The 60,590-nt window shown below is 39.1% G+C and overlaps 6 protein-coding genes across 8 annotated transcripts; 1 reads left to right on the plus strand and 5 right to left on the minus strand.

The window, feature by feature from the left end:
- Positions 1 to 19,941: 19,941 nt before the first annotated feature.
- LOC114556249 (zinc finger protein 260-like) lies at positions 19,942 to 23,743 on the minus strand. Its single transcript, XM_028579160.1, has 3 exons — positions 23,659 to 23,743; positions 21,144 to 21,641; positions 19,942 to 20,864 (listed from the first exon to the last, which is right to left on the minus strand). The coding sequence occupies exons 1-3, from the start codon at positions 23,741 to 23,743 to the stop codon at positions 19,942 to 19,944; spliced, it is 1,506 nt and encodes a 501-aa protein (XP_028434961.1).
- A 384-nt stretch (positions 23,744 to 24,127) lies between these two features.
- Positions 24,128 to 31,358, minus strand: LOC114555145 (zinc finger protein 37). The gene is made up of 2 exons (XM_028577319.1): positions 31,060 to 31,358; positions 24,128 to 29,162 (listed from the first exon to the last, which is right to left on the minus strand). Exons 1-2 carry the CDS (start codon positions 31,229 to 31,231, stop codon positions 26,362 to 26,364), a joined length of 2,973 nt encoding a protein of 990 aa, XP_028433120.1. The 5' UTR covers positions 31,232 to 31,358; the 3' UTR covers positions 24,128 to 26,361.
- Positions 31,359 to 32,153: 795 nt separating this feature from the next.
- On the minus strand, positions 32,154 to 34,698 carry LOC114555146 (zinc finger protein 664-like). 2 transcript variants are annotated; one of them, XM_028577322.1, is made up of 3 exons: positions 34,426 to 34,698; positions 33,289 to 34,293; positions 32,154 to 32,308 (listed from the first exon to the last, which is right to left on the minus strand). In XM_028577322.1, the coding sequence occupies exons 1-3, from the start codon at positions 34,595 to 34,597 to the stop codon at positions 32,241 to 32,243; spliced, it is 1,245 nt and encodes a 414-aa protein (XP_028433123.1). In that variant the 5' UTR covers positions 34,598 to 34,698; the 3' UTR covers positions 32,154 to 32,240. The 2 variants fall into 2 exon arrangements, with proteins under 2 accessions (XP_028433123.1, XP_028433122.1); XM_028577321.1 differs by lacking the exon at positions 32,154 to 32,308 and having other exon boundaries at positions 32,367 to 34,293.
- Positions 34,699 to 38,849: 4,151 nt separating this feature from the next.
- LOC114555147 (zinc finger protein 239-like) lies at positions 38,850 to 41,650 on the minus strand. The gene is made up of 2 exons (XM_028577323.1): positions 41,350 to 41,650; positions 38,850 to 41,181 (listed from the first exon to the last, which is right to left on the minus strand). Exons 1-2 carry the CDS (start codon positions 41,519 to 41,521, stop codon positions 40,178 to 40,180), a joined length of 1,176 nt encoding a protein of 391 aa, XP_028433124.1. The 5' UTR covers positions 41,522 to 41,650; the 3' UTR covers positions 38,850 to 40,177.
- A 448-nt stretch (positions 41,651 to 42,098) lies between these two features.
- Positions 42,099 to 51,581, minus strand: LOC114555745 (uncharacterized). 2 transcript variants are annotated; one of them, XM_028578371.1, is made up of 7 exons: positions 51,315 to 51,581; positions 51,000 to 51,152; positions 46,941 to 47,929; positions 46,511 to 46,580; positions 45,018 to 45,183; positions 44,602 to 44,657; positions 42,099 to 42,419 (listed from the first exon to the last, which is right to left on the minus strand). In XM_028578371.1, exons 1-7 carry the CDS (start codon positions 51,484 to 51,486, stop codon positions 42,370 to 42,372), a joined length of 1,656 nt encoding a protein of 551 aa, XP_028434172.1. In that variant the 5' UTR covers positions 51,487 to 51,581; the 3' UTR covers positions 42,099 to 42,369. The 2 variants fall into 2 exon arrangements, with proteins under 2 accessions (XP_028434172.1, XP_028434171.1); XM_028578370.1 differs by having other exon boundaries at positions 42,099 to 44,657.
- An 895-nt stretch (positions 51,582 to 52,476) lies between these two features.
- Positions 52,477 to 60,164, plus strand: cenatac (centrosomal AT-AC splicing factor). Its single transcript, XM_028578484.1, has 11 exons — positions 52,477 to 52,922; positions 53,213 to 53,379; positions 54,514 to 54,612; positions 54,708 to 54,774; positions 55,462 to 55,524; positions 56,003 to 56,070; positions 56,177 to 56,291; positions 56,396 to 56,426; positions 57,811 to 57,912; positions 58,806 to 58,938; positions 59,747 to 60,164. The coding sequence occupies exons 1-11, from the start codon at positions 52,806 to 52,808 to the stop codon at positions 59,865 to 59,867; spliced, it is 1,083 nt and encodes a 360-aa protein (XP_028434285.1). The 5' UTR covers positions 52,477 to 52,805; the 3' UTR covers positions 59,868 to 60,164.
- Positions 60,165 to 60,590: the final 426 nt, after the last annotated feature.

The raw sequence follows: 60,590 nt of genomic DNA on the forward strand, positions 1-60,590 counted from the left end.
CACAATGCAGCCATTCAGAGTTGTTGACTAAATGAATTCAATAACGCATCAAGCTGAGATTTGTCTCGGATTACTTTAAATCCACCCTATTTTCATTTGGGAAGGGCTGTCAGAGATACAATCACGTAAGAGATGAGGGACAGCAAACTGTTGTTTATTCTTTAGTTTTTCTCCAGGGCACTAAGAAAATGCCAACAAGGTTTCCATTGTGAAAGAATAGACGTCCTTTGTGTGCCCTGCCACTGAGTCCTGTGTTTCCATAGCCCTGTGCTCTCCACGCTCTAAATCATATAATATTCCTGAATTGCAACGACATGTGCAGGATAGGGTTTCTCCTCTCTCAGACGTTTCTGTCAGAGCGTCTTAAAGTTTTGTCTTGGCTACGAAATCTGAGCCTCCCTCCACGGGCAGCACAACACACGGAGTAATACATTACTGAAGACAATGGTCTTCAGTAATGTATTAGTTTAAAGAGGTCTGGGGTAAAAGCTATAAAAACTTGAAGTCTTATGGAAGAGGAACAGGTAGCATTTTATTTTTATTTTTGAATTTGGCTAACATGTTCACATTAACATTTTATATTTTTAACGCATGTGCATACAGTGGTGTGAAAAAGTGTTTGCTGGCAAGCAAGCATCCAACATGGCTTCAATCAGTCAAGCAAATTAACAAGACTAAAAGAATCAGCCATGCTAGTCCTGGAGTGTTGCCCACTCATCTTTGAATTGCTAAATACATTATCTTCACGGCCTTTTTGCTAACATGTTCACATTAATCCAAAGGCAATTTTGCTTAACATGCTGATGTTTAGGATCATTGTCCTGCTGCAGAACCCAAGTTCGTTTCAGCTTTTACCATGTTCACCATGTTAGTTTGTTGTAAGCATGTTGAGGCATGCCACTAGCATGATTAAAAATGAGAGTAAGAATGAATGTCTACAATTTAGGAGTTGCTAGAACACTGTATATTTTTAACGCATGTGCATATGTAAGTGTGTGCTTCTGGGTTTGACCTGCACATTAAGATCTTGACAGAAATACTGTCCATTGCAACTTCCCCTCTCCTTGTACTTTGTCCCTCCTTCATTCTCGCTGCAGCTCTCCTTTCATGCCCTCCTCTGGTTTTTTTTCTCCTTTAATAATAAACACCTTCATTTACAAATTGCCTCCTTTGGCCGTGGAAGACATGTCTGTGGTTCTGTGGGATCCTCCCATGTAAACAAGCATGCATTTTGTGTTTACTTGTGTTGTTTCACCGCCAGCAGAACAGGAATGAGGAAGGGGGCAAAAACACCCTCAATTTGTCACTTCCCAGAAAAGTCCAGTTACTTTGTGTTTTGCGGCTTGCAAGGTGTTATTGGCCGTGGAAAATGTCTGTGGGTGGGATCCTCCCATTCAAGGTTTCACCGCCCTCAGGCAAAGCCAGAGATGGAAGAGATGTTGGTCTTCAAGGGGAAACCTCAGGCCAGAGATTGCGCTGTCGGTGGCTTGCGCTGTTTTGTAGGTGTGCTGAAAGTACAAACCACCAAACAGCCTCCAAAAGAAACCAATACAACCTTCATCTGTTTACACTTCAGACTATGTTTTAGCTTGACAGATGTTACTTCTTAGCGAATTAGACCAGCAGGTCGTCATATTTCTCCCAGCGCAGTTAAAATGTGTAACGGATGGTCACTGGCAGGCTCTGCACATCCAGAACTTGGCATCTGCCTGGTCTGAACCACAAACCCACCATTCATTAGCAGCACATGGCCGTGGAAGGTTGATATGCGAAGTACAGACGTTGAACTCTTTTGCAACCTAGCACTTCATATGCTTCAGTTGAAAAGTGTCAAGAGTTCTACAAAAAAAAAGTGTCAAATAAATCACACAATATCAATTCCACACACTCACACTACACTCTACTACACAAGAAGGAATTTATTTCAACGGGTCCCTTTAGAAACACAATTGCTTTCCAAATGTCATCTGAAAATACTTTAGTTGACATGCTCCCTGATACTTAATTAATGTTTGGGGTCTCATCCCCCCAAACTTGATTGAACTCAAAAACTTGTTGATCAGTCATGGGGTCACAACATATCATCTATTTACCCATAATGCTCTTAATACAAGAGGTCATTTTGCCATATGAGTTGTCCAGCCAGGTCTCATGGCAGGTCGTTATATAGTTACGTTATGTAATCTATTAAGTCGTGGACAGGACACGTAAGTGGCGCTTTTTTCGTGTGGCGATTACGAAATTGAAAGCAATGCATTAATGGGAAGCATATTTCGTGATCCCAGAACGCTGTCGGTAGCGAGTAGTATTGATAAGGCGAAAGGCCGCGCAAGGAGGTTGGTTGGGATGGTGGATGGGTCAGAAAACACAGGACTTTCACCCCGGAGACCGGGGATCGCGTCCCGCGTGTCGCAGTTCCTTTGTCGGCGTGTCCCGCGTGTGACGGTTCCTTTCCCCGTTCTTCTTTTTTCCTAACCATAATTGTCCCGTTATTGTGGCGTTTCATTTCCCCGTTGTTGTGTGCCCCTGCGCCCGTTGTTGCGTCCCGCGATTAGGCGGCCCTATCCCGTTGTTGTGGCCGGCGTGCGGCGCCTCATTTCCCCGCGAGTAGGCGGCCCCGTCCCGTTGTTGTGGCCGGCGTGTGGCGCCTCATTTCCCCGTTGTTGCGTCCCCCAGAGCAGGTTCGAAAAGCGTGACCTATAGGCCTACACGTTCAAAAGTCGTTGCATGTACACGAAAAAAACGTCAAAATCATAACCTGTACACGAATTGTGTGGACTCCAGGAAGAATAGCTGTGGCTAAGGCCCCAGCTAATGGAGATCCCAATAAATCAAATCAAATCAAATCAAATTAATAAATCAAAATAACGTAACTATATAACGACCTGGCGTGAGACCGGGTTGGAGTTGTCAGGGTTTTAAAATGGAGTAGAGTTTTAAGAATTGTGACTAGAGCTGAAACAATTAGTCTATCAATCAATAAGTTGATTGGCAGAAAAGGAATCTGCAACAACTGTAGTCAACTAAACATTTAACTCTTTCTCTCATTAACTCATCAGCAATGCTTTTTTATAATCTGATAAGACATTCGTTAGCGTCGGAGCTAATCAATTTAGGGTACTTTGCTGACCGGGAACCACATCCAAAATGGGACTGACTATTGAAACCCACCCCTAATTGTACCTGATAAACTTAAGTAACAAAACATACAAAAAGTTATCTAAGCCAAACATAATCTACGCAGACTAACTACTGCAATAGCTGCAATATAGACGTTTTTACAGCCCATGGCAAATCAACCAGTGTACTTATTCCTGTATGATTCTTTCCAAGTTGTTATCGAGACAGATGGATACACTTGCTGTCAGGGGATCAAATCTGTGATCACAGCATTACAGAACTGACTCTCCAACCACAAGGCTTCTTTGCCAACTTTTGAAACGCAGAGTATGCTCATGATATTGTGATATATTGGCGCACATTAAGAGATTTCAGCAGTCCTTGTTGGACAGCTTAGCGACTCAAGTGTCAGTGGTGTTGTGGGTGTCAGTACAGAACCAAGAACTCGTATGAAAATACTTGCAGATGGGATTTAGTTGACAAAGACGCACAGTTGCCTTTGTCATATGCGCACACACACACACACACACACACACATCCGCCCACACACTTCTCCCATTACTTGTCTGTTGTCTTTCCACAGCTCATGTTTGCCAGATGCAGCAAGAAACAGATGAGAGAGAGTGATAAAGACAGGGAGACAGAGAGAAAGAGAGAGAGAGAGAGAGAGAGAGAGAGAGAGAGAGAGAGACTGATTCTGAACAACTGAGGAGGCGATTGAAAAAGTAAAAGAAGATAGAGAGAAAAGGGAGGAGAGGGGAGAGAAGTGAGTAGGGGGAGGAGTGTGGATATGTGTGTGCGTGTCTGATGATTCACGCCTGCAAGGTGGAAGAGCAGAGGGGTCAAGGGGACTGCAAGTAGGGGAGGGGAAGGAAGGGGGAGGAGGAAAGAGAAGGGGGAGTGCAAACGTCCTTTGACCAAGCTGAAGAAAACACATTCTGGCCTCCCGTTGATATCTGTGTTAGCCATGAGACCGGCCTGGACAGGTCTGCTTACTTCTTTTTCACACACTCTTTTTCACACTCACACACACCATTTGCCCTCTGCCCTATCGCCTTGCATTTGCTTTCTTTTTCCTTTTTTTGTGAGCTCCAAACTGTTGCAACCACTCAGCCTCTCTCTCTCTCTCTCTCTCTCTCTCTCTCTCTCTCTCTCTCTCTCTCCACATATATATACACATTACAATATATATACATATTACAAAGAGTTTAACCTGAGCCAGACCGACAACAAAGATATAAATCATATCACATCCATACAGGGATAGTAGTATACATTTGTTAAAACATAATAAAATATATGACACACTGGTATCGGATCAGTACTCGGTATCGGCCAATACGCAAGTTCAGGTATCAGAATCGGTATCGGGAAACAAAAAAATGGTATCGGGCCATCTCTAATATACATATATATATATATATTTATGTATATATATATATATATATATATATATAATAATCTATATATATATGTATGTATATATATATATATATATATATTTAGATTATTTTACACAACGAGGAAAAGAATGGCATCTGCGTGTACAAAACTAAGCAGCAAGCGCACAGAGCAGTCAGTTTGGTGAGTGCTGCAGGGCATACACACTAGGGATGGGGGAAAAAAATCGATACAGCATAGTATCACGATATTTTTAGTGGCAATACTGTATCGCTACACAGATGTCAAGTATCAATCTTTTATGATATATGTGTTGGTCAGTCTGTCTGCTTGACAATCACATCTTGCAGCAATACAATTGAGGTGAGATGAACAGACAGAAAAATGTATATTTTTAGATAAAACAGATGTTGACAAAATTTTCCTTTGGACATCATTTGAAAGTGGGAAAAAGTTGAAGTTGGATAAAAGGTAATACATTGCAATATATCGCAGAATATTGCAATATGTTTAAAATCGCAATAATATCGCATCGTGACATAGGTATCGTGATGATATCGTATCGTGAGGCCTCTGGTGATTCCCACCCCTAATACACACTCTCACAGGTAACTCTGCTCTCCAAGGTGATTTCTGCTCGTGCAAATGGACCTGACTTTAGACAATTTGGGGGCGGATTCAAGGGAGGATTATTTGTCATTTTCAAGCAAAAATGCCCAATATGTACTTGTTTCACTTTTCAAATATGAAGATTTGATAGGTTTCGTATTTTGCTGTGGTGTTAAAATTAAATATCTCTTTAGGTTTTGGACTGTTGGTCAAACAAAAAAACATCTGAAGATGTCCCCTTGGCTTCTGGGAAACTGTGAAGGGCATTTCTTACTATTTTCTGGCATTTTATTGACCAAATAATAAACAGCAACAGATTAATTGTTGGTTAGTTGCAATTATAATCAGGGTACATGTGATTTTGCACATTTTTACCCTATTTTGACACAGCTGTCACAAGTTCATATTGGAAAAATATATTTGATTTCAACAATATCGCTCAGCCCTACCAAACGTTTTGGGTGGCATGTGTCTCATGTGTCTATCTACCTGGAAACTTTACCTGAAAATGTGTCCCACTTTGCCTCCCTTCCACCCAGCCTTTCACAGGGCACAAGGTCAAACCCGAACACAGAAAAACCCCAGGAGCCTCCTAGGGATATCTGGAGAATGCCGAATATGGCCGACAAATGAAGACACAGCTGCGCTAGTCTGAGAGCTCCCAGTCTCTCAGGAACGTGGAGTTATGAGGCCGCTCACACACGACTCTGTTTGCTTAGTCTCTGACACGGAAAGACAACCAACACGAGAGATGGGAAGAGAGAGAGAGAAAGGAGGGAAGGAGAGAAGAAAAGGGAGGAGAGGGGTCAGACGAGAGTGGGTGGGTGAAAGACTGATGGTAAAGTAGAGAGATCAAAGTTAGCACAGATCCCATAATACCAGACAGGTATTGGAAGGACATTGCTGTTACTGGAATGCTCAAACACCCTGCAGGCCCCCCAACACATGATCAGCCAGTACTGCTTTCACAACAAGTGGGAGTCAGAATGTACATTTGTTAAAGTGATATGTCCCTATAGGGAAACATTAACCAACACAAACATCAGATGCTTTTATTCATTCTTATCTGTGGCCACAGGGGTGTGGGGCTTTTTTTCTTGTTATTGTAAATAGCTTCATATGTTTCTTAAAAGAATGCAGGGCAGTCCTATTCCAAAAATTGCAATAGCATGCATTTTTAAAAGAAAAATCCCAAATTATTGTGTCATTATATTAAAACCAAAAGCAGACCATTTTATTCAGAAACTGTATCCTTTGGCAAAGCTGCCCATAATCTTTTGCAAAGTAGCTTTCCCCCCACAAATCTTCTTGAGAAAATGCCTGTTTCAAACATTTCTTTTCCAAAAGATTCAGCTTAGATTCTCAAATTAGACCAAACTCCTGTCTGTTTTACTAAAGCTTTTCTTCTTTCATGAGATGTCAGACCTCATGCTGCAGCCTTTTTTAAATGTTATTTTGTGTTTTTTTTTCCCAATGGGTGTGACTCACTTGGAGATGAAATGGTAAAAAGACATTTTATTTTATAGATTTTACTGTTCTGTGTTCTGCCATTCCAAACTTGGTTGCTGTCTGAGAACTGCACGATCAAGCAGTGTTTTGTCTGCTTTACTCATTTACTGCAAATCCCATGTACTTTTTACATTGCTGGTGACCTTTTGCCAAAGTATGCTGTAGTATTTTAGATATCCTTTTCTTTGAAAACATCAGCTTTTAAAATTGCATCAACAACAGAGATAAACTTTAACAATAAATGCACAAATGATAACAGTGATAATTACCTCTCAAGTAGGGCTGCGACTAAGGATTATTTTCATTAGCGAGTAATCAGCTGATTGTTATCTCAATTAATAGATAAATGTTTTGGTCTATAAAATGTACCAAAACGCCTATTACATTTTCCCACAGTCCAGAGTGGCATCTGACTAAAGATATTCTGTTTCCTATCATATATCACAATAAAAAGCAGTACACTACCATACTTGAGAAGCTGGAAAAAGCAATGTTTGGCATTTTTGCTGAAAAAATGACTAAAACAATTAATTAATAATCAAAAACAGTTGCCAAGGATTTTCCGCCATGGCCTAATCGACTCATTGTTGCAGCTTTACTCTGAAATAAGTTGATTTTCATATTGTAAAAGGACATGAAAGGAAAGTGTGGCTTCCTGGAAGGTAGAACACCTCATTTACAAATCTAAAACACTAGTAGGCTTTGGGAAATGACCAAAAGTCATCTAAAATATACATGATTTGTAGCAAATTGACTACAATGTGCAAAACTACTGGTATGTTCCTTTAAAACTAACATTTCAGAATGACACATACACACACCAAAACCTCACTACAAAGGTGTCAGTCATTTCTCCTGGTTGGTGGCCCACTGATGTCAATCTCAATCTCGAACACACACACACACACACACACACACACACACACACACACACACACACAACACACACACACACACACACACACACACACACACACACACACAGCTGAAACAGCTGGCCAAGCTAAACCTGTATCAGTAAAGGCAACAAGTTCATTTGAAGACAGGGGTCCTTCTCTTTGAAGTCACGTCACTTGGTCGGTGAGCCAACACTATTGTGAGTTGAGGAAGATTTACAACCTCTCCAGCTCTCGTCTGCCTTCCCACAGCTGCTTTAACACTATCTGCTGGTGACAGCGCAGCCAGGCAACTGATAACAACTCACATAACATGCCAAAGAATACCACTTTTTACCTTAAATGTGCATTTAGTAAGTGTATTGCATTATACAATCATTACAAATAGTGCATACAATTACTGACTCAAGCTTGGTTTGGCTTGCACATAGTAAAACTACAATCATTCTTTGTTTCTTTTTTTTTTAAAGCAGGTGTGGTTTGAATAAAAATCTGAATTTAAATGTGTGTCTGAGTTTAAATCCTGATCCTGTTGATAAACTTATGCTATGACCACCTCTCATCAGGTGGTGGAAGGAAACTTGAGATTCAGATTCAGGGTGAGGCAGTCACAGCCCAATAAGCCAGTGAACTGCCACCCCCTGCTGGCCATGGCCAGGTTGTCATTATTGGCAGCTAGAAATGTCTTGAGAATTGGGATTTTGATATTTTCTGGTAGGATTTTCAATTAATCAGATGATTTTTTTTTCTTGATTAATTGATTGGAATTGTTTGGTCTATAAAATGTAAAACAAATGAAAAAAAAAAAAATGGCCACCACAATTTCCTTAAGCCAAATGTAACTGCTTCAGATGTCTTGTTTTGTCAGAGCAACAGTCCAAAACTCTTAGATATTAATTTCATCGAACCTGAATTTTTATTTTCAAAAGGACTCGGCTTGATTATGAAAAATGTTGCCGATTTTTTTTTCTACAATGGACACAAAAATGTATTGACTAATCTTTGCAGCTCTACTGTACACATACTACATGCAATAATGTAAAGACATGCACCCTTTCTGACATGATGTGCATTAAAGGAGAATTCCGGCCAATTTTTACGTTAATCTTGATCGCTATAGCTACGCGAGTACTTTCGATAGAAAAAACCCCGACCCGAATCAGTGTAGGTAACACTGAGAAGCTGCAGCTACGTACTACAAGCGTCCCCTGAGCTAAAAAGGCAGTGCTCGGGGCAAGTTTTAGAGTGCCTTTGTGCCTCTTAACAGACACAAAATGCAATTAATATGTCTGTGCCACAAGAACAGGGCCCTTACGTGTCAACAAGATGCGTTTTCAACTCAGACATTGTTTAAATTCACCTACCCTGGTCCCTGTCTCGATCCTGCCAGTAGCTAGCTTGCCCTGCTAGCTGATAGCCGTTAGCTGCTAGCTGCCGTCCGGAGAGTGTATTCAGACAGGCTTCTGTGATAATCATCCCAAAAACAATCCACGGAGCGCCCGGTGGGTTGGTGGATATCCTGCATAGGACAGATCATGCCTTTGCAGCGAAAGGTTTAGATTATTTCCCCCTCAAAATAGGTAATTGAGCACTGTAGTGGTTATGACCATATCAGTGACTATGTAACTACATGGAAACGGGATAAACGATGTCTGTGGCTTGCACAGTAATAGCGTTACTGAAGCCTAGCTGTTGCATTGCGCGGTCTCCTGGGAATTCAGTTGTAGCAGAAAAAGGTAAACAGTAATTTGCAGATTGGAGCGTAGTGTGTGTGAAGAGTGAAAAGCGGAGTTGTTTATAACGGAAGAAGCTTGGAGTATGAAGAATATAGCAGATATGCAACACACGGAAGAGCCTTTTGCGTTTGATGGTCATCCTTATTTATTCGAACCAGAGTATACAGACGAAGAACCAGCCTCAAGAGTTGGAAAGAACGAGACTGACAGACAGAGGGGAAACAGGCAGATAAACTTGCTGCTCCAAGCACAAGCTAAAGGTAGCCTTCAGTAACTGGGGGACATAGCCACACCACCGGGCGCTCCGTGGATTTTTATTGGGATGATTATCACAGATGCCTGGCTGAATACACTCACCGGACGGCAGCTAGCAGCTAGCAGCTAACAGCTATCTGGCTGTACACACTCACCGGAGGGCAGCTAGCAGCTAACAGCAGACGTGACATGACCTGTCCTCTGGAGGACATAACCACACCACCACCGCTCCGTGGATTGTTATTGGGATGATTATCACAGAAGCCTGTCTGAATACACTCACCAAACGGCAGCTAACGGCTATCAGCTAGCAGGGCAAGCTAGCTACTGGCAGGATCGAGACAGGGACCAGGGTAGGTGAATTTAAACAATGTCTGAGTTGAAAACGCATCTTGTTGACACGTAAGGGCCCTGTTCATGTGGCACAGACATATTAATTGCATATTGTGTCTGTTAAGAGGCACAAAGGCACTCTAAAACTTGCCCCGCGCACTGCCGTTTTAGCTCAGGGGACGCTTGTAGTACGTAGCTGCAGCTTCTCCGTGTTACCTGCACTGATTTGGGTCGGGGTTTTTTCTATCGAAAGTACTCGCATAGCTATAGCGATCAAGATTAACGTAAGAATTGGCCGGAATTCTCCTTTAACATGTATGGATACAATCATTGCTTATCTCAAACTATGCCAGGCTGTGACGCAGCGGGCCCGGGTTCGACTCTGACCTGCAGCCCTTTGCTGCATGTCACTCCCCCCTCTCTCTCCCCTTTCATGTCTTCAGCTGTCCTGTCAAAAATAAAGGCTGAAAAAGCCCTAAAAAATAATCTTAAAAAAAACAACAAGAGTAGCTTGAGTGAAGATAAGAAAATAAGACTCTTTAAAACAAACCGATCTCCTCTCTCCTCTCTGCTTTTGACTCTAAAGTTTCCATAAAAATCCCCTCTCAGAGCACTTAAAATCATTCTAGGGTCAAGGGGAATATTATAAGAAAAATATTGCCCTTTTAATCGTTTGGCTGTACATTTTGGAAAGTAGGAAGAAAAGCTTGTTGTGCTGATTGCGTGGTGCTTTGGACAACTGCATCAGTTTAAAACCTAAAGCATAAAAGCACTGGAAGTCTTTGTAAAGCAGACAGAGGAATAGACTGAATTCAAACTTCTGTAAGCAGTTTGGAGGAAATTACATCCAAACAAAACCACACTAACTGAAGCAGAATAACAGACAGAAAGGGCCTTTGATATTTAAAAAGGGGACTGCTAAGAAAGTCACAAAGATTCTGGTAGAAGATGTAAGGTAAGAAATAGAGAAAATAAAAAAGTAATGGTCGTTTTCCTTCACGTTTTCAGTAACCGCTATGTTTAAGAAAATGTGCCTGCACCATTTGAAAACAACTGCCACACTACATGAGTCATCCTCTTGCTCATAAGCGTTTTTCTTTTCATCTGTTGGAGAAAATTAACTTTCACATAAGTTTGGACATATTCAAAGTTTCTTTAGAACATCTCAGTTTGACATAAACTCATATAATACCATAAAACGTAGCAGGCTACAGACATACACTATCATGAAATTATACTCAGGCTGCAACTAATGTTTATTTTCATTATCAATCAACCTGTCAATGATTTCTTAATTAAATTGTCTAGTCTATAAAAACAGAAAATAGTGAAAGATTTCAGTTTCCCAGTCCAAGATGATGTCTTCAAACAGTCCAAACATATTCAGTTAACATTGAAATGAAACAGACAAAAGCAGAAATCCTCACATTGGAGAAGCTGGAATCAGAGAATGTTGCTTTTTCTTTTAATGACTCAAAATGATTTACCAATCATGAAAATAGTTCACACAGTTATTGATTGTTAATTAACAAGTCATTTGTCAAACAAAAATTTAGTGGTTCTAGCTTATGAGAAAATGACATGTCAGGTATTCTGATAATCGATTAATTATTTAAGTCTATTTTCATGCAAAAATAGAGTATATTGGATAGTTCCTGCTTTTCTAATGTGAAATGTTTTTCCTTGTCCTACATCCACAAAGTGCATTAGATTATAAATGGTACCTAATAAAAGTGGCCACTGAGTGTACATCATTATACTGCCAAATAATAACTCTCTACAGCATGTTTATTCAACAATATAAAAAAATACTCAACCATTCAGCCACAGCAGGCCTTAGTCAGAGCATGAAGAGCGGTGATATTATGGCTCTGTGACTCAAGATCAACTAGAGCACATTTTCTACCTCAAACAATGGGGCATGCATATATGTAGCTAAAAACAGTGCTACATCAGAATAACAAGCAGCCAGCAGTGTATAATATAGTTTCAGGATTATGAGTCATCAAACCTCCTGCCAACATCCACTGCACACCTGTTGCTCCAGATTCATGCACTTTTTTGACCCAAATGTAACATCTACAAAAAAATCCCACATCCTGTGAGAATTAGAGCTCAGCTATTTTATTTTTTTTTTTAAACACGCATAACTTCTGACACAAAAACGCAAACAAACAAACCCAAAGCAAATCTGGGGTCTCGAAATTGCTACGTTTCTAACCCTGAAATTACAAGGTAACATTATGGTTTATACAGCTATAAAAACATAATTATGCACTGTGGCTTTATGAATACTGCGGTTTTCAAAATTAGGTCTCTTAGAAAAGCTAAATACCTTTCTGTTAATTTGTTCCCTTTTCCCAGGCCTTTTATTTGGCCACTGTGGTGGGATAAACGTTTATAAATCACGGGGTTAGCAACTGAGACACTTTCTGCGAGCACACAGGCGTGTCGGGCCAGACTGAATATGGATTTGATTTGCAGTGCACGCCAACGCTCCAGCCAATGCTAATCGCCAGGGAAAGCTTGTGAAAACCAGAATGGATTCCGCAGACATGGTTTTTGAGCTCAGGGTTTCATCACAAATCCATTTAAGCTTTTATTTAATTTGGTTAAATATACAGAATCCTTTTTATCTTTTTATGTGTTCATGTTTTGACCCACTAGCTTTGTTGGAAAGTATGGTGTAGAGGGGGAAATTCCCCTTCAAACTGACCTCTTATGAAACTTCAACTCTGCAGTGAGTGTGTGCGTGTGCGTCAGAAGGTAAAGCCTGACAATGCCTGAGTTTAGTGCTATGGTGTGTTTGGTTTAAGAGCTCTGCTGGCACCACAGCAACTCTACTTCCAGTATTGACCGCTGTCCAATTCACTTTCCACAGTGTAAACTACATAAAAGTCAGTAGTATATCAAAATATAGATACTAGGCAGTGACAAGCTGCGCCAATCTGCTGACATTAATGAGAAAGAAGACAGAGAGACTGATGTTGTTAATGAGACAAATGTGTCAGGTTTTTTGGCCTGGGATGATTCCTGAGTATTTTGGAGACTAATCCAGGAATCCACATACCTCTTTATGATTACATTCAAACCACACGAGCAATCCAAGTTTGTTGCTCATGTCTTAAAATTTGGAATTTGAAAAGTTTCATTCAGTTTTGTATTCGTTTTGCTTTTTTCAAATACATCTCAGTAACCAGACACTGACTTATTGAGTAAACTAAAGCATTTCCTCTATGCTACAAAAAACATTATCACCATCCATCAGCCTTTTAGGATGGAAATAATCTGCCTTCTGCTGGGATTATAATCTCAGCCTTTCATATCAGCCATCACAGTGAATCCTGTTCATCAGGAACTGCCAGACAGACTCAAACTGGTTAGATTGTTAATTTGATTATGTACTTCACTGTAAAACGTTTGCAGCTTTCTAGCATTTCCTTCGTTCGGGTCCGGGTTCCCTCTCCGCCATCACCAGTGTCTAGGCTTCATCTGGGGGAATATGTAAACCCCTTTTAATGATGGAGTCTAATCCCCAAAGACTCTGTACATTTCATATTATGCTTATTTTTAATAAACATTTGCATTTCTGCAACAAAGTCTCTCCTGATTGAATTGTTTTTGGGAACATTTGTTATATTACTCCCAAACAATACTCAAATGTCATCTTTTCCACCATGGACAAAAAGCAAAGATGTAAAACGACGACTAGATGCTGGCTCTAAAACTCCTCTTACTCCAGAGTTCAAACTTCTCTTGTAAAATGTGAATTTGATGATTCTTTGCTACAACATGTTTTATTTTTAATACCTAATTTCACTTCATCTAAGATGTTCTTAATGCTAAAATAGTCCCACCCTATCAATGTTTTTGCCACTTTTTATCTGCAGATATGGCTCCAGTTACTGCCAAGATGGCTGCAGGCCAAAAAACCAAACTTAGCCTTAAACATGACTTCAGAAACATTTGGGTGACATCACAGATGCTTTCACTTTGTTATAGTTCAGTAGGCCAAGCCTCATGAATTTATTACATTAATGCCGAATATGTGCACAGATGTTATTTGTCATCTATAGGCTCTGACCTCATCACTCCCCACAAGCAAACACCTATCTCAGCACATCAGATAATACAAGATATTAATTTCCTCCATATGAAAACTAAGACACAGAGACTGTAAGGGTTTGCTGATGATATGTTATCTGAGCAGCAGTGTGCAGATGAGCAGTGCAGTAGCAAAGCTGGACATAAAGTGCTCATATTATGCCTTTTGGCTTTTTCCTTATCCTTTATTGATTTTTTCTTTTTTGTGCATGTTATAGGTTTACAAAGTGAAAAAGCCCAAAGTCCACCCCAAAGGGACTTACCATTTCCAACAGAAAACACTGTTCACAAACTGCTCCAAACAGCTCTATTGTAGTCCAGCCTTTACTTCAGAGACAAACGTGCGTCACTTTGTAACACACATTATAATGCTCGCCTAGCTGCTAGCATGGCACGCCCTCATACTCTGCTTCTGACTGGCTGGTTGTCCTTTCCTAGGTCCTGCGCATGTGCGACTCCCAACAAAGATGGAACAGAAGTGAGATGCCTCACTCTGTAGCTAAAACGGAGAGTTCAACACACAGGGTGAAAAGAGGAGCTGCAGGAATGTGCAGTACAACAAATATATGGTGTTTTTTGAAAATTAAACCATGTAAACCTATTCTGGTACAACCTCTAAATACAATTATGAACCTAAAAATTAACATAATATGAGCACTTCAATACAATTAAGGTGAAGGTGCAGCAGCAGGCCAAAATATATCCTGTATGCAACAAATATAAACATGCACATTTAAACTTGCATGGAATCATGGCATGTAGCATGCTATATTCTCTACTTTAGAGACTTGTAGCATGGTAAGCAGCAAATTACCATAAGTGCATGAATATGGAGATAGAGTGTGGTTGAATGTGTAAACCATTCAGCAGAAGATCAGCAGTTTAGATGTTATCTACAAAAGTAAAGCAAGCTGACACATAAACCCACTGTCATGAGTTAAAATATTTTTCTAATGCTTAGCTGAATATATGAAGTGTGTTAACTTGACACAATGTGCCTATCTACCCATCCGGTGTGTGATAAATGCCATGTTCAGTTTCATTTGAAGACAATATTACTGGGAAATAATTATCTGAATTGATTGTTTGCAACAACAATTATTTTCTCATTCATAAAACCAAAATAAGAGACCCAAAAGACTATAGAGACAAAGGTTTGCTGCGACAGACAGTGGGTAAAAACAAATTGGGAGGAAACATGCGACAACACCAAGCCAAATTCAAACATCCATCAAACAACACACAATTTATCCTAATTAGAGCTTATAGCCCTACGAGCTCTTACATGTGGATTCATCACTATGCATATCAATAGCAGGAAAGCATCAAACAGTTGCCAAAGTAAAAACAATTTTAGCCCCAAGAATAATTTAGCATAAATAAAGAAATGGCCAATGAAAATGCAGCACACAGTCGGCAGCGTAAAAGCAGAAAATAGCAGTCAGGAGAGGCCAAAAAACTGAAGACAAGCAAATCTGCACAGAGCATTAACAGCCAAGAGCATCAGCAGCCACACGGCTTACAATTATTTTCATGTTGCAAAAACTGACTGAGCAAAGCCAAGAAAAGGACCCGCATTCTGCATATTGATACACAATCAGCTAATTATTACCTTGGAGAAGTAACGTTATAACGCAGATCTTTCGCATCCCAACAGGAAGGGAAGAGTGTGTTCCAGAAGCTGTTGCAGGATTTTCTGATTGAAATCTGCACCTGTGCTGTGCGGCTGACACGATGCAAAGCTACCAAACAGGGCAGGAAACATTGTGCCAACACGTTATTTCTCCACAAATCGTTCCATAATCAACAGGATCGGATTGTTGACAGGATAACCTGCTAATAAAATGCTGCTTACTGCCACTTGTTTCTAGCACAACAAAGTTTGCAAACGTGTAATGCAGCAATGCAAAGGGTCGCCATTCAAAGGTGAAAGGGTGCGTTGAATATGTTTGAATTTGTCATGTATGTAGTAACCATAGAAAGTAACGCAAGGGAGTTATCTGTGCTGCTAGCACGTGTTCTAACAGCTAATGTTATCCTGTACATTTGAATAAAAGCTAAATGTTAACTATCAGTAAAGTAAGTAAAAAGATAAATAAGAAAAATACATAGCTAAGTCTACATACCAGTGGTGGAAAGCAGGACTGTACTTTAGTCACTTTTCTGTAGTCTCGGACTTGTCTCGGACTCGGCCATTGGACTCACCAAATATTCTAGTTGGTCTCGACCGAGTCCAGCACTGTTTGCTTTTGTTCTAAAGTGACTTCCTCCTTTAAAACAAAACCTTTGATGAAGCGCGCTCGTTCAGAAAACAGGTATTAATTTAATTGAAAATCCATCTAGAACAGGCATCGAGATTGGTCGCCTGTTGTATACCTGGCTGCATCATCATGGTTGCAGCCTGTCGCCGTGGTCGCGCGCCCTGCTATGCGTGCCCTGCTATGCGTGCCCTGCTATGCGTGCCCTGCTATGCGTGCCCTGCTATGCGTGCCCTGCTATGCCCTGTTACACCTGCTACACTCTGCAGTGCCCTGCTACGTCCTGCTGCGTCCTACTTCGCCCTGCTACGCCCTGTGACGCCCTGCTATACCCTGCTACATCCTGTGACACCCTGCAGTGCCCTGCTATGCCATGAACTACTACAACTACTATTTCTAGTCATTGATCCATTATCTTTATGTGACTATTATTGCCACTGTTCCTCACACCCCCAACCGGCACCGTCAGACACCGCCTACCAAGAGCCTGGGTCTGTCCGAGGTTTCTTCCTGAGAGGGAGTTTTTCCTTGTCACTGTCGCACTGAATGCTTGCTCTTGGGGAATTACTGGAATTGTTGGGTCTTTGTAAATTATAGAGTGTGGTCTAGACCTACTCTATCTGTAAAGTGTCTTGAGATAACTCTTGTTATGAATTGATACTATAAATAAAATTGAATTGAGTTGAATTGAATCATACAGTAGGCTATCAAGCCATCAGGTAGCCAATCAATCATTTTCATTGTGGCCACAGACAATGTCAGCGAGCACTTTGTACTATGAGTTGATGAAAGTAATAAGTTCAAGAATGGGAACATTTTATATTTTAAGTAAATTATATGCCCTAATTTGATCCTATAGTGTAATACTCTGCACTTGCTTTTTGATTATTACTAATATTAAAGCAAAATTATCATCTTAAAATAGAAGATATACTGTCCCTCCCATCACATACATTATAAACAGGTAAGTAAGTGGTCTCGGTATTGACTGTCTCTCATTTGGACTCAGTCTTAACCCAGTCTTAGTCCTGGTAATGGACTCGACAAAGGTGGACTTGACTACAGCCCTGGTGGAAAGTAATTAATTACATTTAGGCTGCTCAATAGGCTACTGTACTTAGGAACGATTTTGAGGTAGGCCTACTTTTACTAGAGTATTTGAATTTTAGGCTACTATACTTCTTCACTACATATCAGAGGGAACTATTGTACTTATTACACTACATTTATCTGACAGCTGGAGTTACTAGTTAATTTTCAGGTTAAGATTTTAGAAACCAAATGTATGATCAATTTATAAACTATGATACTGTGCTGTAGATTAAACTAGGCAACATATAAAGTTAAAATGTGCTCTACCTCCACCAGCTGTAACATTAAATACTGTGCTTTAGATTAAACTAGGCAACATATAAAGTTAAAATGTGCTCTACCTCCACCAGCTGTAACATTAAAATGCTGCTAATAAATGTAAAAAGAAGTAATATTTAAATAATATATAACATTATATAACTTTCTGAAATGGACCATACTGCCCACCAAGTCATTTTACTTTAATAATTTAAGTATATTTTGCTGTTACTGTAATACATTTGTGAGTAGCCTACTTCTTCCACTACTGACACCCATGTACATAGCGATACAATATATAGCAATACAATTATGTAAAGTGACTTGTACATTATGTAAACTTCATATGTATGTGTCAGCAGTCTGACAGCCTTGGAGAAAAAGCTGTTGGTCTTTCTGATGGTGTTGGACTTTATAGTGTGTTATCTAAGGAAGGGGTCAAACAGTCTGTGAGAGGGGTAGGAAGAGTCATTTGATACTGGAACATCACTGTGTTCTCGATGGAGGATGAAAATAATTATGGACCGTTTTCATTGGTAGATGAATGGTGTCTAGTTATACAGTATAAAAAAAACATTTAAATATAGTGTAGTTTGGGACTGTTTTTCTGTTTTTCAGTAGCTCCCCAAAGGCCTACTCACTCTTACTCAATCAATCACATAATGAAACAAAGTAACACAAGTCATCCAAAATGATTACAAATATTTGCCTGTTTGAAATTGATACAGTGGCGGAGGTTAGGGTTAGGAGAGTGGAGGGTTGTGACCAGCTGTCCAAACACAATCTAGATGATTTATGAACCCACCTGTGAGCTACTAATGGTACCAAATGACACTGGAGCCACTGCAGCTCTGGAACCACGACCCACTGATTAAGCACTGCAGCACAGACCAATAAATATACAGTACAAAGATGTAGGTGGGTGGTCTGACAGACAGACAGAGACAGTGTCTTCTTTTTTCTTCCATTTACTGTAATCATCTATTATCAATTTGTATCACTTTGTATATCCCATGAAACTACAACTATATACATACATATACATATACACTTTTTGAAAATACAGCAACCCCTGCACAAAAATATTTGTGTGTATATATTACAGAGAAAAGAAGGAAAGATTAAGAAATAGATTGCAGAATGTGTGTGTGTGTGTGTGTGTGTGTGTGTGTGTGTGTGTGTGTGTGTGTGTGTGTGTGTGTGTGTGTGCATGCGTGCACGCGTGCATGCGCAAAGGGAATAGTAAACAGAGGGGCTGCAAATCCATGAAACATAATGAAAACATACCATATTTGGTTAAGTGCTTGAGCCCCCTCACATAACAAGGCAAAGCACACTTTGTGTCTGTATCTCAGCAGCTTTAAGGGCTGCCACTGTTAATAGTCTCAACCGAACTACAACATTTTGGGATTATTTCAGGAGAAGAATGTGTAAATTATCCCATAAAATGTTTTACAGAATTATTTAAGTCAACAATTAAAGTTTTTATGTTACAGATTCAAAAGACTATCAGATTTTTTTATTTGGAGGAAATGTAGAAACCGAAAGTAAAGAACATGTTTTAAAATATCCATATGTAGCCTATAAAATTTGATGATGACTTTGACGGTGCAAGTACATAAGTGCCCACTAGATGGCAGAATTGGGTTATAATTGATTCAATGCCGCTAGAAGGTTTCTCTGTAACAACATGAGACTTTATTATTTAACAAGCTTTACATCAGGGAAAACCTTAGCAGTCACACATTACATTTTCAGTGAGACAAATACATCAGCTGCACGAAAGCATTGTAACACAAATGCAAAACAAACATAAAAAACAAAAAACAAGCATTAAAAACGGAAATAGACAGCCTTAACATGAACTCACAATTTTCACATTAACATACAACCACGACACACAATATCGTCTACTCAAAAATATTACAATTTAATGCTGCAAATATATAAAGGACCACATGATGGCACCAATAGTGTAACATTTGTTGTAACCTGTTGATCATAGAGAGGGATTTAAAATCCAGTTACAACCAAGACAACAGCTGACTCTGGGTCTCACAATGTCTATATCCATTTCCACAATGGTTGTGATGTCATCACTTTCCAGTCGACTCTTAGGTGTCAGTATCAGATATGTGTTGTTCACGGGCCTTTAAAGCAAGTGCAAGGGGTCAGACAGCCATTTCAAAAGCTGTGTGTTCTATAAAGCCAAGGAAAAAAACTCCAAGACTATGTTTAAGGCCAAAGTTCATTGTGGTTATGCTTAGAAACAAGGCCACGAGGGGAAAAACCTTTTACAAGATCAAAATATAAAAAACAGAAAACAAAAAATGTATTACAATTTGATACATTTTTTCATGTCAAGTACAGTTATGTCTTTTTAGAACTGCTGCTCAGTGAGATTACTGTATGAATATTCATGTGATTTGCCCGTTTTGAACTGTTTATGAATCCTACTCCACAGATGCTGCATTTGAACGGTCTTTCGCCTGTATGGATCATAATGTGTGTTTTCAAGGCTGTTTTTTGAGAAAAACAGTTTCCACAAGTGTTACACTTATATGGCTTTTCACCTGTGTGGGTTCTAATGTGCTTTTTCAAAGTCGCTCTGTGTGTGAATGCGTTCTTACACCAAGAGCATTTGTAAGGCTTCTCTCCTGTATGCACTCGAAGGTGATTTTTGAACGCCGAGGAATCTGCAAACTCCTTCCCGCAGTCGCTGCAGGTGTAAGGCTTTTCACCTGTGTGAATCCTCATGTGCTTCATCCTATTAGCCCCGCAGCTGAATTTCTTTCCACAGATTTTGCAAACAAATGGCTTCTCACCTGTGTGAGTTCTCATGTGTGTAGTTACAGCAGTCAACTGGGCGAACCTTTTCCCACATGAGTTGCATTTGAAGGGCTTTTCTCCAGTGTGAGTTTTCGTGTGTCGTTTCAAGGTAGAATTCTGAATGAAGGTCCTTTCACAGTAGCTGCATTCAAAAGGCCTTTCACCAGTGTGGATCCTCATGTGAACTTTCAGGTTTTTCAAGTAAGAAAAGGGTTTACTGCAGTCATTGCACTTGTAAGGTTTGTTTTTTGGGTTTGGCTCGGGCTCAGTAGTATCAGCTGATGTGTTCCCATGATGATGTTTCTCCTGTGTTTTTTGTGTACAATTGGTAGTTAATGTGGCAAGGCCATTGTTACATTTCTTCTTTGGTTTTGGCTCAATACTTGTTGCTGATCTTGCATCCTCATCCTTATTTTTCTTCTTTGGTTTTGGCTCATAATTTGTATTTGATGATGTTTTCTCTGCTTTGTGTTTCTTCTTTTGTTTTGACTTAGTATTTGTCGTTGATGATTTTTTTCCAGTGATCTCTTTTGGTTTTACAGAATGTGTAGTTGATGATGTGTTCCCAGACTTCTTCTTCGATTCAGGCTTAGTATTTGGAGATGTGTTGACAGATTTCTTTGGTTTTAGCTCAATATTTGAAATGAATGTGTTCTCGGCATTACATTTCTTTTTTGGTTTTGGCGCAGTATTTGTCATTGGTGTTACATTTCCATGTTTTTTTCTCCTGGGATTTTGGTTACCAGCTACATGGAAGGTGTCAGGGAGAAGCTGACGGTTACTCTTCGGTTTTGATTTTCCAGACTTTGGCCTGTCAGATTCTGATCTTACCCATGCAATACGGATTTTGTCAACAGGATTTTCCTCTGCTGTGCTCTCCTGCTTCAGAATCTGATCTCCCTCCTGCTTCACTACCAGCTGATCTCCCTCCTGCTTCACTACCAGCTGATCTCCCTCCTGCTTCAGAATCTGATCTCCCTCCTGCTTCACTACCAGCTGATCTCCCTCCTGCTTCAGAATCTGATCTCTCTCCTGCTTCACTACCAGCTGATCTCCCTCCTGCTTCACTACCAGCTGCTTTCCTTCCTGACTGGTGCAGACTTTCTCCTGTTCCTCTTTGATCTGTGGAGACTCTTGGCGCAGACTGGAGTTCCTCTCCTGATTACAGATCTGCTGGTCAGCGAGAACTTCCTCCTCCTCCTCCTCCTCCTTCTCCTTAGAGGCATGTTGCTGTGGGAGCTCTGAAGGGACAAGACAAGGATCATTAAAGATTGTTTTCTATCCTGTTTAGCTTTAATAAGAAATATACTATAAAGCAGCTATTACGTATGAAATATGACTCAGTATTTAACTACTGTAACAGTATGGTAGCACTAGTAGTCTACTCTCTAGTCTACTTAACAAATCAAAATAGAATATAAAGCTGCAGAGGGCAAGTCATTCATGCATCAAAACACGTCTTTATACCTGTAGGCTACCTAATGGTAGAAAAAAAACAGGTAGGCTACCTTTTCTTATTAGCCTATACTCTCTTTCTCTCTGTAATAACAAAATATTATTTCAGTTGGAAAAAAATTAAAATAAATAAAAGGTCCACTCCAAACCTGTTTATCCTATTTACATTTTGTTATTTATTTAGAACATTTTACACACCACACAAAATAAAAGCCCTCCCCAAACCCGTCCCTAAAACCCCAGCCTGGCAGTCTGTCACCAGGGCAAAAGAGGACACAGTTGTGCGTGTCTCAGAGTAGGTGTAACCACATGAACGCGCAAACGCTGTCTGCTTGGAGTTATGAAAAGCGTGAAAAGACTTCTGAACGCTTAAACGGCATATTGCCCTGACTCTGTAGTGACTAACAAGCTGTAGAGGCGAGGAGTCTCGATCAACTACGTTACACCACTGTCTATGAAACGTCACTAACAATTTTATTGATTGAGTAGAAAATGTAGGCCTAAAAACAGAAAACGTTACGTTATATAAGGGCAAGGGTCTTCAACGTTTTGTAAGCCAAGGACCCCTTAACTGAAAGAGAGATGTAGCAGGGACCCCCTTAGGCCTACTACATATATTGTAGACAATGAAGTTGCATATTAAACTGGTCCTACAATAATGTGTAGGGCGGCCTAAAGCCTATATACATACTTATTTTGCATGGAATACTAAGCTTTTAAAATAGCCTAATAATTGTTGGCATGATTTTATAAATCATGTTTTAATGTTAAAACATACATGTGGCACATTGAATCCTTAGGATTAACTGTATCTGTGGATGGCTATTTTAGTGACTACTTTACAGGCTAATAACCCTGTCATCAGTGGGGATTTACATTTGCTATTAATATGTTGTTTAATTTTTTGAAAAAAGCTTTCAAAAATTACCAATAATTTGGAGCCCCCCCTGCATAGACTCTGAGGACCCCCTGTTGAAGATCCCTGATAGAAGGTGTTCATAACAGGAGGTAAGCCTATGGTTTGGGTCCGGATTGACTTGCTGTTTGGTCCAGATGGGGACCTTGGTCAGGACTTTAAGATGCCCTGCAGTAGTAACCTATATATAAAGTAGGCTAGTTAAAATATGCTGACTTCCACCAGCAGTAATATTAAATAATATTCCAATAATACAATTTAGCCTATGATAATCTAACTCTCTGAAAGGACATTCTGGCCAAAATTAGCCTACTTCAACTAGGCTTTGCTGTTAATACCTTTGTACTTAAGTAAAATCTTGTAGGACTTTTATCTGTAGCCTAGTGTTTACTGAACGGTATTGCTACTTTTACTGAGGCCTATGTTTTTGTGATCAAATTTTTTTTTATTTTAAAGAGACAGTACGTACCGGTATATATACGCCTCACAAATAGAGCATAAAATACATATTCACATACATACCTGTGCATATGCATTTACACAGAAACGTATGATTAACTACTGAGGCCTATGTTAAAGATGAATATGCTTCTTCCACCACTGCCTATTTGAACAATTTTTTATTGACAAAACAAATAACTGTGCAACATTTTGCCTTACAAAACATTAATTTACAATTTAAAATTTTATGGCAAAAGTCAGCATGCAAGTAGCCTTAAAGGTTAAAAAAAAAAGAAGACAGTAGTGCTATAACAATAAGACCAGGAGCCTGCAAGAACAGCAGTATCTGGGAGGCGTGGCTCATCTGTTACTTGTTCTTTTTTCTTCCTCTTTTGTTACACCTTAATACATAAATCAATGTTCCATAGCAAAATGATCTTACAGACCTGTCCTCCATAGCTTTATCCGAGGCTTCAAAAGGATATCCAGCAGTCTACGTTGACGGTCAAGCTTCTCCTCGTACACAACCATAGTCTGCTCACAAACTCTTAAAATTTCCTCCACAGCAGCATTTAGTCGATCACTTATTAAAATTCTCAATCTCTCAACTGCAGACATTTTCAATAAATTACAATTTGACTTTTGGCAATTTCAATGTGGCTGCAACTCAGACAAACAGTCAGTCAGTGACTTAAGTTATCTGAACAGAAACGCTTCATTTCCTGCCACTCTTGCTTCTCATTTATCTTTAGGCTACATCAGAGATAAGTTAACCAAAATTGAAAGAGAGCAAGTCTTAAAGCAGGTAGTGCTGCACGATAGAGGAAACTTCAAGAAAAAACATGTGTGACTTGCAGATCATATCTGTATCTGCCTCAAATGTAAATTGCAAGCATCAAATTTACAAACACACCATTTAAGGAAAATAATTACAATTTATTAAATGTATTAAAAAATTGATAAAGTAAAACGTTTCAAATACATTCACTTAGTAAGTTTTACAGAACAAGCGTGCTGTACTGTAGACTAGAGAAGTAGGCTGCAGTTTAAAAATGAAAGGCTAAAGTACATAAAAGTCAAGGCATTTACACAACAAAGACAAAATGTTTCTTTTCCTCATTTTCCCAATACAATCAATTATATGAACTCTGCTTAAAACAATGATAAATTGGATTAAGATTGAACAAGATTCCCACAATTCAGACTTTTGTTAAATACTGGACACCGAAAAACATAATCAACAACATGCATTTGCTTAAAATGAAGCCTTCCGAAGTTACCGCGGTGACATACAGAATTCATTTTCACTATCATCAGACTGCCAGATATAAGGCTGTATTCAGACAGACATTAGCACTTCCAGCAGTCATTTCATTGAGACCACTCAAAAAAAGATAAAGCTGAATCAAACTTTGCTGTAACACAACTGCAACTTTATCCCGCAAAGAACCATGTTGGCCAGTCAAATACATGCGAGATCAACAAAAAAGGTATAAAAAACAGTCATGATTGTCAATAAAATGATTGTACAGTGTTTTGGCACCGGATAAGACTTCAAACTCATAAATCATTTATTCAACAACCTTTCTGGATTGTATTTCATCAGTCAGACCCGAGCTAAAACACTTAACTCAGCAAAAACAAGGCATTATGGTTTTATTTACAATAAAGGCGTTAATAAAGGAGTTATAAAAATGAAAAAAAATGAGAAAAAAAAATGAAAGGGGAACTCCACTGACTTTACAAAGTCTGTATACAGGTCTTGGGGAATACAAATACACATGTGGAAAAAGTTGTAATATTCTATTTAGACATATAAGAATGACAGGATGAACCTGCAACACCTAGTGAATGCGGGAGGCGTGACAAAGCCTTCTGTGGCTCCAGAGGGAGCTGATATGTTGTCTCAGCATCAGTAAGCTTTGAAGACTACAAAGAAAATTCTACAAAAAAATCTGGGGGTGAGGTAGCCCATTCCTCATCTCCGACTTAGGCTAGTGGCTCAAGGCTCAAGGCAACTGTTGACCCAACTGCAATTGTGTTGCATTGTGGATAATGTAGGCGCCAGATTGTCTAGAATGTATATATTGAAACAATATTTCTGGTTCTGCTACATCGATTTTTATATACGTATATAACTCTGCAAAAAAAGAAACGCCCCTTTTTCAGGACACTGTATTTTAAAGATACTTTTGTAAAAATCTAAATAACTTTGTAAATTGTAAAGGGTTTAAACAATGTTTTCCATGCTTGTTCAATGAACCATAAACAATTAATGAACATGCACCTGTTGAACGGTCGAAAAGACAATAACAGCTTAAGGGCGGTAGGCAATTAAGGTCACAGTTAAAAGAAAATTAGGAAAGTAAAGAGACCTTTCTACTGACTCTGAAAAACACCAAAAGAAAGATGCCCAGGATCCATGCTAATCTGCGTGAGCGTGCCTTGGGCATGGTGCAAGGAGGCATTGTGCAAGGAGGCATGGTGCAAGGAGGCATGATGACAGCAGATGTGGCCAGGGCAATACATTGCAATGTCCCTACTGTGAGATGCCTAAGACAGCGCTACAGAGAGACAGGAAGCACAGCTGATCGTCCTCGCAGTGGCAGACCACGTGTAACAACACCTGCATCAGTACATCCGAATATCACACCTACAGGATGGCAAAAACAACCGCAAGAACTGGCCAGTCAGTCTGGTGCAGTACATGAGGAGGAGATGCACTGCAGTACTTAATGCAGCTGGTGGCCACACCAGATACTGAGGGCTACTTTTGATTTTTACCCCCCCCCCTTTGTTCAGGGACAGATTATTCCATTTCTGTTAGTGACGTCTGTGAAAATTGTTCAGTTTATGTCTTAGTTGTTAAATCTTTTAATGTTCATGCAAATATTTGCATATGTTAAGTTTGCTTATAATATAAAAGCACTTGAAAGTGACAGTATGTTTCTTTTGTTGCTGAGTATATACAGTATATATATATAATTTTTTCTTTTTAACGGTCAACTATGAGTACGACAGTTATGTGCAATCGTAAATCAGTGGGGTGCTCTTTAACATAAAATGTCAAAATAGCAGTAGCAACTCTACTTGATAGTGCACTATTACTTGTAGTGCAATTCATCAACTTTTATCATAAGCATGGTATATCAAATGCACACAGGCTTTTCAGCAGTGGAGCTTTGTGCATCACTTGTGTGTACATTCTTGTGTTTGTTGAGTTTTGTCCAAGTGGAGAACTTCTCTTCACAAGTACTGCATTTGTAAGGCTTCTCCCCAGTATGTGTCCTCATGTGTCCTTTCAGGTCCGTTCTATAACTAAATGCTCTGTGACACACATCGCACGTGTAGGGCTTTTCGCCTGTGTGTGTTCTGGTGTGCCTTCTCAAAGTCGTCCTGGTCGCAAATCTTCTCTTGCAAAAGGAACACTTGAAGGGCTTTTCCCCCGTGTGCACCCGCTGATGATTTTTGAAAGACGACGAATCTGCAAACTCTTTCCCGCAGTCGCTGCAGGTGTAAGGCTTCTCACCTGTGTGAATTCTCATGTGCTTCTTCATATTCACTAATGCGCTGAAGCTTTTGTCACAGGTGTTGCATTTGTACGGCTTTTCCCCAGAGTGAACGCGGAGATGCAGGTCGAGATTATAACGGCGGTTAAATCCATTCCCGCAAACCTTGCATTTGAAAGGCTTCTCAGCAGAGTGAACTATCGTATGTTTGTTCAAATCCCAACTCTCCCTGAACATTAACCCGCAAGTGTCACATTTGTATTTCTTTTCAACAGTGTGGGATTTCATATGAAACTTGTAGTTTTTGAAATTGGTCGTCACTTTACCGCACCGGTCGCACTTGAAAGGGTTATCGTCATCCTGGGTACCGCCTGATGCCTTCCTATGTTTCTTATTTGGTGGTGGGTCAGTGCCTCCACTTGATGCTGTGCTCTCAGTGTTACTTTTCTCACTTTGTGTTCGCTCTGTGCTTCTAGCTGATGTTGTCTTCTCATTCTTGTGTCTTTTTTTGGATGTTTGGTCAGTACTTCCATTTGATGCTGTGCTACCATCGGTAGGTTTCTTATTTGGTGCAGTTTCAGCACTTGTAGCCAATGTCGTGCTCCCATCGTTCTGTCTCTTACGTGGTGAGGACTCCATGCTTCTTGTAGACATTGTTTTTCCATTGTTAGGTTTCTTGTTTGGTGTTAACTCTGTGCCTCTGGCTGACGCTGTGGTCTTGTTATTACCTTTCTTATTTGGCGTTGGATCAGCACTTTTAGCTGATGCTGTCTTGTTAGATTTCTTACTTGGTGATGGCTCAACACTTCCAGGTGAGGTTGGTCTCCCATCTTTGCTTTCCTTATTTGGTCTTGGCTCATTATTTCCCTTTGATGTTGGGTCCTCATCATTACATTGTTCATTTGGTGTTAGCTCTGTGCCTCTAGTTGACGATGTGGTCTTATCATTACATTTCTTTTTTGGTGTCGGTTCAGTATTTTCAGCTAATGTCTTCTCATTGTTACTTTTTTTACTGGGTGCTGTCTGAACACTTCCAGGTGAGGTTGGTTTCCCATCTTTGCTTCTCTTATTTGGTGCTGGTTTAGTACTTGAAGTCGATGTTGCTTTCCCATCATCGGGTTTCCTATTTGCTGTTGGATCAGTTCTTTTAGCTGATGTCTTCTCATTGTTAGATTTCTTACTTGGTGATGGCTCAACACTTCCAGGTGAGGTTGGTCTCCCATCTTTGCTTCTCTTATTTGGTGCTGGTTCACAGTTTCTCTTTGATGTTGGGTCATCATCATCATCACATTCCTCATTTGGTATTAGCTCAGTATCTTCATTTAAGGTCATGTCCTCATCAATACATTGTTCATTTGGTGTTAGCTCTGTGTCTCTAGTTAATGTTGTAGTCTTATCGTTACATTTCCTATTTGGTGTTGGTTCAGTATTTTTACCTAATGTTGTCTTCTCATTGTTACTTTTCTTACTTGATGTTGGCTCAACACTTCCAGGTGAGGTTGGTCTCCCATCTTTGCTTTTCGTAGTTGGTGTTGGCTCACTGCCTCTAGTTGATGTTGTGGTCTTATCGTTACATTTCTTATGGGGTGTTGGTGCAACATCTGTAGGTGATGTCTTCTTATTGGGTGTTGGCTCAACACTTCCAGTTGAGGGTGGTCTCCCACCTTCGCTTTTCTTATTTATTGTCGGCTCACTATTTCCTTTTGATGTTGGTTGCTCATTTGATGTTGTGCTCTCATTGTTAACTTTACTATGGGGTGTTGGCTCAGTACTTTTAGCTGATGTTGTTTTTCCACTATCTGGTTTCTTATTTGGTGTTGGCTCAGAACCTCCATTGGATTTTGCGTTCCCATCACCAATCTTTTCTGGTGTTGTCTCAGTACTTGTGATTAACGTTGTGTTCTCATGATTATGTTTCTTATTTAGCATTGGCTCCCTGTTTCCACTTGATGATGGCATCCCTTTCTTATGTTTCCTATTTGATGCTTCCTCAGTACTTGTAGCTGATGTTGTGTTCTCGTCATTGCTTTTGTTATTCGGTGTCGACTCAATAAGTCTAGTCGGTGTTGCACTTCCATGGTTACAAGTTATGTGATCTTGTTGGTGGTCAGTGCCTGGTGCTGGAGAACTCTCCCTGTCAGATCCAGATAATACATTTTTGCTTGTGGTGCTGGATTGAGAGTCTTTATTCGATGCACTCTCCGTTTGGTCAGGGACCAAAGGCTGAGACTGGCCACTGTGGACACTTCCCTCACAAGTTGGAGTTAACTTAGAGGCTTCAGTCTCCTGTTGTTGTGAAAGCTGTGGTCGTTCCCGACTGATGCACATTTCTTCATGTTCTTCTTTAATCGGTGGAGGATCTTGTGGGACCAAACTGGAACGTTGCTGAATCAGGAGAACGTCCTCCTGCTCCACCTTATGGACAGGTGTCAGTGAAAACTCTGAAGGACAAAGGAATGGACAATGATGAAATGTTGTACATATGTATGTCATATATAACAGTTGTGATTAAGAAAGGGGATCTATGTCATGGCGCATTGCATATCTGGCACGCAGCTCTCTGTTTACATTATTTTCCATTATTTTCCACCACGCACAAAGCGACAAACACAAATCAACAGAGAACTCTGTAATGAAACATTATCTAACAAGTGTATTGAAGCGGCTCTGTTAAAAGGCTAATGTTGCTCGGTTAGCACAATGACATCATGTTAGAAAGCACAGCCGAAACGATTTGTCATAAACTATGTAACAATAGTGTTAGCCTTGATGATAACTAAGCCAAACGGTGCTGTCACTACTATTTTAGTGATTTATAAGAAACCTGTTTCTTGCAGATTGTCACGTTACTGAGAATACAGCTGTTAGAAGGTAATATATGAAGTCAAAGCTAACCCTGACAGCTGTAAAGCAGCTAACATCAAATAGTATTGATTTACTATTCTAATTATATTCGACTTTTGGAATTCATTCCAACAGCCCTAGCTCCAATGCTCCGTGTCTGTGTCTACATAACCTGTAACTATGAGATATTAAAGTACTCATTTGGGGGTCAGATCTTGTAATAACTGTGTTGGGTTGATTCATTCATTTATTCTGGTTTGTCCTGTAATAAGGTAAATGTTCTTAGGCATGACTGTTTGTTGCATGCTCTCCCTGGTGCCCATTTGATGTGAAATAACTCTAAGATACCACAAAAGTAAGTACAGAAAAATAAAAATAAATATTGTGTAAAAATGCCTGATAGTCTCCAGTCTTTTTTCCCTTTTTTTCTAAACTTGTCAAAACAAGCACTTACAATTTTCATTTATTGGGATCTCCATTAGGTGGGGCCATAGCCACAGTTATTCTTCATGGAGTCCACCAGAAGATGTCACTATTCCTATTATCTGATTATAAATAGGCTAATTAACTGATTAATGGAGAAAATCGTGGGCAGAATAGTCAATAATAAAAAAACTGATTAGTGTTAGTAAAAGGTACACAGTCTTCAGTATAGCTCCTCTTTCCTTCTACTTACTTAGACTAAGTCTTTATCAGTATGTTAAAAACTAGATAATGCCTAAATTCAACAACTGTTAACTTGTCAGATCGCCAAGTAATACTCCAATACAAGTAAGGGTCCTGCATTCAAAATCCATCTAAACATAGAGAAGTATTATCAGTCAAATGTAGCCTACTTTAAGTATCAAAAGTAAACATATAAACATAACGTTATCTGTTCTGTAGTAGAAAATGACCCCTGTGAGTAATATATAATATGACATTATTAGATTGTAATACTGATGTATCAATACCATAATTACCATTTTACTGTTGGAGCTGGCTCAGGTGGAGCAAAATACAGTTTGGTAGTTATTAAATCCCAACTTTTGGGTGAACTGTGGATTAGTAGATAAGCATAAGTCTAGGCCTAGCAATAATGCATACTTAAGTAACGTTAATATATACCTCAAAACTTTATTTAAATACAGTATTGAGTATCACCGTGGAGGATACTTATATACGGTCTATGGGAGGATATCAAAGTGCACGAAGCGACTTCCGCATTTAACTGTTAATATGGTATCATGGGTCAGGGTAACGTGTATTGTGGTCATATTTGGTTAAAGATAGGCACATTATGTAAGTGTAGCCTAACAATTAGGACACATGTAGTAGCTATCTCAGTGACGTGCTACTGTAACGTTTAGTTATTCTTTCGAAACTATCCGCATGTCAAACTGGTCTGTCCGCTGGGGCTTGACATAACTAGCTAGCTAAATATACAATGTGACTAGACCGATACCTTCGGCTGTTTAACACATAACTGTTACATTTGAACATAGTTTTCCAAACCTGTCCGGTGTAACTTTATCTCGGGTGTCAAAACGGCATCCAACAGTCTGCGTTGACGAGCGATTTCTGCCTCGTAACCTTCTACTTTATTTTCAAAGGCTCCCAATATTTCTTGAGCAGCCGCAGTGAGTCGATCACAGACAAACCGTCTCATACTTTGGACTGAATACATTGTTGGATTAAAAATTGAGAGACTTTTTCCTCACTAAAACTTGGTAAAACTTTTTTTGAGCTGAACTGAACGTGCGTTCTCAGTTTTCTATTTACTTCCGCAAACAAGCCCTATTTGCTCATACCACTCTACTGTTTGCTGTCTATGGTTCCTAGGAGGGCAAAGAAACGTCCCGCCCTACTCTGCCTCTGATTGGCTATTACTCGTTGCCTTTACCTAAACCCTAACGAATCCTACTCCTTTTGCTTAAACCTAACCAACCCAACAAAAGAAGGCAACAGTGTACTAGCTAATCAGAAGAAGAGTAGGGCGGGTCATGCCTTCGACATCCTAGGAAAAAATATAAGTATAAAACAGTATGCTATCTACCATATTGTCACGTGTCATCTTTTTTGTATTCAAGAAAAAACAACTTTACTGAATGTTACTTAATGACCCGATTCTTGAAAAATGTTAATTTTCCAAGTATAACAAAAGTTTCAGGTTGTTTATCCATTTTCACGTGTAAGCTAGAACAATTACAAAAAGCATCTCTGGCAATGAAAATCTTGGATCTTGGAGTCCTTCCAACAATGCTCATTAAATATGTATTTAAAAAAAAGAAAATCAGAAGTAAAAGCAAAATAAGAATCTAAGACAATAATTATAGGGCTAAGACATATAAACACAAGAAAATAAAAAAGAAAGTAATATATACATGTCTGAAGACAGTATTTGTACATGTAATAATAAAATAATGTAATATGCATAATGAGAAATTAAGTACCACTGATTTCTATATTTTTGCAGTGCTCAAATACTAGTAAACAATATTTAGAGTGTGTATATGTACTGTATGTATCACTAAATATGCATATGGATCAACAATTCACAATTTGTCACAATAGTTGTTTAATCCAATTTGTTAAACGTCACTGGATGTTACAAGTTACGAAAGTGTAAATGAAACTGGCCACTTTTTTTTTTGATTATTTTTTTGGCATTTTCAGGCCTTTATTGATAGAACAGTTTAGGACAGGAAAGATGAAAGAGAGGTGTAACGACATGCAGCAAAGGTCGGAATTGAACCCGCAGAAACTGCAATGCAAAAAGAAAACGTTTGTTTGACACATAACTGAGGTAGTGTATACAAATATCAAAAAGGCCCGTTCACATTTAATAGCATTTCTTATATATTTTAAAACAGTGATGTTAGCCACTTTCAAATGTAAAAACTGACTTCTTTCAAAAATATGTAGGAGGCATCATAAAGAACTATCAATACTACTTGAGGTATGGATTGTAAGTCCTTACTAAAAGTGATGGTTAATAGATATTTGGAAAAAGCAACAACCAACATAACCAAACCATTACTTTATCAGTCACTACTGTGAACTCACTGTGAAACATTTTTCATGATTTGGAAGATTATGATTGTTTCAAAGAAATACTGTTGCTAACAGAAATATAAGCAAAACAGTCATATAAAGGGAAACTTTACACTAATATATTGACATCTCATCTTTAATAATGTGTTTCACATTCAATTATAAAAATGTAGCTACTGCAAACGTGTATTACATTCATTTCTTGAACACATCTCCACAGGAGTATTAGCTTGATGGTTTCTCCTGTGTACACTGAATTTCAAGAGCGTAATTTGACAAAAATCATTTTCCACTAGTGCTGCATTCACGTGGCTCCTCGCTTGTGTGGGTTCAAGTAGAACACTACTTGTCTGTATGCTCTCCTACATGCCTCCCCCAAATTGAAACATTCCAAAGATTTTTCCTCAAAGCTTTAGCAAAGATAAGGCTTCTCACCAGCGTGGGCTCTTCTCGTGTGGACCAACAAGCCACTTTTGCATCTGTAACCTTTTCCACATGTTTTACAAGTATAAGGCGTCTCACCTGTGTGGGTTCTTGTGTGGACTGTCAAATCACCTCTCTGTCTAAAAGCTCGACCACATGTTTTGCAAACATATGGCTTCTCACCGGTGTGGATTCTCATGTGTACTATCAATTCATCGTTGCGTCTGAAATCTTTCCCGCAGGTTTTGCAGCTATAAGGCTTCTCACCTGTGTGGATTCCCGTATGCCTTCTCAATGCTTTAATGTCACAGAATCGTTTCCCGCAGGTCTTGCAAAGGTACGGCTTCTCCCCCGCATGGGTTCTGATGTGGACCACCAATTCATTGTTACGTCGGAAATCTTTCCCACATGTATTACAGGTATACGGTTTCTCACCTGTGTGGATTCTCTTATGCTTTATCAACGTTGAAAGGTCACAGAATCCTTTCCCGCAGGTCTTGCAAAGGTGCGGCTTCTCACCTGTGTGGGTTCTCATGTGGACTTTCAAGACACTGCCAAGTCGAAAATCTTTCCCACATGTTTCACACGTATATCGCTTCTCACCTGTGTGGATTGTCATGTGCCTTCTCAATGCTGGCATGGCAGAGAATCTTATCCCGCAGGTCTTGCAAAAGTACGGCTTTTCCCCCGTGTGCATTCTCATGTGGACTGTCAAGGCACTGCTAAGTTTGAAATCTTTCCCACATGTTTTGCAAGAATATGGCTTCTCACCTGTGTGGATGCTCAGGTGTCTCTGCAATAGTGACCTATACTTAAAATCTTTTCCACATGTTTCACATTTGAAATACTTTTTGCCTGTGCGAGTATTACAGTGGATCTCTAACAAGTTGCTTTTGTGATGCTGATTCTGTTGTTCTGGCTCTGCATTTCCAGAGTCTCCATGCTCGCCTCCTTTCTGATCTTGGCTCTCAGCATCATAAGAGTTGTGAGAGAAGAGCTGGTGGTCAGTGTTTGGCTCCGGTTCACTGTGGTCACTTTCCTCATAGGTAGGAGTCAACATGAAGGCATCAGTCTCCTGCTTCAGTTCAAGCTGCTCTTCCTCCTGACTGGTGCAGAGTTCCTCCTGTTCCTCTTTAATCTGTGGAGGCTCCGGCTCCTCTTGGTCCAGACTGGAGCTCCTCTCCTGAATACAGAGCTGCTGCTCAGCGGGAACCTCCTCTTCCTCCTCCTCCTCCTCCTCCTCCTCCTTACACACATGTTGCTGTGGGAGCTCTGGAGGCACAGAGAACATAAGGAATCGGATTATACTACTGAGACGATAACGAAAAGAAAATGCAGACATGCAAACAAGTTTGTACCAATGTTTCTCTGTTAAGTGTTATTTAAAAATTAAGTTTTACACACCTATCCGGAGTAACTTTATTTCAGGTTTCCAAACGACATCCAGCAGTCTGCGCTGACGGTCGATCTCTTCCTCGTACTCGACGATAGTTTTTTCGAAAACTCCGAATATTTCTTCAGCAGCAGCAGTTAGTCGCTCGATGACAAACTCTCTCAGATACTGAACCGAAGACATTGTTGCTAATTTACAAAGTAATACAATTATTTGCGCAACGACTAACTAACGCTACCAGCGTTCGTGTTGTTTACTTCCGCTGGAGGTGTTACACTGTTAAGTTCCCGTAGTGGAAGTGAGTTGTTTTTCGTTCCCCTTTCACGTAGGATTTTACCATATCTGTAAATTGATCTGTAAAAAGTTTGGGTTATTTTCTACTACATTTAACTGATGTCTTTTTGAGCTATTTCGCAGAATACCATAAAAACATGTTAGCAGGAGTGAAATAACTTAACGCAGATAAGAAAGAAAGAAAGTAGCGCCCATTGATAAAAAAATACCCGCATTAAAAATGTAAACATGCAAATTAAATATTTTGATCAGCGAGGAAATTCGGTTGTTGCAGCAGTACAACAGAAACAGCAGAAATAAATACAGCAACGTATACAATAAATAATAAGAGGGGCCTACACAAAAATAGAATAGAATAAAAGTTTGATTAGTGGAGATTATACTTATATTGAACAAATATGTACAGTATGCAGTGGAGGAATGTGACTACATTAATTCAAGTACTCTATTTATCTACTTTGTAACATTGATTGTCTTCAGATGAACAAGATTTAATATAAATTACACACGGGTAGGACATCTTAAACCACTTCAAATAAAAAAAAAGACGTTTTGAGGTATTTAATCACTTTCATTTTATGCTACATATAGTTTACAACATTTTACAGGCAAATATTGCACATTTAAGGTCACTACATTTAGCCCTGTGTCCTGACTCAGAGGGGACTTGTGGTATAGATTGATTAATCGTCAACACAGACTGTTGGATATTGTTTGGAAACCTAAAGTCAAGTTACACAGGACATTTATTACACAAAATTTAATTATTTTAATAATTACAAGAAGAGCCCGGGCCTGGTGATAAGTCGTAACTTTGCATAATCTGCAGGAAAATGTAGATTTATGTATTATTTAACAGCTGTTAAATATGTGACAACAAATTATGATTTGCTTGTTTATTTAATAGTTTATTTTGTCTTTCGCCAACACAAATAGTTCTGCAACTGGACTGTTGCCAGTCCCAGTTGGACTGGAAAATCAGTCTATATCTCTGGAATCTTTGTTTCACAGTGAGTGCACAGTAGTGGCTGTCATAGCTACTGATGATGTGATATGGATTAATGATTCTCTTGTGGGAAAGAGCATTTGCCAAAATACAATAAATGTTTATTTTTCAAAAGACCAGCATCCTGTGTTTTTTGTCAGTGTGCAACAGTTATAGGCTGATCTAGATACAGTTTGATGGACAGGTAACAACTAAATAATGATTAACTTGTAAGCAGTATTCGGTAATTCTTCACCAAATTTGAACCCAAAACATTTAAATATATAATTATGTGATTTATTGTGATTTACTGCTGCTGCTGAAGAAATATTTGGAGTGTAAAAAAAAAATTAAAAAAAATGGAGTACTGGGAGTGATTGATCATCAGCGCAGACTGTTGGATATTGTTTGGAAACCTAAAATCAAGATACACAGGATAGGCGTGGACAATTTCATTATTTTAATAATTGCAATAACAGAACAGAGATATTGGATTTATATAAATTTTCCGTTCCTAATTTGCTGGCATGGCTACATTTTTTTCTTTAAAATGACAGTAGTATCATATTCCTTTTTGTTCTGTAACAAGGGAATTTCCCTAGTTTGGGATTAATAAAGTCTATCTTATCTTTTCTATCCTGGCTCACACAGCAACATATCTGGAGGAAACCAAGGTGTGTAGCCTATTCTTTCTATAAAAGTTGTGTAAATCTGCTTGCTATCTTTTTAAAAAAAAAATGGTTTTGCTTTCTTTTCAGAGTAAGGAGAAATGATAAATGTTCTGGTATTGCATAGTGCATGCATTGCAGTCGAGGTGCAGCCATTCCACTTTTTTACCTGCTTCACCTTCAACAGGATGGATAGTTTAACACGGCATCTTATTTAATAAGCTCACTAAGTGCATCTAACTATAAATCGAGGAACCTCTGTATGTATGTAGTATTAACAGCTGTTTGTGTGTCCGTTGTCTTTCAAATATCTCAACAACTATTCATCCAATCTGCTTCACACTTGGCTGCCTGGGTACCCAATTAACTTGCCATTTGTAATTTGGAACAGTTTGCACAGCATTGTATATTGGATATTAATAAACTGAGAATAAAACTAAACAACCGCACAAAAAAGGTTGAGAAAAAGAGAAGAAAAAAAAACAGCCACCTGTGTGCAGCATCGGCGGAGCGGGGGGCTAATTGGGCTTAAGCCCCAAATGTTTTGTCAAAACCTCACCGGCCGGAGAGTGATTCAGAAGCAGCGTCAGACGAACCGCGGACAAGTGGTGCAGGTTTGTGAATCCGCTGTTGTAACACTTTGAGTCAAGTGACTGCAGGCTCTCAAGTGTCACGAATTGAGTGTGCGTGACAGTCACTCATTTCGGTCTTTTGTCACGTACTTCCGCCACACATTGTATTTCTCACGTGGAAAAACTATTTATTATAAATTGAATATGCTGCAGCGCCCAAAATGTCTCTGGCGCGCTGCTCTCACTATGGAACCGGCAGGAATCAAGCGCGTCTCCCCTGGAGTTGTTAGCATTGATATATATATATATATATATATATATAAGGTTGTTAGTCGAGCCTGCCACTTTTCAGCCAATCAAAAAAAAGAAAGGGGCTACACAATAGCTAATAAGATTTAACGCAACAACCAATGACAAAAAGCAAAGAGCAGCGTACAGACACTTTCCTAAATATTCACTCATTCAGAGACCCAAACTGGGCTCTGTGTCTGTCAGAAGGTCTGAGATCTACCGTATCAGCAGGCTGATATATTGACTATTAGCCTATAACTTTATTTTTCTCAAAATATCACAAGTCCTCCAAAACTCAGATAACACAGATATATTGTGAATGTGCACAAAGTTTTGGACATGACCAGAAATCTTGCTCAAACAAAATGGAAATATTACAGTCCAGGGGTTTATTAATTTATTAAAATGAATTAATTTATCATGGACGTGAATAATTGTCATATGCACATTTAAGGAGGTTACTTCCTCAACAAAAGATGCAAGAGAAAAGGGAAGAGTAAATGATGCCTCTATGCTACATGTGTGCTGACTCAGATATAATTAGAAAAGCTGATCTACAGGAGAATAAATAGATGAAAGCAATACAGAATGCCTGAGAGCCTTACTTCCATATATTCCATTATGTTTTTATATTTGGATTATAATCTATGTTTACCTTTTTACATAAAGATTTCCAGCATCAATTTATTCAGAAAAAGGTATAAATAGGTGCATACAAATTCACCAGAATGCAGGAAATGAAGAGTTTAATGCTCAAAATATTCTGGGGGAGGACCCCCCTACCCCACCACATCATAAGTCACCATGCAGAAATTGAATAAATACTTTGTATTTGGTTGAATTGTCAGTGCCATGTGTCAAATCTTTTGTTGTGTAAATCTGAGCAATTATTATTAACAACAACAAAAACACTAATAATAATAATATTAATGAAACACTCCTATTCCTTTGCATCCTTATGCATTCTATTATCTATAACAGCCTGAAAAATAGTGCATTTAGCTGACGTAATTGGGAAAAAAATCTCCACCAGGGGAGCAAGCCCCCGGACCCCCCTAGGTTTGGGCTAAGCCCCGAATGTTTATATCGTCTGGCTCCGCCCCTGGTGTGCAGCTGCGGGGGCGGGGCATCAAAGCTCTCCTTCAAGCATGTCTTTGCAGTGGGCTACCGGTGTTGTGCCAAAAAGTGATTATCCACCAAAAACTGTTAATTAATGCATCATATTTTAAGCGTGATATTTCTTGATAGACTCTGAATCTGTAACGTTCTCTGTCAGGTAAATGTAGTAGTACAATGTTTTCCTCCGAAGTAGAACTAAATGGTAAATCAGTAGTATACATGTATACTACTGATTTACTATTTAGCAGTTGAGTGGCATTCTAAGTGCTTTGGGCTCCTTCTGTAACTTATTTTGGGGTACAGTGGTTCTGGCAGTTGGCCCGTTCCAAACAGGCACTTTCTTGAATAGGCACTGCACTAGTAATTGTTAAATCTTAGTCAGCAAAGTAACTATAGCTGTCAAGTAAATAGTAGTGGCCTCAAAGTAAAATAACTGCCGGTAAAATGTAGAAACTACAGTTTACTAAAGAATAACTATATGTAACAAAAGTAAAGTAACAGAAGAACACCTCAAAATTGATTTTTATTTTGCGGAATGTACATGCAATCTTGGCCACCTGAGGACAATTAATGTTATACATAAATACAGAGTACATGTAGTTACATTAAACCACTGCATACGTGTTTGTTCAATATGAGGAAGCTCCACTGATCAAACCAACTGTATCAAATCAAACTTTAACTTAACCTACAGTTTGTGAGCTGCAACATTAAAACACCTCATGCATGTTATAACTTAACCCTCTGAAGAGAACTTTTTTTTTTTTTTTTGACTACTTTTATTTGCGATGACAGTTACACCCATCTGCAGCTTTTATAAACAGTGCTTATGGGTTTAGACTTCCGTTTGAATCTGGTATTTTGACATCATCGCCAAACCAAGCTTTGTCATTAGAATACATACTGTACATGAGGCACTGATCATTGTATTCATTATTTAGGCTGATTCAATGACAACACTGTTATAATCTACAATTTGTATTTGTGTCACCTCAAAATATCCCAAATAACAAAAACCATATCGAGTTGATGCAATTACAATATACACAAAAATATAAAAGTAAATCTGATGTTGCAGACAAAAAACATAAGTGACCCAACACCAGTAGATGGTAGTATTTCTCAGCCTTAACATCAGAGTTCAAAGTCAACTTATGTGACTGAGAAAGTGTGCAAAAATTGTAAAAAAGAAAATACATTTAACAGGTAAAAAATGTAAAAGGAATTAGGCACTCACTATGCAACAAATGCAATTATCTATGCAATTATGCAATTGTTTCACAAATATCAGAAATATGATTGATACAGTAACATGAAGGGAAAAAGCAGGTTAGTTTAACAAAATGTGACACTGCTGACGATGCACTACCTCATTACAATAAGATATGGGGACCTCTTCTTTATAAGAAATGCTTTATATACAAAAACAGAAATCTTGCTATTACAAAGGTGTATTCATTTACAGTAAGTGGATGAATGCTCGTCCAGAGGGGTTGATGGTTTGTCCTGTTTATGGATTGTTGTGTCTGGTAGGAGATTTGAGAAAAACCTTTCAAGTGCTGCATTCATGTGGTCACTCACTTGTGTCGGTACAAATAGAAAACTACTACTTATTCAAACAATCCAAAGACTATTTTCCCCACAGGTGTTGCCGTTATGGCTTCTCATTGTTATATGGGCCTTCAATGGTGATCTCAAGCTAAATCTTTTCCCACAAGTCTTGCACACAAGTGGTTCCTCATTCGGGTTCAGAAAGAAAGCAATTTGTCTATGCACTCTTTCATGCCTTTCCAATTCAAACATTGCTTTGAATATTTCCCTACAGGTGTTGCTGTTATGGCTTCTCACCTGAATGGGTTACTATATGTCTCTTCAATTGTGATGTCCAACTGAATCTTTCCCCACACATTTTGCAAGAATATGGTTTCTCACCGGTATGGACTCTTAAATGAGAGTTCAGTAGTTTCGTCCGACTGAATCTTTTCCCACACGTGTTGCATGAATACGGCTTCTCATCTGTATGGACTATTAAGTGAGTGTTCAATGTTGATGTCCGACTGAATCTTTTCCCACAGGTGATGCACGGATAGGGCTTCTCACCTGTATGGACTCTTTGATGAGCATTCAATATTGATACGTGAACGAATCTTTTCCCACACGTGTTGCATGAATATGCCTTCTCACCAGTATGGATTCTTTTATGAGTGTTCAGTGTTGATGTCTGACTAAATCTTTTGCCACACACATTGCAAGAATATGGCTTCTCACCTGTATGAACTCTCACATGAGCGTTCAAGGATGATGCCCGGATAAAAGTTTTCCCACAGGTGTTGCATGAATATGGCTTCTTATCTGTGTGTATCATCCGGTGTCTTTGAAAATCTGACTTATATTTAAAAGCTTTCCCACATGTGTCACATTTGAAAGCCTTTGTACTTGTGTGAGTGTTACAGTGAATCGTTGACAGGTTACAGGCGTTTACACTGTTACCTTGTTCTGTATTTATAGTTGATCCAGAGTCTCCATGCTCACCCCCTTTCTGATCTTGGCTTTCAGCTACATGAGAGGTGTGAGAGAAGAGCTGGTGGTCTGTGTTTGGCTCCGGTTCACTGTGGTCACTTTCCTCATAGGTAGGAGTCAACACGAAGGCATCAGTCTCCTGCTTCAGTTCAAGCTGCTCTTCCTCCTGACTGGTGCAGAGTTCCTCCTGTTCCTCTTTAATCTGTGGAGGCTCCGGCTCCTCTTGGTCCAGACTGGAGCTCCTCTCCTGAATACAGAGCTGCTGCTCAGCGGGAACCTCCTCCTCCTCCTCCTTAGAGACATGATGCTGTGGGAGCTCTGGAGGCACAGAGAATAATAGGAATAGGATAACACTGAGATGATGGACAACCTGAAGAAAAAGTAGTAACGTTATATAGTATAATAATATAAGTATAAACCATTAGGATCCGATATGAGTTATATATTTCATTTAGTTTTTTGTAAGATCATTAATGTTTTACACACCTATCCGGAGTAACTTTATTTCAGGTTTCCAAACGACATCCAGCAGTCTGCGCTGACGGTCGATCTCTTCCTCGTACTCGACGATAGTTTTTTCGAAAACTCCGAATATTTCTTCAGCAGCAGCAGTTAGTCGCTCGATGACAAACTCTCTCAAATAGTCAACTGAAGACATTTTTGCTTATTATAAATGATGAATCACCTGTGAAATTGCACACAACTAACCCTGCTAGCGCTCGTGTACTTCCGCTGGATGTCACACTGTTAAATTCCGACAACACAAGTGAGCTAACGTCAGCCTTTCGTTCCGTGTTCACTTCGGGTTGCACATCTCTCTTGCATAATTTCAATGATTAACCTATTTACTACTACATTTAACTGACGTCTTTTCGGAAAAATAACTTAAAAAAAACAAACATATTAGCCTTGGTGGTAGAAGTTAGCAAAGGTAAGTAAAAGTAGCAATAACAGTATACAAATTCCCACATCCCAAATTTGAGTGAACAAACATACCAAATTACTATCAGAAAATGTAATTAAAAATATGAAATGGAATGTACTTGCCTAAATCACATACTGATGGATAGTAACAATGCATCATAAACTCACTACAAATTTTGTTTGTAAAAATTTTAATCAACTAACTGTAGCTGTCATGTCAAGTTAATGTAGTGGCCTGACAATTGACATTTAAACGTACAATTTAGTTAAGAACTATATGTAGCATAAAAGGAAAGTAATCAAAGAACACCTTGATTGATGATTTTTTATTAGATGTGTTTGTGTCATCTCAAAAGGCCCAAACAATAAAAATCACATTGATAGAAAAAACAAAAAACAGCAGGTTCATTCAACAAAACTTGTCAAGTTTTATCCTTATGGGTATTCCAGTGAATCTTGACAGTCTGATCTTCACTGTAGTCACTTTCCTCATAAGTAGGAGTCAACATAAAGGCATCAGTCTTCTGCTTCAGTTCAAGCTGCTCTCTCTCCTGACTGGTGCAGAGTTCCTCCTGTTCCTCTTTAATCTGTGGAGGTTCTGGCTCCTCTTGGTCCAGACTGGAGTTCCTCTCCTGAATACAAGGCTGCTTTTACACACCTATTATGTGTAACTTTATTTCATATTTCCAAACAATATCAAACAAATCTGTGCGCACAATCAGTCTCATCCTTCTATTCATCGACTAAAAAAAAAAAAAAAAACTGAATATATTCTTCAGCAGCAGCAGTCATAGTGATGCTGAGTTTAAAAAGTTGCTTATAGTATGTCACTAGTGGTACAGTGGCATATGCCGATCCCCTGAGTGATATGCTGCTTGTGTTCCTAACGCTTGAAAGTGGTAGGACACTGTCAGCGACAAACAGTCATTTTATAAATCCTTGCTGATGTATCCAAAGTTAATTTTAGCTATTGTTAGCCTAGCCACGTTGTGAGTCTGACTAATCAAATAACTTTGGGCAGATTAGCAAGGAAATATGAAATGACTTTAAACTAACTCTAGCCCTTTGTAATTAATTTCATTCATAACAATTTACAGTAAAAGTACAGCAATGTACTGTTTTCACAGTAACCCAACCATTCCATTACTGTAAAAGTAAAATATTTTATTGGTCCTGTACTGTACCCTAATCACTTGTAATTTACAATTCTTTACTGTATTTTTACTGCAACCATAGCCAATAAATTCCTGTAATTTACAGCAGGTATAGTACATTAAAATACTGTCATTTTACATAAACTGTAATTTTAGTGAAACACATTGACCCTTATTTTTATGTAAATGCATACAAATATTGTAATTTATCATCTTTATTGTAAATTAACAATACATACATTCAAAGACAATTTCTTTAAAAATGTATATAGGAAAAAGAATTCCATGAAAAATACATGAAATCGTAGCACCAATATAAAGTTTGTATTATAACATACAAATAAACATGTGTTTAGCATTTTGGACAGTAACAATGAAAAAGTTAATGTTTTAGCTCTGTGGCAACATATGTGTGACATGGGTGTCAGTAGTGCAATTTGTATACAGTATAATATTCTCTTTGTGGAACACATACATCTTTTTCACAAAACACTCTACAACCTTGGTATTTCTATTTGACTAAAATATTCACAGCTGGGGATCATATTACTATGTTCTCATCCCGCAGAAACAATATGGCTACGTTACACCATAGCACAAATTGTTACCGGTGTAACATTTTTACCGGTATATCGCCCTGCCCACCCTACATTAAAATGTACATTTAAAAAGGAAAAAGTTACATTTAAATTTGTAATTATAAAAATTATAGCCAATATAATTAAAAGTCACAACAATAATTAGAAATATTATGCTGTGTAAATTTAATTAAGATTACCATGTAGCCCTAATAATCGTTATTGCATGAAATGGTGAAGGCCCGGGTGACTCTCACCCCTAATAGGAGAGTGATGATTTACATTTTCTTTGAAATCTCAGGGTCTGGACGTAAATGCCACCCAAAGGTTACCAACGTATTCAATAGTGTGTTTGAGCATTTGAATGGAGAGTCCACTGTAGACTATACAATCCCATTCAGATGAAAATCAAATAAAAAGCCATAGTGTTTGTTTGATTTGACACACAAATGTTGACCAGCTCAGAGAAAACTAACAATTTATTAAAATTGAATTGAAATATGGCGTAGTGCGATATCAAAAATGGCAGGAGGCTGCAATATTTCTTAAAAGGTGAAATGTATTAAAATACCATTCTAAATTAAGTATTGTGGTGCTGCAGAAATGTCTATGTCTATCAATCAATCGTGTTCGACAGGAATTAAAGAGTAAGTAAAGGGTAATTTGGAATTTATTACATCCAGGCCTCACTGATTATGCGTTTGATTGGTCCTCGCTCAGCTGAGTCCATGCTGTCATTCATAGCTGACCCCGAGCCACAAAACACACAACCATTCTTACGCTCCGATTGGTGTGATACGAACGTTTCATGAATCACGCGTGAAGCCTGTCGTAAACTGATTTCTGCGCTCATATGTGCGCTGGTTTCTACGTTAGGTTGATAAATTAGGGCCATTGAAAACACAAGAGTCTTACTTTTACAAACAAGGTAGAGTTATGCTAATCCCATGCCGTCACAGGCTATGCCCCAAAACCACCTATGAAGAAGCCTTTGTGTCAAAGGTTTTTAAAAAAAGCCTACATGGACATCCACTCAAGGTCCATTAATTTCCTCATGAGGGTGCACACGTGTGGATTGATACCTCCACGCGCCTTCTCTGCCTTGGAGCCATTCTCCGGATTTATGCCCAAAAAACATCTGAAAACAAAACCAACACAGCAGTTAAGGTCCTGAGCAGTTTAATGTGTTTGCATGTGCGAAGAGTGATACACATGTCAATATTAAATGGTGTATTACTGTAACCCATGACCAAAATAGTCATACATTCGGTCATTGTGTTACTTATGGATGGAATTATAGTGAAAATAATTGATTTCCCTTTGTGCTGGGGACGCCCTGGAACCCCCTCAAGGACCCCACGAAACCACTACTCTAAAACGTTTAGGGAATACCGTCAATAACATAACCCGGGAAAATCTGAAGAGTGTATTACAGTCTTAAAAACATAGATCCTGCGAAAGCAAGCAGCACATAGTGTTGGTTTGTGTTTTACATTACCTTTGGATAAACTCTAGGGTGCTTGCGGCCTCCTCAGGATACTGTAAGTTGAAGTTGTAGTAACTTGCGAAGACAGCAGCAATCCCATTGATAAAGTTAGCATGGGGTCCCATTACCACTTGTCCTTCAATTGAAAGCATCCAGGCTCTCGGCTTCATTAGCTCCCCTGAGATAGACATAATGAAGATTTAACCTGATAGGATTTCGTGTTACAGTGTTTGCTAATAAATAGGTGACATGAAATAAACTCGGGCCCAAGCGGTTTCCTGGTAACCCAATATAGCAACACAGCATTTCTTATAGGTTACATTAAGTTAATATAAAAAAAAAAATGTTTTAATCTTTTGCTATACTGTATTAATGTGATACCGCCCAAGCCTGCTAGTTGACCTTATTAGGATTTCAAATGTTGTACTGTAATGACTGGGGCAACAAAATACAAAATATATGTCAAATATTGTGAGAAAAAAAATGAAAGTAGGGCTGGGTATCGAATTCAATACTTTTTAGGCACCGACCCTCCCCTGCCTCTAATGGTGTAGATACATATAGCCGACGGCCGACCGTTGACAGAAAACCCCGTCGATATGATCCGTCGCGTCCAAAAAACTGCCACAGAACAGACCAAAGAGACGAGAGGAGACGAGACGTAATACATCTCTATAACAGCTGGCGGCACTAATCTGTAATGTTGCCCAAGAAATGAAAACCGGCAGCTGATTGGACGAACGCGTCACATGGGTTTGTTTTCTCCGGAAATTCAGACCTGCACTGTCATGGCGGCCGTTCAGAATACGATCTCATATTGTACTAAAATAGTTCACTGAAACGTGTTTCTGGAAACATTTTAAGCGAGAAATAGGCCATGCAGTTGCTGAATCTGTCTTCATTTTGGCTCAGCAAAGGTCAGTTTAAAATATTCATCAGATTTTGAGAGACTAGCCACCTCATTCCGCTCGTCATTTCCGGGTGAGTCCCGACGGCCCTGCCGCCGACCGAACATGTCAGGTCGGCCAAAATGAACGCCGACAGCCCCTCAGACGGACGACGACACGGGACACACCGAACCGATTTGAGTCACCGACCTCGCCAGACTGTCCCACGGCCGATAATCGGCCTGATGTGTCTCGGCCCTAAAGTATTGAGTACCGAAAAATGCCTCGTCATTCAATACCTTTGGCGTGTATCTCATCATCCTCAATGAGCCAATAAGCATACAGCATGCTTCTAGCAAGATCTAATGTTTGTGATTGTCTGTCTAACTTTACATGTCATAGAGACATGCAGGAAAAACTCTACGTTTCGCACAGAGAATGGGCTCACGTAGTGGGAGCTCAAAAATAAATAAATAAAAAGATTTGTGAGATTATGTTGAGTAATGTCGCAATTTCTTCGTTTAGGAACCGGTATCGAAGTCCCGGTATTGGTATTGAATATTTTTGAAGATACCCAGCCCTAAATGAAAGGGATGTCTTTACATCTACTGTCTTTACCTAATACGATCAAGCGAGGGGTGCTGGGTAAGGTGAGGGTCCTCTGGATATCGGCAGCTGTGGAAAACGGCTGGAAGTAAGAGTTAAAAGTGTAAGTTAACAATTTCTCAATCATTCTCCGATGGTGTGTTTGATCAGTAGAGTCCTCTCTCAGCTCAGCCCATGCTGTCATTCATACCCAACAAACCAGACAAACTAACGAATGTAACTGAGCAACGTGCTAACTCGAAAAGAGTTTTTGCGAAAATAATCCCATTTAACGAACATATAATGTTTGAGTCTAAATAATTGTCACTGACAGCTTGTTAGAAATCTTACAAATAGAACTTTTAAAATAAAACAATGCTATCATAAATTTGACATGGTGTGTAGTTGAGCGACAGGGATCGAATTAGACTGCAAGAGGGCAAGTGTTTGTGAGTGCACTTACGTCGGCCTGAAGAATAATCGCATCCCTTGCTTCTTTAAAGTAAGCCAGCAGGAGAAGTATTACGCACACAGCCTTGTCTTCGGCCGTGTTAGGTTCATAGTTGGCAAGGACCTCATCAACCCCTGGGTTCTTGTTGAGTTTTTGGCAGAGCCTAAGGATCGTATCGCCTTTTCGCTCCATAGCCTCTGTTAGCTTGGCAACGACGGAGATGTCGGTCAGGTGAAGGAAGTGGGAGAACATGCCTCTCTGAGCAAACAGAAAAGGCCATTGTTTTTTCACATCCGATATGGCGGGTGGAGGGGTCATGTTAAGGTATCGCCGTTGTATTGTGTACGTTTTCTCAAGCAACTTCACTGCTCTTTCTGCCCCGGCCATTCCCTCCTCTGAATGCATGGTTACCATTTGCCTCCTTACATCCTCAAGTGTCGCCTCCGTTTCCCCTGACGGGAGGTCTGAAGGTTCCCACCTGACACAGCCGTACTGGTCCACTGGGCCTCTTGACAGGATTCCACCCTCAGAGTTGGACCTTCTCTTTCGCCTGCGCCGTGAAAGTGGGTTGTTGCGGTTCTTATACTCCACTCTTGTTTTTATTTGCAAGAGGAGTGAGCTACAGCCATCTCCCACAAACTCTCCATTTCGATCAACGTCAGCAAAACTTCTTGGATACTCTCTAATGATGTTCCGAACAATGTTGTGGCAAACAGTTCTTGATGGATTGAGATCATGCTCACGCATCTGATCCACCACAGCCTTCACCATCTCTCTTCTGTCAGGCGGCGATGGTCTCGTGAGACTGAGTGCTGCTGTTCTGATCCCTGTTGGCATCCTATCCAAGTCCACTCTGAAGTTGGTATACCATGGTCTGTTGGGGAGAGTGGTCACAGACATTTCTGGAGTACTCGGGGATGGGATGTTCAGGCTGCTCCAGGAGTTCAGTGATAAGACAAGGGAGGCAACAGCTCCTGAATTTGAGTCAATTGAGCTGTGTTCTGGAAGAAAAAAAACAACAACAAAAAACACAGTTAAATGTATAAAATACCTATGCACAGAGACAAGAGCAGACTAAATAGTAAGGGTGGGAATCACTAGGGACCTCACGATTCAAATACGATTATTTCAGCAACGATTCATTCTTTTTTTATTTTTATTTAACTTTTTTATTTATATAGTACCTTTCAATTATTATCAAACTATTCTTGATGCATCACAATTTTGCTTTCATTCCCATTCAGTATGGGATATCTGATTCGTTTTACAAGAGCCTGACCGATTCATCTGATTTTTGCACATTACATATATATTGACATCTGCGTATATTTTGTCCAATGAAAACTATGAAAACTTTTTAATTACAAAATATAATGCAGAACAAAATGCTTTGGTAATTTAGAAATTGCGACATAGTTTGACCAGGAGAGCACCCTCCAATAGAGACAGCAGCTCCTAGCAATGTTGCAAGAACTCTAACCCTCACCTAAATGACCAATAAACAAAGCAAGATCGTAAGAAACAATGCCCTCAAACAGGCCAAAACCCTGCTCTCTACACAGTAGGACAAGCTGCATGGGGTCAATAGTTGACCTCTTATGTGGCAAAAAATCTTTTAAAGTTAGGTAAACTGGTAAAACTTTTTTCCTCCCTGAACCAAGAGGGTTGACAACCTCAAATGAGTACAAAGCCAAGAGAGGATGGCTCAGTCTGGAACAACAAATTACCCTGAACCACAGCTCCGTCCCTTACATCCCGACAGTGTTGTAGTCCAGTCCCCAGTGTTTGAGTCCGAGTCACCAAAGAAGAGTCTGAGTCGAGTCAACATTACCCGAGTTTGAATCCGAGTCGAGTCATCAAGGTTAAGTCTGTGTTGAATTCCAAGACTGCCTACATTTCTCCACTCTGGCACCTTTTAAAGAGCTGATATACTTATAAAAATGGGTCTACATTAAACTAAAATGACACCACTGTCACAATTGCAAAGGGAGTTTATTTACTGACTTTTTTCCTGCCACCCAGCATAATTTTTTCATTGATTACATATACACTTAGCAACACAGTAATACAGCAGCGACCTAATATATTGATATTTCAATATTAATCCATCCAGCTTAATGTTAAAATCTGTGTAGGCGAACTTCACGATCCAGGGTGCATCTCTCTGCATTTTCAAAATGTGAACATGAAGTAGGGAGCCTGGGAATCATGCACTACAGTTGCATATATCAATATCAATTCCTTTATTACGAGAGTAGAGAAAGTAAGAGTGGGAATGCAGCGTGTGAGTGAGTGAGTGATGTCAGTGAGTATGTTGTCAAGTAGGGATGCACCAATCCGACTTTTTCAGTCCCAATACCGATGCCAGGGCTTTGTGTATCTGTCGATACCCGATACCGATCCGATACCGTTGCTGAATTAATAATAAACTGTATACCTTCCACCTCATACCTTCCTTCCACCATAAGGAAGAGAGTAAAGGCACCAGACCTTCCTAACTAAACATTACTTTCCTAACTAAGACAAAATAACATAGATGTAATGTATTGAATTCTTATTTGTTATTTAAAAAACAACTATGCATTCAAATATAATGTAATCAAACTTCTTAAAATAAATTTAAATAAATAATAATGGGCCACCTTTATATAGGTTTATAATGGCTTATTCTACTGTCAGGAGTACATAGAATATCTCAAAAACATGTTAATGTCATCATGTTTACTAAAAGCTTTTATTACTAAAGGGTTTGGCTCCACGACATTATACAATAACTTTATATGAAGGGGAATGCATGAAACAGTTACAGAAGCTAAACTATTTGTATTGTGCAAACTGCAAAGTAGTAAAATAAACTCAAATCGAACAACTTTAACATTGTTTCCCTTTCAAAACAAAATAGTTGTAAGCTAGTTGTATAAATACTACCTTGGACACAGGTAAGTTAGGTTGTTGTAGTGTGGTTGTACTGGGCGAGTGAACGGAGCTCCGCTGTCAGCCTCCTTCGCTGTTTGAATAACGTTAGTAGGTTGGCGGACGTATTTCAGCGAGGCAAGACATCTTAAATCCAGTGACCGGAGGTGGATTGCGTTCATAATGTTGCTCCGCTGCATGCTTGAAGTGACAGGTCTAACGTTAGCACGGCCGACTATCGTTAGAGCGACGGGCAACAACAGTGGCTAAATTATGTCCGATTTGTTAGAAACAAAAAACTTCGGAACAACCTATGTAGTCAGAAACTTCAGCCAAAGTCTGAGTCCTTTTTCATGAATGCTCAAGTCCGATTTTCGAGGAAGAGTCCAAGTACAAGTCATCAATCCGCGAGTCCAAGTCAAGTCACAAGTCCAGAGACTTGATTCCTAGTACTCCATCACTGCATCCTGATAAACATTCTCATCTATAATGCCAGTTTGTAAAACAGATATAACGTCACACTTAGAGCTGGGCGATATGGAGAAAATCAAATATCACAATATTTTTGACCAATATCGATATTGCGGCAATATGCTTTCAGAAAATATTTACACAATGAGATGTTTGATAAATAATCAGTTTTAGGGTTGTGCCGATCGTGATGGCTGGCCGACATCACGATGGAGAGCCACCATCGTCGTGGTTTACTGCACCGTATTTAAGTGAAAGTAGGTCAAGTTGTAAAACCTACGAGCAGGGCACCATTTACAGAGGGCATTTAAATGTATCTCAAATCGTTTGTGTTAACTGTTGACCCATAGTAGTAGAAAAAAATATGTATGTAAAGCTCCCCTCCCCCACCCCCCAAACCTGGGGATTGTTAACAGTACAAGGCTACTTGCCTCCATGCAATCTCTTACGTTGTGCCAATTGAGACACATCAAATAATATTTTCCTGTATGTCTAGCAAAGGTACGGCTTCTCACCAGTGTGTGCTCTTCAAGTCACAGCCTGAAAGCTCTCCCACATGTTTTGCAAATAAATGGCTCACCTGTTTGTGTTCTCATGTGGGCCAACAAGCCACTACTATATCCTCAATGGTTTTCAAGTGTTTTGCTAAAAGTGACCCGTATCCTCATAACTGTTCAAGCTACTTACCCTCCTGACTGGTGCAGAGTTCCTCCTGTTCCTCTTTAATCTGTGGAGGCTCCGGCTCCTCTTGGTCCAGACTGGAGTTCCTCTCCTGAATACAGAGTTGTTGCTCAGCGGGAATCTCCTCTTCCTCCTTAGAGACATGTTGCTGTGGGAGCTCTGGAGGGACAGAGAATAATGGGAATAGGAGAACACTGTGATGATAGAAATACGGACATCTGAGCAAATAAATACACCAAGTATGTATTTAAACCATTAGATGATATAAGAGTCAGCTCTTCTTCTTTTAGTATTTTGTGAGACCATTAATGTTTTACAAACCTATTATCTGTAACTTTATTTCAGGTTTCCGAACGACATCCAGCAGTCTGCGCTGACGACCAATCTCTTCCTCGTACTCGACGATCGTTTTTTTAAAAACTCCGAATATTTCTTCAGCAGCAGCAGTTAGTCGCTCGTTGACAAACTCTCTCAAATAGTCAACCGAGGCCATTGTTGCTTAATTAATCGAGGAGACTCGAAGTTTTACCGATGGACTAACCTCCTAACTCGAATCCATGCGCTAACCATGGATGCAACGCGAATGGCTTCTGTTTACTTCCGCTTAATGTTACACTGTTAAGTTCCGACAGGGAAATGCGTTTGTCTTTTGTTCCGCTTACAAGTATTGGCATTTTTACAGGACATGCTTTTAACACCATCGTCAGGGCTGTAACCTATATGTCAATGGCTGTAACCAGGCAAAGGCTGAACCGAGTTACCTTAGTATAATTTGTGGCTTATAAATAAACAAGCAATGAATGCGCAAATGTATTTAATGTAGGCTGTTTAAATACTGTTGAGTTAAGTTTCCAATATTCTAGCTTTGCTACCTTGGAGGATTACATTTGCCCCCTCAATATGATTATATCAAATATTCTCCATAACTAAATAGTCAAATAAATTCATTTAACAGGTCAAATATTTGTAGGAACTATGAACTCACTGTGCAACAAATATTTGGGAGATTACAATTGTTTTAGAGCTAACAGAAATGAGTGATAAAGTAACATAAAGGGAACTTGTTGGCATTGTTGATGATGTACTACTTCATTACAATAAGTAATGGTGACCTCTTCTTTGAGTCTGTTTAAGTTCTCAAATAATGTTTTTGTCTTTTTATGTAAAACTGAAGGCTATAATGCCATTTTAGTATTGAGTCTTGTAATCATATCTTATCTTAACAGCCCTAACCCTATTCTATCTACCGTACTAACTATTTTTGGTCATGAGTCTGATACCACAGAGCTTATAACTGGTAAAATAACAATACACTCTCTCTCAGCTGCATTCTCAGTTAAATCATGATTCAAGTATAGAGTCTGATCTTCACTACCTTTCCAAGTATACAACTGCTCAGCACAAGCTCCTGCTTCAGCACAAGCTGCTCTCCGTCCTGATTGGTGCAGAGTTCCTTCTGTTCCTCTTTATTCTGTCTCTGGCTCCTCTTGGTCCAGACTGTTCACCACTAACCTAATATGTATTATTTAAAAAAAAAAAAAGCAACACTTGATCTATTGGCATGAGAGTCGGAACCATAGATCTATGGACGGAACAGTTTTACAACAGCTTCCGGGGGGGAAGCATAACAAGACGGCATTGCTTCCTGTAGTAGATTATTAGCGTATTGTGTTTTGCCTTTTATATTTGTCAATGTGTTTTGCCGGTGTAGATGGATTAGAAAAGAAAATAATGAAAATAAATTATTAGTTTTAGCTCAGAGACTGCGTCAATTCAGCTTTAGCATATTTTAGTGTTTTACACACTGTCTAAATGGGTGCATATTACTGTGCCATATGTAGGCAAACAACATTCACTGGAAAGGGACACATCTTCGGAAAAAATCACCAAAGCAGACTTAGAGTGGTTCTCCTTAAATTTTTAGAAAAGGTACGTAGGTTAATGTCAATTGATTCTTACTGATGTATAATATGTTGAGTATTTTTGCTAAGATTTTCTTCCACCTTGCTGAATTTGAATTACTAACGTTAGCCCGGATGCTAACATTAGCTGCGAACCGTCGTCACAATCAGAATGTTTATATTGTGTCAATGTCACTTATTTCATCGCTTTGTTATGATTAATATCGTGTGCTACTTAACAACACGTTTTAAGGTATAATCAGTTTTAATTAGTGTAACTTGTGTGTCCCTGTGTTTGTTTTATCCCCTGTCCTCTAGGTGAAAGAAGCTCGCCGAACACTTAAAAAACCACAAGTAGAAAAGTTTGATTGCACCCAGCACAAGCAGACGTTCTGGTGCTACTGCTGTGGGCTTGAAATTGAAAGAAATGTTACAGACGGCAACATGACTGTGCTGTACGGAGGCTTGTTGGAACACATGGCCACGTAAGTTTTCTTTGATTAACTTTTATTTAACTTGTTTTGTTTTCACTGACGCCCTGCTTCACATCCACCCAGTAGAACCACAGGATGCTCGACACAGAGAATCCTAGGGTTTAAACAGAAAAAAAAAACAGAACTTTTAAAATTGCTTTAATTATTTGTCAAACCACACAATCCACAAGGTAATTGGCAGTTGAAATGTATCGCTTGCAAATCCCTCACAGCACACACATTTCAGCAGTTTGGGGGTTCTTTCCTTGCGCAAGGGCACATCTGCAGTGCCCAGGAGGCGCACCTCTCCAACTGCCACTCCACACTCCATATTTGGTCCATACAGGGACTTGAACCCCCAACTTGTGTTTGTCGTAGTGACTGCAGACAGTATCAAAATCAACAATTATATGTACATACGAGGAATTTGTTTTTTGCATTGCTCTCAATGAACTTACTCGAAAATAGACACATAAGCTAAAAACAACAACAAAGCTGGACAAAACAAGGATAAAGAGGACTATTATGTACACAACTATGTGAAAAAGTAAGTATATAGATGTATAAATACTGTATAGAAAGCACCAATGACGAAGAATAACAATAAAATTGACTTTATACAAGTCAAGTGTTTTGTAAGTTGTATCCTATAAAAGTATATAATCAAAGATCTTTTGATTAATATTAGCATATGCAATATGTTTTGCTTAGTGCTTCATTAAGCTAATGGAAAAAGTACTGTAAACCAAGGTGAAAACTCAACAAGACAGTTACCTAATTTTTTATTGGCTGCCATATTTGTAAAACAGGTATGACTTGAGACATACAGTTTTCATTAAAGCAAACATTATCAATTGGTCCTTATCATTAAATGTTATTAAAAACACCCTAAATGCACCCTTCTTATAAGGAAGCAATGTAACTAGAGGAAATAGTTTTGGGATAGCATCTGTGTTGTGTGTTCTGCATTAGAAAAGAAAACTTCAGAAGGTTGATTTTGTCATCTTGACTTGCACATTTTGTGCTCATACTTTTGTCAAACCTCTGTGGGCTTGACAAAGTTCTCATACCTATGACATTGTCCCTTTTGAATTGCTGTGATTAACTGCTTTTGTTTTGACATTTTTAAAATGGGTCTGGTTTCAGCTCCGAACACAGGAAGAATACTCACAAGTTCTGGTGGGACAATAAGGCAGACCCCAAGTTTAGAGACAAGGTCATCATCACAGAGGAGGAAACTGAAAGGTAGGCCTGGTGAGCCAAAAGTATATATTATGTAAGTTTGTTTGGAGAGTAAAAGATTCTCACCAAGGCCTTTTTTATTACTTTTTTTTTTTTAGATTTAAAGCTGAGGTGGAAAAAGCATTGGAATCATTTGTGGAGAAGGAGGATGAATTCATAACACAGGTAATGCAAAATCAATCTAAATGAACTTCTCATTAACTTTGATAACACCTTAACAACACTAAAAGTCTACAGCCATGCTAGGGGCTCCCACAATATGCTCCCACAGACAATGCTAACATCCTGATGTTAAGCAAGTCACCATCTGATGGGCTGATGTCATTAGTTTTGGTCATAAACTGAAGTATTAGACAATTTGATATTGTGAACTGCAATTCACTGCACTACGTTGGCAGATTTCTGACATTGAGACTCAGACGTTCCCACAGAACCAGGGATGAAAAATGTCATCTTTGTTTTGCTTCTTTTGCTAAATTCTATGAGGGCTAAGGAACTTTTTTGCTCACTGTTTTTAGGGCTTTATGTCGACCATCTGTATGTGAAAAGACTATGTGAGACATGCAATAAACCAGTCAAAGATATTTGACTTTTTCGATTAAATAAAATGTCAATAAACTATACATGTCTGGCCCTTTATGTGATTGTCATTTTCCAGTGTAGGTCTTAGTGAAGTTGAGTTTGACATCCCTGGGATACATCATCGGGGCACATGGGTATATGTAGCGGCGGCTGCCAAAGCCGAGCGGTTAGAATTCAGAACGGTGGCACTACAGAGCAAATATTGCGTGGGTATCATCGCTCATAGTAATCTGTTTTTTTCTTCTTCTTTTTTTATTTATATGACTGCAGCAAGCTGATCACATCCGGGCGCAGGAGAAGCATCGTCAAGAGGTCCTTCAGTCTCTTTTAGAGGTTTGTTTTCCAAGGATGATGTGGCAGTATCCATCACTGTGGCCTTGCCTGTTGTTTCTACCTGTATAGTGATATGATTTTGAGTTGCATATGAGATGGGAAATGACACCATTCTCCAACTAAATGATTGTAACTGCCACAGGAGGTAACCAATGATCCTCTGGAGATCCCGTTTACCTCTAAATATTGTGGCTGGTGAAATCTTGTACTTGATGGCTCAGATGGTTTTAGAGTGAGAGTAATTTTCCTTTCCAGGGTTATAGTCAAAAATTAAATAAAGCTTTTAGTTCCAAACCGAGATGGGTAAAATGGATTGAAGTTATAAGTGAAAAACAAAGCCGATTCGAGAGATGTTTATGTTAACACTTGGGGCAAAGCAGTGTGTGGGGATTGTGATAATCAAAACGTGAGCTGAAGCCTGATTAGTGCTCAGACTTCCTCTATGAACCACTGTTGGCTTTTCCTGAATCAATGTCAGCGTGAAGCAGAGCCGGAGTCGTTCAACGGACCCAACGGCACAGACGTGTCTGCTGAGGATGCTGTCAGGTAACACTGTGTCTACCTACAACATTTAATCCTTTTTTGCATTGTCAACAACAGCACTTGAACATACTTTTGTTGTTTTGGGCTCTTCTCTATGTCTGGGGAACAGCTCTCAATTTGCATCTCAAGGATCAGAGCAGCAGGCGGGGAGCAGCTTTGTCGAGTCAATGGTCCAAGCACCACGAGCTGCAACAGGACAAGGCCTGACTTTCATTGGCTATCAGGTAGATGGACTGCTCTATTAACTAATTAAGTGTTTTAAGTTGACTGTTTTTATGTTGTTTCACAATGCCCTCATTTGATCACTTGTTTTTTTTTTCTGTTACAGGATTCATCAAACAGTGGAAATGTTCATACAGGTACAGTAAAATAATGTTATGGAATGATAAAGAAATACCAAGAGTACATTGGAAATATAATAACAATAATAATTTGATAAATAATAAGAGAGTAGTAGATTCACTTTATAAATAAATATTTGACGTATAAAAACCTGTACAGTGTAGACAAGAAAAAAGAAATACACATGGAGGGGTAGAAAACCTTGCAATGTATGCCAATCCAATCCATATAGCCTTACAGTAAGCACTGCTTCGAAGAAATTGAGATAAATATTATTTAATTTTATAATAAAATAAAAACAAAACATTATTATTATTATGTATAAATTAATACACACAGTATCTCTATTTATAAGAAGGCATTAGTATTTATTTTATATTAAATTCAGCTCTTTATTCAGTGATCAACAGGATTGGATAATAAAAAAAAAAGTAATTTATGTTCTCAGTGTTGCTAATGGTTTCATCAATCGCCTCATACATGGCCTTAGCTGTGTGATGTGTGCGATGATTTCAGGTGAAGTGGGGTGAAATTTTAGCCTGGCTACGCCCTCCTACGTACTTCCGCTCAATTTTCATTTTCCTTCAGTACATCTGGGTTTGCGTTGGGTTTTCTCCAGCCAAATCTCAACCGGTCCAATCAGCGAACAGAGGGAGTGGCTGAGAACGATGACGTTGAGGTTGTGCGCTAGTTTGAGTGAGAGTTGTAGTTCCGTAATGGCACAAAATAAAAAATGTAGTTCCGCAATGGCGGCGGAGAAAGATGCGAGCGAAGCCATTCGGTCCGTTGCTGCCGAATATCCAGAATTTAAAGCCCGAGCAAGAACAAACTTTGCTGAGTTGTGTTGGTGGCCATGATGCTGTGGCCCTCCTCCCCACGGGGTTCAGGAAAAGTTTGATTTTCCAGCTCGCTCCGTTAGTGGTGAAGGAGTTAGCTAAGGGGAACGCTAGCGATGCTAAGCCGACGTCACGTCCAAACGTTAGCGATTGGTTATGGCAGATCCAGAGTGGCTCTGGGCAGATCCAATAGTTTTAAACTTCAACAGAGTACCGGCTTTACAAGGAGGTTAACACTTGTCAATGGAGAGTGGCCAGACTCTCTGTACAAATGAAGTGTACGAGAGTCTGGTAGGACCAGGCTAGTGAAATTTTATCTTTGAGTTAAATTGTAACCATGTCTAAAGAAATCCTTACTTTGCTAAATTCAACTAAGTTTTAATTTTTGCATGTGTATTAAGGGACGCACATTGGTTTCCTTTAACTTAATAAAAACATTTACTAATTTTCTGTTTCAATGCGTCTTAAAGCTTGTGCACAAGCCCAGTGTCTCTAATAGTTATGAGCTCAGTTCACCTCTTGCGTGGGATTTGAATAAGCTTTTAGCCTCTCTGTGTTGTCGTAGGTGCCGTCCCTCCTTGGCTCCAGGCCGATCCTCTGGAGGGGACCTCTGGAGCTGCAGCTCATCTGGAGATCGGCCCATCGCTCCAAGAGTTCCTCAAACAGAGTAGGAATCACACACACTCTTTTTTTTTTTTTTTTTTTTTTTTAAAGTTGTGTGTTATGTACATTTGTTGTCAGTTGAGCAGTTTGTTTGCTTAAAGAAATGTTCCAGCATTTATGATAATTTCCAAAAGCAATATATGTTTTATTAGTTGGTGTCACATCACTTGGTGCTGTGATTTATACGTCTTGTTTTCTGCTGTTTTTATGCCTTCATGTGCTTGAGGACTGGATAATTATCTTGAGTCAATTCTGTTAATTTTCAAAAGCAAGGCAGAACACCGTTTTTCACCGCTCAAATTGAGTTAAGATACTCCTGTGTTTAGCCGTGCGTCAATATGAAGTTACTGTGTGTCGGCCTGTTGTTACAATACTCTATCTTTGTTTTACTGTCCATTAAAGTTTGCCTCGTTTAAATTACGGTGTAGCCCGTTAACTGTCATACATTAGATTTTATACAGGTGTTACTATAATGATTTTGTAAATAGTGATCCGCAACCAAATATTCTATTATTATAATATAAAGTTACTGCCTTTTGACATGGTGTGACTAATCACTTTTTGCAGACAATACAAAGACAGTGTAGAGTACAGTAACTTCCAAATAGAGGTCAAAAGTCCAGTTTTAGCTCAAATTTTTTTATGTCGATAAATTTCATTACAAAAACATCTAATTGCCAGATTTCTAGTGTCCAACTGTGAATCGATTTTTTTTAATTGAAAATCGATTTTGAATCGAATCTTGAGCCTAAAAATCAATATCAAATCGTGACATTTTCTGAATCGTGCAGCCCTAATCGATACAAAGGTTATATCCATGTACGCTTAAGGAAAAATCTATAACAATCTCACAAATATTGGAGTATAATTGAAATGGCCTCATATGTCTTTTGCCAGAGGAGCAAGAGAAGCTGAGGAAGCTTCCACCGAACAGAGTGGGCGCCAACTTTGATCACAGCTCACATACAGACGCCAACTGGCTTCCCTCCTTTGGAAGAGTGTGGAACAGTGGCCGACGCTGGCAGTCCAGGTAAAATCCCAACACTCTTCACTACACCTGAGACCAATATGCAGTTACTACACCCAAGACTCTTCTCACTCCATCCTATGCATTATACACACTTAAATTATGGTTTGATATCCTGTGTTTGTGTACGTGCTGAGATGAGAAAACCTGGAATTCTCAGAATGTAAAATATCTTTGTCTGGTAACTAGCATAAGTGTGCATAGAAACATATTGCAGCAGCATGGGATATGATAGTTCATTCCAATGATTTTTTTTTTTTTTTTTTTTTACATGATTTTTTATTTTTTTTTTATAGAGATTCAGTCTTTAGGATTTGTTTTGCCTTTTTAAGTGACACTCCAGTTTTCCTACTTTATAACTGGAAAATATTTGAATACATATCCAACACCACATTAGTCATTCATATAGCTGCAAGCTGGATTCTCTGAGTAATATGTTTATGTAAAAACTACTACTTTTTATCTACAAGGCGCTGTTGGCTGGTGGCCTTGAGTTATATTCTAGCTAACTGAGACCTTTTGAAAGCAAAATGATCAAATTTTATTACTGGTCATCATGGCAGCAGCATAATAATTGGCATTTTGTTTTAGTATTTTAAGAGTATTTCATCAGTTGCTAATGAAAGCTGCCAAGATTTAAATACTAAAACACTTTTCATTAAATGCATTTGATCATATGTCATTAGTATATGAGCTAGAGTTTTATATGTTGTGTCTGACCAAACATTAAAAAGGCACATCCTATTTCATTATCAGCTCAGTAGATTAACTGTATTGGTCTCTGAATGTGAATGTGACTTCTTTTTGACAGGCACCAATTCAGACAAGAGGAAGGGCAGACCAACAGACAGAAGAGGAAGAGGGAGTACGGTGCAGACGGGTCAAAGAAAGCAAAAACAACTGTACAGCTGACAAATTCTGACAACACTTAAAATGGAGTATGGTGTGTGAGAAGTTATGAGTGAAGGGATGTATATAGTTTGCAGGATGTGAATGACTTTATACCATATTTCTGAGTAGTTATGCTTGGGCTGACTAGACACCCTACTGTGGCACCCTTCCAAGCAGTAGTGTGTGTGTATGAGTGTATATGAGAAATTGTAACAGTTTGTAAAGTTTGCAGTATAGATATTAACTTAGTATATAAGGCAGTGCCTCTTGGATTACTGTTAGAAAGTTACCTTTGATAATTGTGTTTTGTATAAAAGCTGTATGGTCCAACATCACAAGACTATTTCAATTTTTTCTTTATCAATTTCAATTTTTTCTTTATCAATTTAATTGTGTACACTCACTTAATAACACCCTGCTGCACACTCAAAGATTTAAACCAAATTGGTGCTGCCACTCAATTGGTCACTGACCCGCTCCATTTAATCAGCTGAAATCAGTGACTTCAGTGAAAGGCAACCAAGAAAAAAGCCTTTATTAAGTTTTTTGTTTTTTTCAAGATACTGGTTAGACTACAGCTCTTTAAGAGGACAGCATGACAACTGATCTGGCAAGTAAACAGCAGGGGGCGCCAGCCATTTACCTAACAAAGGCCCCTGCTGTGTGATTGAGAAGATTTTATGTTTTTATTAGAGCTAAGTGATTTGTCTCTGTCTAAAATTCTGACCATTTTATATATTTTGCAAGCAACCCTTAATGGCAAT

The sequence above is a fragment of the Perca flavescens genome, chromosome 5 (genome assembly GCF_004354835.1).
Source record: "Perca flavescens isolate YP-PL-M2 chromosome 5, PFLA_1.0, whole genome shotgun sequence".
NCBI lineage: Eukaryota > Metazoa > Chordata > Actinopteri > Perciformes > Percidae > Perca > Perca flavescens.

Excerpts from the sequence above, each read along its gene's own strand:
- LOC114556249 (XM_028579160.1), bottom strand. The coding sequence starts at position 23,743 with ATGGTTGTGTACGAGGAGAAGCTTGACCGTCAACGTAGACTGCTGGAT. Across the intron at positions 21,642-23,658 it reads GATAAAGCTATGGAGGACAG|AGCTCCCACAGCAACATGCC; the intron begins GTCTGTAAGATC and ends TTGTCCCTTCAG. Across the intron at positions 20,865-21,143 it reads TGACACCTTCCATGTAGCTG|CAGAGAAAACATCATCAAAT; the intron begins GTAACCAAAATC and ends AGAAACACAAAG.
- LOC114555145 (XM_028577319.1), bottom strand. The coding sequence starts at position 31,231 with ATGTATTCAGTCCAAAGTATGAGACGGTTTGTCTGTGATCGACTCACT. Across the intron at positions 29,163-31,059 it reads GATAAAGTTACACCGGACAG|AGTTTTCACTGACACCTGTC; the intron begins GTTTGGAAAACT and ends TTTGTCCTTCAG.
- LOC114555146 (XM_028577321.1), bottom strand. The coding sequence starts at position 34,597 with ATGTCTTCGGTTCAGTATCTGAGAGAGTTTGTCATCGAGCGACTAACT. Across the intron at positions 34,294-34,425 it reads AATAAAGTTACTCCGGATAG|AGCTCCCACAGCAACATGTG; the intron begins GTGTGTAAAACT and ends CTGTGCCTCCAG.
- LOC114555147 (XM_028577323.1), bottom strand. The coding sequence starts at position 41,521 with ATGTCTTCAGTTGACTATTTGAGAGAGTTTGTCATCGAGCGACTAACT. Across the intron at positions 41,182-41,349 it reads AATAAAGTTACTCCGGATAG|AGCTCCCACAGCATCATGTC; the intron begins GTGTGTAAAACA and ends CTGTGCCTCCAG.
- LOC114555745 (XM_028578370.1), bottom strand. The coding sequence starts at position 51,486 with ATGGCCTCGGTTGACTATTTGAGAGAGTTTGTCAACGAGCGACTAACT. Across the intron at positions 46,581-46,940 it reads CGATTATTCTTCAGGCCGAC|CCGTTTTCCACAGCTGCCGA; the intron begins GTAAGTGCACTC and ends TCTTACTTCCAG. Across the intron at positions 45,184-46,510 it reads CCCTCGCTTGATCGTATTAG|GGGAGCTAATGAAGCCGAGA; the intron begins GTAAAGACAGTA and ends TGTCTATCTCAG.
- cenatac (XM_028578484.1), top strand. The coding sequence starts at position 52,806 with ATGGGTGCATATTACTGTGCCATATGTAGGCAAACAACATTCACTGGA. Across the intron at positions 54,613-54,707 it reads ACAGAGGAGGAAACTGAAAG|ATTTAAAGCTGAGGTGGAAA; the intron begins GTAGGCCTGGTG and ends TTTTTTTTTTAG. Across the intron at positions 58,939-59,746 it reads GGCCGACGCTGGCAGTCCAG|GCACCAATTCAGACAAGAGG; the intron begins GTAAAATCCCAA and ends TCTTTTTGACAG.